Genomic DNA, 72089 nt, shown 5'->3' on the forward strand with positions numbered 1-72089 from the left:
AATATATTTAATATTATTTTGTTGGTACTATTTAAGTATTTATTATTCTCCTCCTATCTTGGTGTATCAAACGCACACTAATAACAAATGTGTTTAGTTTTGTGATAGAAAATCTCTTGGGGTGTGCAAAATTCAGGCAAATGTGTTTAGTTTTGTGATAGAAAATTTCTTGCGGTGTGCAAAATTCAGGTCAATTCTCCTTAATAATTCTTTTTTATTTTTAAAAATCATGATGTGACTACCAATTCAAATAGACAATATTAAAGATTAAAAATAAAAAAAATTATTATAAAGACCAAAATAAAACATAAACATACTTATTGGAACTAAATTATATTTAAACGTAAATTTTGTTGTTGCTTTTAGCATATGCTGTAGGCACGTTGGTGCCGCGTTTTTAGTTTAGTAGACTGTCGACACATAGTTGTTAGTTTCTTTGTTTCGTTTTCTTCTATTTCGCACTTGTAACCCAAAAAAAAACGTAAATTTTGTTTTTTTTATTCGGAACTTTTAAGAGACCATAACAAAGTGTACTCTTTCCGTTAATGGTTATGCATTCTTCCAAATGTTTAATGCTATTTTTAATTCTTCCTAACTTTGCTTAAGCCTTGTTTAATTTTGATGCTTTTATTTGGTGTACATGACAACCTGGCATACCAAAAACGTTGAGTAAAGTTAATTTTATGTAACCATTAAACAAATATTAAAATGTTTCAAACAAAAACACGCCAATTAAGTCAGTTAAATTTTATGTCAATTTACACACAAATGAAAAAACCCTTGTTTTTGGTTAATGGCATGTTTCACTAGTGAGGGGAAAACAAAGATGTTTTGTTTTGTTTTTAGAAGTGGAACTCGAGTATATGTTAGGTAATGTTAGGACTCTTTATGGATTGAATTCTTAAAAAATTTAAATTAAATCAATTCAATTTATTTTACAAAAGTAAAATAGTTAATTAATTTTTATAAAATAGATCGATTTAATATTTTTAAAATATGAATAACTTTTTTAAAATAGATCGATTTTGTGTAAAATTATATACTTGATAGTGATATATATATATGAATTAAATTTTAAAAAAATAAATAAATCAATCTACTTTATAAAAATATATCATATAATAAAATGATTTTATAAAATAGATTGATTTAAAAAAAATTTAAAATAAATTAAATTTTATAATATTAATCAGACAGATTATAGATCAATTTAGATCCAATTGATTTTCTTTTAACATCCCTATTATGATTTTAGATGATCAGATTAAAGAAGAAGAAACTATCTCCTTGTTCAGGGACAATGTCCAATCTTGCTTGTACAATGGAAAGAGTCACTGGTTAATCTCTCCATCGAATCAAATTAGTCAAAGGTGTGCGTTCATGAGCCCATGCTAAAGTTTCGATCAATTCTTGCCAATATCCGCACCAAGAAATTAAGAACATAAATCCGGTAGCCCAAACAGGATGTCCAAACAAGAACATCCACGCCCAGAATGATAAACTATTCATACGAAAAGGGTTATATCTAGGGATGATAATGGGGCCCCATGGGGCGGGTAATAGTAAACCCGTCCCCGTCCTGCTGGATGAAAATTGATCTCATACCCACCCCATATCCGCGCGGGTATCCATTAAGCAGGTATCCATGAATTTCTTGAATACCCACAGATATCCATGGATATTTATAAATTTTTTAAGAAATTAAAATAATTATATTACAAATAATTTTAAGTTTATATTTAATGTCATTGAAATATCAAAAATAAAAATTCAATATTAATTTTGAACTTGTATTAATTTAACGTTAATTTTGTTGAAATAATAATAAAAATGTAAGATAATCAATAACATAAAATACATTAATCTCACAACTCAAAAAGTAAGTGAAAGTCTCATATCACAAAGCTACAATAATTCAATCTCATAATTCCAAACGAAAGTAAACAACTTAAAATACATAAATTTTATTGGTTCAATCAAAGCTAGAAAATTAATCAAATTACATCCAACATAATTAATTATATAACATGCTTAACACATGTTTGTAACATCATCAACCTCCCTTTTGTAAGAAAATAAGATGAGAGAGTGTAATTTTAGGGTTATGCGGTACAAGGATAATTAGGATATTTAAGAAATATTATTAAACGGGTACCCGCAGATATGGATATCATCATACCCGCCCGTTTATAAACGGGTAAAAAATTATCTGTCTCCATTATTCACGGGTACCCAATTAGTCTATCCATTTATTATCCGTAACAGATTTTACTCGCAAATACCTGCGGGTGCGAATATTTTTGTCATCCCTAGTTATATCCATTGATAAGTTGGGAAGTGTTCAACCATAGATAATCTCTTAACCATCGGTAGAAGATTCATTAAATTGTGAAACATTACCCTGTCATAGTATAATGTGCTTCCAATGCCAATAAAAAATAACCCATCCAATGATATTTAACATCCAAAAAACTGCCAAATAAAATGCATCCCAAGCCAAAATGAGCATTGCTATAACGTCTGAAACAAAGGCCGAAATTTCGTCCAAATTTTTAAAAAATTATTAAATTTGGACAAAATTTTAGCCTCGTTTCGGAGGATACAGTATTTTCCAGCCGAAATATCACAAGTACCACCTCATCCAGATCATCGCAAAGGAAAACTATTACAGTACAATCATTCCCTTTGCCTCTATCACCTTTAGTATATTAATTAAATTAATTTGCTGTCATGAACAAGAAAAATAGCTCGGTACAAGGATGCAGAAGAAAAAAAAATGCATTTACACTAACGACGCAGAGATGAGAAAGAGAAACTTGGATGCAAATGTTGTCTTAATTAGTGTATAGCTATTTTTTTTTTTATTATTTTACACTTTTCCAAAGCTTGTGGTACATGGAGTTCTAAGTCTATAATTTTCCACGTGTTGGTTTTGTAAATGTCTTCTTCCTAACCATTTTTTTCTTCGATTCATTTGATTTTGCAAATTTGTCATTACATACAGTTTTGGAGTGATCGTGAGTTTTAATTTTTAACATAAAATGCATTTGGTTAAACTGAAATAGTTTTTAATTCAAATTGAAAATACTTTTACAATTATTTTCAAAACAAGGGAAAATTTTGATGTGAAGTTATATAAGACTCGCTGTTTGAGGTGACGTGAAGTTTAGTTTGGATAAAAAAAAAATTCAAATCTCATTTTCAAAACAAAATATATTCGGTTAAAAAAGTTGTGAAACCATTTCTAATGCATTTTCAAAATGGTTTTAACCTTTGATGAATGTCAAAACTATTGAATGTAAGATTAGAATAGTATATATAAGTTATAACAACTTTTATTTTATAAATTAATTTTGTAAAGTTAATTTAAACTTAAATTTTATATTCTAAGAAAAATCATGAAAATTGAATTTTATTGTACTTTTATTAAATATTAATAGCATCGAGACATTTTATATCTCTATATTTTATTTAATAAAGATGTTTAAAAATTACTAATATTTGATAGATTAATTAGCATTGTATTTGATCTTCAAATCTAAAGATTTTAAGTTCGAGTATTAATTTTAAATATTTTTATTATTTAAAAATTGAAGGATAAAACTATTTAAAAAATGTATACATCAAATGAGACAATCTCCTTTATCATAGATATAGTTTATAGATTATGAAATTATTTTTTTTATCACTATATGCTTAACAGAAACCTCAAATATACATGATATAGTATAGATGATTTCTAATAGATTTGATTGTGTAAAACTTTTTGGTTGTTTGATTTGAAAGAGGGGAGGAAAAATGAGAGATTACAAATTATGTTTGGTTGAAAAATGGATGAGAAATTTTTTTGGATGAAAATTGAGATAGTTCTTTCTTGTTTGATTTCTACGGGAATCATAAAGATTTTAAAAATTAATTTATATATACATATTTTTATAATTTTGAATTTAAAAATATAAGTAAAAATATTTTAGACATTATATCGAAAATGTTTTACAAGTTCTTTTATTCTCTCTAAATTTCTCAATATTAATGTGGAGTTAAAATTAGATGAAAAGAGATTTTGTTCCCCTCCATTTTCCTCTTCTCCTTCCTAAATATTAAACTAAATAAAAAGAAGTCTATAAAATCTTTCACCTACACTCCATAGGAGTGGAAAAATAAATTAAACTTATAAAAATTGCACTAAAATGAAGAGAGAGAAAAAAGTTCACTAAACTATATTAAAGAAATTTGAACTGAACTAAAAAAATTTAAATTAAACTGAATTTGCTTTAATGATTTGAATTGACTTATTTTATCGTTAATCAATTAATACATGTTAAATTGACGTATTTAATTTTTTTATATATATGAAGCCAAAAAGACATGTTAGATTTAAACCTAAAAACCAATAGCGTGATCAAGTCTAATTAGCCGACTAAATTGATACAGCTGAAACCATTTTGACATGTCTTATTTTTATGCTTAAAAAAAATAGATCAATTCTTCGATTTAATTTGAGTAGTTTAGTTGAGTTTTTATTTTTTTATTTTTAAATAGGTTCATTTCCATTCTCGAGGATTCAGATTAATTCAGTTATTTTCCCACCCCTACCAGTCCATTTCGTTCCAACGAAAGAGCCAAGTCAGATTACGACCAATTATTAAAGTAAAGAATAACAAGTTAATAAAGTTATAGATGGTGTTTAGAAGCCATCTGGGCCATCAACATCATCGTGATTATTATTATGATATCCCATTAACCGTGTGTTGAGACCAAGGAGGAATAAAGACACCGGCGTTTGCATATAAAAAGCACCCCAGTTGTCGTTTTGTTTGTTTCCCACAATCGTTCGCCATATGTCTCCTTGTTCACATCGACGCCCACGCACCTCTTTCTTCATATACAACACTCACTCATTACTCATCACTCATTCCGCACCAGCAATGGCCCCCGAAGACCAAGACCCCACCCTTCTGAAGCTCCACTCTGCGTGCTCCGACATCAAAACCCTCCTCCGAGCCTCGGAGCAAACAGAGGACAACCTAGGAAAAGCAGAAACGAGGTTGGAGATTATGCAAGGGTCGCTGTCGGCGGCTTCTAGAAGAATCCTCCCCCTGCAGTCCCTGGCCATGTCGAGGAAGGCGCTGGACACGAGGATCACGCGGGCGGTGTCCCCGGCGCTGGCGCTGCTGGACACGTTCAAGGCCACGGAGTCGCTGCAGGGGAGGCTGGTGGAGCTGGCGGCGAGGCTGGAGGCGGAGGAGTCGCGGCACCGGAGGGCGGAGAGGCTGGCGGAGTACGTGGCGTGCGTGGAGGAGGTGGGGGCGGGGATCAACCTCATATGCGAGGAGGTGGAGGTGGTGGTGCAGCGCCTGCAGGAGGTGGTGGAGTTCATTGGGCGGACCAAGGCGGCGGATCAGGAGCGGAGCGGGAGGCTCAGGGAGGCGCTGGTGGCGCTCAAGGCGCTTTATGAGAGCGAGGTCGATGAGATGAGATTTGAGGGGATTCTGGACCAGGCCTTGGTTAGGGTGCAGGATGAGTTTGAGGAGATGTTGCTCAGGATCAAGCATAGAACCGTTGGGGATTTCTCCCATCACCAGTTGGGCTCCGACACTGAGGTTCAAGTGCTTAGACGAATTTCCACCACTCTTGCTGCTAATGATTGTCTTGACATATGCATTGACATTTACGTCAAGGTATAATCATGATCACATGATATTATTTGTTGTTACAACATGATTGGATATATCACATTAACTGACATCGGTCAATTAATGAAGGATAAAATGTACAAATTTTAAAATATGAGTGACAGAAATTGAAATTAAGCAATTTATTTATTATACAAATTAACAAACTTACTTATATCGTAAAATTAATTTACTACTGCATCATATCTATTTTCTCTTATATTATTCATTACTTGTATTATTTAATTTCGTTGATGTGTACGGTCTAGGAGTGTCAAACAATCATCATCATTAAAATCTAAAATCAGATAATATCATGTGAATGCTCTTTCCATATTTGATAACCTTCGTTAAGTCTGTGTTGTAGAATAAAAAAAAGTGTATAAATAGAATTTGTGTTTTGCATGATTATTGAACAGGCGAGATACAGAAGAGCTGCGAAGGCACTGATGAAGCTAAACCCTGATTACCTCCGAACCTACACCCCAGAAGGAATCGACGAAATGGAGTGGGAAACCTTGGAGACAGCCATAACCCTTTGGATCCAACACCTCGAAGTTGCAGTCAAGAAAGTCCTCCTCTCAGAGAAGAAACTCTGCGAAAGAGTCTTGGGCGATATCATGGAGGGACTAGTGTGGCCCGAATGCTTCATCAAAATCTCCGACAAGATCATGGCCGTTTTCTTCCGCTTCGGAGAAGGTGTGGCCCGAAGCAGCAAAGAGCCCCAGAAGTTGTTCAAACTCTTGGACATGTTCGAATCCTTGGAGAGTCTCAAATCCGAGATGCCACAAATCTTCGAAGGTGAATCCGGGTCTGACATATGCACCCGGTTCCGCGAGTTGGAGAAACTCATCATCGATGCATCGAGCAAAGTCTTCTGCGAATTCGGCCTCCAAATAGAAGGCAACATCGACGGTCTTCCACCTCCTCAAGACGGTTCCGTTCCAAAGCTCGTGCGATACGCCATCAACTATCTAAAATACCTAACCACGGTTAACTACAAGGCATCCATGGTTAAGATTCTACGAACACAACAAACGTGGAAAGGAGTCGATGGTGATGAAACGGACGAGGATTTGTTAAGGCATGCGATTTTGAACGTGATGGAGGCGCTTCAAAGAAACATAGAGTCGAAACGGTCGTGTTGTAGGGACAAGGTTTTGGTGCACGTGTTCACGATGAACACGTACTGGTACATTTACATGAGGACGAAGAACACGGAGCTTGGTGAGGTGTTGGGGGAGCAATGCATGAGGGAAGGTTACAAGGCTGTTGCGGAGGAATCTGCGTACTTGTATCAGAAGCAAGCGTGGGGGGGTTTGGTTAGGGTTTTGGACGTTGAGGGTTTGAGGGAGGAAGGGAAGGGGAGCGTAGGGAGGGTGGTGAGTGAGAAGATTGAGAAATTTTTGAAGGGTTTGAATGAGGTTTGTGAGAGGCATAGAGGGGTGTATAGTATACCCGATGCTGATTTGAGGGAACAGATGAGGGAAGCCACGGTGAGGCTTGTGGTGCCGTCTTATGCTGAATTTTTGGAGGCTTATTCGGGGTTGGTGCAGAGAAAAGGGTACCCTAGTGTTGAGAGGGTGAAAGTGTTGGTGGGGAAGGTTTTTGATGGGAGGATGATGAAGAGGAGAGGGTCTGCTTCTGGTGATTGGAATGTTGCACGAAACTCTGCGTCTTCGGAGAGGGATGTTAGATCAGGCAATGGTACTGGTGGTGATGTTTGACTATTTGAGCCTCGAGGGTTCACAATATTGTTTCCTCTTGTCTTGAGATTCTCACCCTCCATTTCAGTTTCATATATACAACTAACTGTGTAAGATATGAAGTCATGCACGAATTCTTTTTTGTTTTGGGATTGGAACAAATGAAATGTTTACTAGAAAAGAACACATATATACCAGTAAATTCAATGTATCTTATATATATATAAAGATGATGCTAGGTAAGTTTTATTCTTTCTTATTCTTTTTTATTTTTCATGAGTTTACATTGTAATAATTAAAGTGTGTTTGAATACAAACTTTGAAAGATTTTTCAGTGTTTGTCTAAAAAAATTTCTTTATTTTCTATAGTTAATAAACTATAAAAAAAAGCACTTTTGTCTTGTATCTAAACTGGTTGGATGATCGGTATGTAACACTTTTGCATGAGTTGATATAAAGTTTTTGATACTAAGTTTATTTGTCGAGTATAAAAAAAAATTGTTAGTAATACCTTCATTGGTTCACTTTCTATGCAGTGGCTGTATACTAAATTTGGAGGATTTGAAACGAAGCAATATTTACCAATGCTGGTCCTCATGTCTAGTTAAATAATTGTTAAAATGTATAGTTTGTATGAAGGGATTTCGGTTAGCAGAGAAATGCTTGATTTCTCTTCGTCGTTTGGATGATTACACCACAAGTCATGATCTGATTAGTTGGATTCCTCCTGATCATGATACAGTAACCGTGGGACTAAAGTGAAACTTTCCTTCAATCACATATTCCACTTGAGACCTGACGACAAATGGAAACATGGCAATGAAGACTTCCATGGCAACCGCAACCTGCTATTAGTAGGCAATAAAGACAATGACAAGAACTTCATACACATCATCATTCGTGGGTTCGTCAGTAAGGATCCCTCCAACTCATCATGGAAAAGGCCTCAAGATCCTCAACAACACAGTTGTGACACATAGTGAAACATCTAGATCGCTATCCCTCTTTACTTTCACTAACAATGATTTTTTAGGAATGGACTTGAACCACGATCAACCTATGGTCATCTCAGTCCAAATTGCCAACTAGGAGGTACAAAAACCCCTCAAAGACTAGGAAAGCTTGGCCAACGTCCTATATTGGAATACTTTCCTCTAGATGGAATTGACCCAAGACATCATCAAACCATACACTAAACCCTTGCTAGGATTCACTGGCCGCATGGTTAACACAAGAGGTTACGTGAAACTCTTGACCAAATTTAGGGACGACAAGCATGCTAGCTCACTAAACATCAAATATTTATTAATAAAGGTAATCACGTCATTTAATATTATAATTGGATGACCCACACTTAATGTCATGGGCGTCGTAGTCTCTACACCTTATCTTGTCATGAAATTCCTAACTAACAACAACTTTGTAACCATAGTTCGAGCTAACCAATGCATAATAAGACAATGTTATGATGACAGCCTCAAAATCACACTTGCAAAAGAAGTCACCCTCACCAACAATGAGCGAATGACGGAGCTATGCACCCCATCACCTATCATAGGTCCGAATCTTGACCCCCAATTTGGATACGAAGACAATTGCCTAACACTAATTGACGAGTTAAGGGATCTCCAAAATCGGTCCTGAACCTGACTAGGCAACCAAGATTGGCAGACAACTACCTTCAGACATACACTAAAACATCATCTAAATTATGATTAAAAACACCAACTTGTTTGCCTAAACCAGCACCAATATGCCAGGGATCAATCCTAACTTCATATGCCACAAACTTTCCATTTGCAACCAAGCAAAATCGATCGCCTAAAGAAGACAAAAATTGGTGAATGTACATTGATTACATTGATCTAAACAAGGCTTGCCCAAATGTTGCATACCCACTTCCTAGCATTGATTGCCTTTTTGATGACGCCTTGGGCCACCAATTGCTTAGTTTCTAGGACGCCTACTCCGAATATAATCAGATCATGATATACCACTCAACGAGGAGAAGACAATCTTCATCACAAACAACATAAACTACTATTACGAAGTAATGCCCTTTGGCCTAAAAATGATGGGGTGACATACCATAGACTAATGGACAAGGTCTTCGAAGAACAAATTGGCCTCAACATATATGAAAGTTTACATCGATGACATGATCGTAAAATCTACACAAATCAACCACTACACCACTGATCTGGCCAAAATCCTAGCCCAAGTCAAGAAACACAAATGTGCCTCATCTTGGAGAAGTACACTTTCAGGGTTCATGGAAAAAAGTTCCTATGCTTCATGCTTACCCACAGAGGTATTGAAGTTAATCTCGAAAAATGTAAAGCTTTCATCAACATGAAAAACCCATAGACAGTAAAAGAAATACAAAAACTAATCAAAAGACTAGCATCACTAGCCCGTTTTCTTCCCAACATGGTTGAGAAGGCCAAATACTTCTTCAACCTCTTAAAGAAATCAAGTAAATTCATCTAAAATGAATCATGTGAAAAAGTGTTTGTACATTTCAAGTCCTTCCTTGTCATGCCACCGATACTATGCAAACTAACACAAGGAACATCCTTTCTCCTATACATCACAACCACAAAAGGAGCAATCAACGCAGTCTTGATTTAAAAAGACAATAACAAAGACTAGTATACTTTATTAGTCAAGCCCCCCATAAGGTAGAAGTCAGATACCAAATTATTGAGAAACTCGCCTTGCACTGATCATAGTAGCTCACTACCTACACCCTTATTTTCAAAATCACTTATTTGTAGTTAAAATCGACTACCCAATAAAACAGATACTGAGGAAACTCGAACTTGTCGACTAAATGATTGCATTGTTAGTAGAATCATTAGAATACAACCTCAATTATGAACCATATGGGCTTATGCAGTCCCAATGCCTTGCCAACTTCATAGTAGAACTCGCACTCACACCCCTTGTAAAAAATGACAACAAAACCTTCAGGGTGGATGACTCTTCTAATGAAATGGTGCAGGTGTAATCCTAGAAAACAAAGATGGAGTCATGCTCGAACAATCCCTTAAATTCGAATTCAAAACATCCAACAACCAAGCCAAGTATAAAGTGCTACTCATCAGTCTTTACCTTGCCCGCGAAATCAATATCAAAAGACTAAAATGCTACAACGACTCCCAACTAGTCACTAGACAAATACTCAAAACATACCAAACCAAAGATTCACAACTGCAAAAACACCATTTGATAGTAAAAACACTCACAGCCGAATATCAAGATTCGAAATCACCCATATGCCACGTGAAAAAAATGTTTAAGCCAATCTCCCCTCTAAACTAGCAAGAACAAAAAAATCAGGACAACATAAAATGATCATACATGAAACCATTGCCTCTCCCAGTATCAATACTATACACACCATAGGACCCATTGACAAAGAGTGGATGACACCAATATGGGATTAACTCATAACAGACGAGCTCTCCATAGTCCTAGCTAGTCGAGTCTTGCTGGCTAAAACTCTGGTCTTGTTGGCTAAAACTCTGGTCTTCTTGTTACGTGGTCATTACCAATGAGCTTTACTGAAAGGGACACACCTTTCCCCTACTAAAATATTCTATAAAGAAAAAGATAATTATGTACTAAGGGAAATCCATGAAGGCATCTACGAGATGCACTCAGGTACTAGAATGATGGCCATAAGGATGCTTCGAGCAAGATACTACTAGCCAACATTTTGAGCAAATTACCTAGCCTTCACCAAGAAATGTTAGACCTGCCAACAATTTTACATGCTCACACACTAATCAACAAATGAATACTCAACGTCTAATCTCTTTAGCCCTTCACAATGTGAGGCATGAATATCTTGGGACCCTTGCCAGTAGCCAAAGGACAAGTCAAATTTTTCCTAGTCATTATTGATTACTTCACAAAGTGGATTGAAGTCGAATCACTAGTACATAACAATAACCATAAACAATGTTCAAAAATTCACATAGAAAAGTATCATTTGTAGATATGGCCTTCCGCACACCATAGTCACTAACAATGAGAGAAAATTTATAGAAACCAAATTTGAAAACTTCCTTAAAGAACTTGACATCTCACACAAAGTATCATCGGTCAAATACCCACAAGCTAACAACCAAGCTGAAGCAGCCAATAAAGTTATCCTAAACTAAGACATCACCAACGACCAATGCATCACCCTTCCTCCTCAAAATACATATCTCTTAATTCAATCACTCCCTCTCAACCTCTAATCGCACATAAGTCACAACCAACGTTAACCTCACTAGTGGAAAATCAGCATATTATGTCACCCCTTTTACGTCGGAAAAATGAAAATCTGACGTAAAAAAAATGCGGTAGCATTTTTGTAATTTTTACGAACTTTTTTACGTCGAACCTGGTAAGGTCTGACGTAAAAAGTCAAATCTACGTCGGAGGTATGTTGTATCCGACGTAGATTTGACATTTTACGTCGGACCCTACCAGGTCCGACGTAAAAAAGGACGCAAATTTGAATAAGAGAGCGCGAGGCACACCGCGCGCATTCACTCTTCATCACTTTTCATTTTTTTCTCTGTAAACCCTCTCCCTCTCCTTTGTTACTGAATCGTTTTTTTGTCATTTGCAGAGGGATGAACTCTTTGTTACTCATTCGCACATTGTTGCTGCAGGTATGAATCAAGGTTTCGTTAGCACTTTTCTACTTCGCATTGCTACTGTGGCTATCTGTTTTATTCGATTTTTTGGTTGTTCTATTTGTATAGGTAGTGGGTGTTTTCTTTTGGGTTATCTTATGTTTTTTTATTTATTTTTTTTACTACTTTTTTACGTCAGATTTCGTAATGTCCGACGTAAATTTACGTCGGTTTTGCAGGTCCGACGTAAAATTTACGTCTCCCGCTTCTACGTCGGTATATTTTCTGACGTAAAAAGCTCAAAATATCTGACGTAGTACACCTCTTTTGTACTAGTGCCTCTCTAATTGGCTACTATCTAAATCAGACCATAAAATGTTAATCTCTACCCTCAAAGCCTCAACCTCCTTATGCTTCAAACCATCATCTCACAGGACAACACCATTATCCCCAATCCTAGAACCGTCTTTATTTAACATCATATGCGGAAATTTGCATCCAACAACTAATTAGAATCATTACAAGAAGTACCTTGGAAGAACACCAATATATATATCACCACAACATACCTCATAGTTACAAAATGCAAGAAGCAACCCATTGAACCAAAATGCCAACAAACTATGAGCAAAAATGGAAACTCTCGCCCTATTTAACATATAAACCATTAACCGATCAAAAGGTTCAGAATCCAAGACAACACATCACATTTACTATGCTTTAATACATGCGGAAAATTGTCAACAACCACACATTAATTACAACCAAAGTAAAAGAACTCTCTTGTCCTAAAAAAACTCGGATCTCGGGGGGCTTATGCACCATCCACCTACATACCATTATGAACCACCTAACTTGACAAAACAACCTCATTTATGACTTTCTCGCCCTTAAGGACTCAAAGCTCAAGGGGATGTACCATCCAACTCGATCAAGCCAAGTTGGCCTTCTTCTGCTCATCCACATTGGGCCTTTGGGATTGTCATTATGAAATCAAACCCTAAGTGGTTAAACTCCTAACAAATAATATCTTTACACAATAACCAAATATATCTCCAAAATATCATACAACATTATCTCCGCATATCTTATCTCTCTAAGTTAGGGATCACATTATCCATAACAATATCACTATTTATCAGCAAGAATATCTCCTAAAATCATGCAACAACAAGAATATGAAACATAAGGTATCATTCTACCTTAACCAAATTCTTAACCTAAACTCCCCTCTAACTTGAGCGTCGAAGTATCTTTGTAGGTGCCTTCCACGACCTTTGATAGTAGAGTAGTAGCAAGAATATCATCTCATCGTTGAAGCACTTGCAGAATTTTTGGTAAGGACATAATATTCAAAATAATTGATTATTGATTCATGTGATTCAAGCTAACGAGCTAAATCGAGTTGCTAACGAGCTTAAATCAAGTCGAGTTCAAGCTGAAAAAATAGGTTCATGTTGAATTTGAACTATGAGTTGAGCCAAATGTTATCGGGCCTAACTAAGCTGAATTGAGTTTGGCTCTATTCGACTCATTTCAAACCCTAGGATGTACACAATAAGAGAAGTTAATTATGAAGTTGTTGACTCTTTAATTAAGCATGAACTTCTTCTACATGACCAACTCATGATTTTTTATGTGAAATTTCTTCTTTCATCTCTACTTACTTGTTTGGCAAAGAGGAAAGAAATTATGAAAAAAGAAGATAAGAGAAGTAAGAAGAGAAAAGAGTGAAAATAAGATTATTTTGTAGAAGAGAAATAGAAGAAAGATTATTTAATATAAATAATAAAAAAAATTATTATTATGATTACTATTAATAATTCATTTATTTTATTATTATATTATTATTTATTTTATATATAAAAAGGTAACGTAATCGATTACGCCTTCCAACATAATTGATCATATTACATCTATGACCTTCTTTCTTCACACTTGCACCTATTTTTGCGTATAAGTAAACAATGACAAAACTTATCCACATTTCATTGCACTTCTACATAATTTTTTACTGTTTTAGAAATTTTTTTAAAAAAATTACAAAAATAAACCTCCCACACTTTATTTACAAAAGTGGACCCCTACTCTAGCAGGTCAGAATTTGGTTTGCAAGAAGTCGAATTTCGACATGACTAGTGGTCTTCCTACACTTTTTTTTATATATAATTTTTAAACCACCGGAAACCACTATAGTCAGGTTAGAATTCAACTCACCAAGAACTGAATTATAGCCTACTATAGTAAAAGGGCCTACTTTTATAAATAAAATGTGAGGATGTTTATTTTTGTAATTTTAAAAAAAAATTCTAAAACAGTAAAAAATTCCAATTCTACATACTACCACCACACCAAACGCACCTTTAATGGCTGATGTAGCATGTATTTCCTTTAATCATATAGGATCCTAGTTTTGTTTGCTTTTCTGGGTTGCCCGTTTATCTAAAAAAATTGGTACTACCTTCTTTGGTTATTGCTTTTTAAGTTTTAGACAAAATTAAGACAAATAATTAATGTTTTTATTTTTATTGAATTATTTAAATTTGATTATATACTTTTGCTTTTATTGATTTTTTTCCTTACCAACCCAAAAATTAAGAGATTACTTATAAGTATCAAATTAATATTTTTATTTATTCATTTTTATAAGAATCAATTTCAAATAATTTCACCTTCCTACAATTTTAATGATAAAAAAATAAGCATTCAATGAGGGAATCAAATTTGCATATTTTATAAAATTTGGAGACTAAAATTGGAAAAATAAAAGTAAAAAGATCAAAATTGTGAATTTGATATTGTAAAAAGACAACAACAAAAAACGTAATTTAGCCTATTTAATATTATAGGGACATGTAACATTGTGCGTTTTATGGATGATTAGTTAATTTTATTAATTAATTGATTATGTGATTTGTTGTTTGTTTGTTTATTTAAAACTCTAAGAATTAATTAAGGATCTTTTTATATATAAATTTAGTTGTTTAGGGGTTGTATTGAGTTAAGATCAAAAGTTTGGAAAAAGGTATATAAAATTTTTTAAGACTTGAATTTCATAAATTCATTTTTTTAAGAAAGTTAGAGAGTAATTAAGGAGAAAAATTCTAGAGCCAAAGAAGAACCCTTCTTCCTCTTAACTCCATAGACTTACTCATATTCTTCTCCGGAGTGTTGGTTGTATTTTTGGATTGTGATTCAATTTTTGAGAATCAAGGGTTAGTGGTGTGATGAGAGATAGGAGTAACTTCTCTTCGATTCATCTTCCTCCCCCATCTCTTATAGTGATTTGAGGTAAATGAAGTTTGTTGATTGATATTGTTAATTTTAAGTAATTAAATTTATATTTTTTGTTGCTTGGTTATTATATTATAAAGTGTAGGAATTTGTCGAGTTATTACATAACACAATATTAATATTTAAGATATCATAATTTATTATTATTATTATTATTATAGTTAATCATATATGCACTATCAGTATAAATTTTTTTACATTAACAATCAATCATATCTTTTAAATTATTTTATTTTATTTTTATTTGATTAAATGAGCAAATGACATAACACTATTAAGAGATATGATTAGTTGCCAGTGTAAAAAAACTTTACATTAGCAGTGTATAGGTGATTAACTCTTATTATTATTAGTGAAATGGACACTCCATGTCTCTCTATTTAAAAAAAAAAAAAAAAGAGAGAGAGAGAAGATAATAATTAATTATTTAAAGAGAAATGTTTGAAAATTTAAAGTAGAAAAAAGAGAAAGAATAAATTTGTGTATACCAAAATAAGACATCTTTATATTAATAGAATAGATGTTTATGTTTAATTAATATAAATTTGTTTTAATAAAAAAAACATAAAATTTAAGAAATTAATTGTGATATTATATAAAATCCAATTTAATGGATTAATTTAATCAAAAAATATATTTATTATAATCATATTTATTAACATAATGATATATTAGTAGCAATATGTAAACACATTTTCTTTTATGCAACAATTTTAATCCAATGAATTTGATAAATAATAGAATTTTCTTGACCAAACAATGAATTGGACAAGGCACGAGCCGTGGGGAGAAAGGTCGTCGTCGTCTATAAGAATCAACCACGAAATTTTCCACTTCATAAAAAAAAAAGAAAAAAAAAAAAGCACGAAACGCAGGGAGGTAACTCGAGACGTAACGCGAGTGATTGTCGTTTTGAGTGGCATGCAAGACACAGACGAAGACAGTAACAGACGCAGGGCGAGAGAAATGGAATGATTCCATAGCGTTGAAGAATCTACGAACAATATATCTATCTACGATCTAACTATTCACCTTCTCTCACTCATTATCAACAATGGCGAATAACTCAAGCGACGCACGTGTTCCTTCCTTCACCGATTTCCCGGAGGACATTCAGGTCTGCATCCTCTCGTTATTGGGCCCATCCGAGATCGCCACCCTGGCCTGCACCTCCAAGCGATTGGGCCTCCTCTGCGCCCACGACTCCAAGCTGTGGTTCAGTATGTGCGAGCGCAGGTGGGGTTCCTGCACCCGCATCGCCCAATGGGGCAAGGGCAGGGGCACAATCTCCTACAAGCACCTCTACAACACCCTCCACCACTGGGAGAATCTCCTCGGCTTCTGGCGCCGGAGCGGCACCGCCACGGGAACCCCTCCCTTGCTCTTCTTCGAGTGGGGCCCATCCTTCATCTCCGCTTCTAGGGTTTCCCCTTCCGATTTCGCCTCCTACGCCGTCACCAAAACGCCCTTCCTCTCGATGACGCTCTCCGAGGAGGGACACGTGGCGTGCTATCTCGATCCCGATGGGAAGCGAGGGTTTCAGAACGAGTTGGTTGCGGTGGATGTTTGCTTCATGGGGAAGACGCACTTTGTGGTCGAGGGGAAGGATTACAGGAGTTCGGCCAGTGGCGATGATTGCGGAGAGGAGGCGGCGGCGGCGGCGGCGGAGGTGGAGAGTGGTTCCCCGCCGGAGAAGGTCATGGCGGAGATTTACCAGCATTTCGCGAACCGGCGGAGCCCCGGCGGGGACCGGTCCCGGAGGCAGAGGCGCCGGGAGAAGGAGAGGCTCGCGAGGAGGAGGAGATTGGAGCCTCAGCATTTTGTTAAGATTGTGAATTGCTCGCCGACTCCGGCGAGGCCCTTGCAGGGTCTCTGGAAGGTGGTTCTTCACTCTTGACTGTTGTTGTGGTGATTTTATTCATGTCTTTTATGTCATGTGGTGATCTGTGTCGTTAACTAGTGCATTGTCATGGTAATTAGACTGCAAAATGTTGAAATGAGCAACGGAAATGATCATGATCAAGGTTTTATTGAAATTGTGGTTTTGGCTGCAATTTTAAGGTTTTTGGACTCTTTGCGACTACAATTGTGGCTGCATTGGCTACTTTTGTCTGTAATGTTAGGATTGCGGTGAAATTGTGACTCTGATTTGAGACTTTGATTGTGATAGTTGGAAATTGGGATGTAGGTAGATGTTGAGAAAGATGGGGCAATTTGATCTTTGTGGGATTTTAATAAGACAATGTGGATAAGTGGATTTGGATTGGATGATCTTGTGTGTCTTTTTATTGAATTCATTTTGGTATAGATCAGCAACTGTCTGTCAATGCTGGTTGCGCTTTTGAGTGAACCAAGGGTGTATTTGAAAGTTTCCCTTTTTTATTTTGGATCGATGATGATTTTGAAGATGAGTGATGGTGGAGTTTTTTTCGTGTGGTTGTACGATGGCTCATTTGAGTTTTTACTGCCATTGTTGCAGGGAATTTGTGATGACATGAGTTTGGCATTTTACCTGGTGGTGTATGATGATATTGGAGGCATTGCCTGCCGGCGGATTGGGGATCCTCCAGAACATTTTTCAGTATCCGGACATGCACCACCAGTGTTCTGGACGTCAAATGCTACATTTCTGGAATCTCCCTTTTCTCCAGAGGAAGAGTCTTTGTATGACAGTCGAGTTCATCTTCAACCACTTCAACCAAGCAATGAAATTCTTGAGCAATTCCCTTTGTTGGATGGTGAAGTGGTAAACCGAATGCAGCAGATCCTGTTATCAGACAATGTGGTAAACCGAATTCTGCATATAAGCTCAAGTTATGATTTAGTTGTTCCAGACCTTGCTGGGACAATAAATCCAAGGAGTGCAGAGGGAAGGATTTGGCAGTACCAGAATGGTACTTTTGGTTTTGGATTCCTTTCGGATAATTTTGTAGTTGACATGAAACATATCATCCACAATGGTTGTATTGTGGATGCTGTAAATTCTTCTTCTGATTGATTTGATTCCCTTCAATTTTTTTTCACAGACAAATCATGTAGCCAAATGTCACCTAGACACTGTGACATGGTGTATTATTAGCTTCAGAAATAATAACAATTTGCTTAGACTGTATCTTGTCTTGCTCCCACTCCCCCCCCCCCCCCCCTCCGGTCAATGTTCAATGGCTAGTTTCTTTTGTTAATTGTGTTGTAGGCAAGAAAGCAATTGCAATTTAGTTGCAAGAACATGCCATTCCCCCTACCTTGCCTGCAACTTCCTCTGGTTAGGGGTTAGTGCTCAGCAATATCGTTACGAATCTACAATTGAACTAATTATAAGTAAAATGAAATGGAATAAAATTGTCATTTTATTGTTTTGATATTTTATAGTAGAATAGAGAAAAGCTTGCATTTGTGGAAGTGATCTGGCTGTAAGGAGATTAATAAGGAATAAGTATGTTCCATATCATATCCTCCAATTAAGGGAGAATAAATAAAGAAATATCGAATGAAATGGGGTGTTATAATCATGTTTCGTTTCAGTCCATCATATTTTATTGATCCAAATGATGGCAACTAATGTCCTTTGGTTCTATTATTCTCCATTCCATATTTTCTCATCAGTTCAAACTTCAAGAATAATCCGAGGTTATAGCATCACCTTTATATGCTCAAATATTTCACTTCTATAATATTATCAAGACTTGATTTTTTTATTAATTAATCAAAAAAAACATCAAGACTCTTGCTTCTACTGTCAATATGCCACAAGTTTTAGAAATTAGAATACAAGATCTAAAATGTTTGAATAGATGGAGACTGAAATTAGGATATAAGCAGAATTCTCCAACAGCAATAAGCAAATTTTGGCTTTGTTTTCTTCTTCTACTGCGCCTTGCCTTTTAGCGAAAATACTGAAATTCATTTGGCTGTTTCCTATTTTAGTCTATTTAGTCATCTTGAAAGAAAGTGGTGTTTCACAACAGTACTGCTCATAGGCTTTTTCTTTTAACAATTCAGAAAATAAAATTTCATTGTGCAATTGTCATACTTGGATTCAGAGGGAGAGGGAGGAATCCTCAATGTTCAGTTGAGATGGAATGGAAAATTGGTTGCATTTCTGTATAATAATTGGACGGGAAGTTGTGCAGTCGGGTAGTGTGGGAAATGAAATTTGGATATTGTAAGTATGTATATAATATCGATTGGAAGTCCATGAGAGTTTCAAGAAGTGCAGTAACTTGTACTTCTGAATCACACATTCTGAATCAAACGCTCACAACAACCAAAAATATATAAAGATCCACACACTTCAACTAACAAAAAATTGAATACCATATTTGTCACGGGTAAGGAGCTTCCCGGACTGCAAGTAATGGTAAAAGCATGAGACAACAGAAACATATGGTGCACAAATATGGAACTTGAGAAAGGGAAAATTCTGAGACCGAAGACTCTTTCATCATGTCTCTGCGACAACTTCTTCACCATTGATTTTCCCGTTAATTGCACTCTTCTCATTGTCACCTTCGAGTTGGCTTAAATTGCCCTTCTCCTTGATCAATTGGATATGATGGTGTTTGCAATAGAGTTTTCCCTCGTGTGCTATGTAATTGGAAGGACTGATAACACACCCTCCATGGCAGCATTTGAAACAACTCTTATGGTAAGGAGTTCCATTCACAGTAACCTACATCATAACAAAATATTGATTCCATTATCAGAACAGGAAGTTTTATACTCAGCATCAGGCCTTAAGATTTGTGCCAATGGATAGATGTTTTGGTGACATCAACTTGTGTGTTAGTGGACAAACATTATACCTTCTCAGTGGGGTACACCGTTTTTTGACAACCAGCACATTTGTCCCTTGTTCCACCAAACATACTCGAGACTTTGGCTGCTGCAGGTTTCTAATTAAAACAGCTCAAAAATTAGATAAATGCTGAAAAACTGTAGTTCTGTTGTGCGTTGCAAGTACCTAGAATTTAGAGTTATTACCTCATCCATATTTTTTTCTGGCTTGGCAATTTTTGGTGTCCCTGTTAAGCAAAAGGAAGTGGGGTTGAGTAACTAAGAAGAAAAGCACAGTGAGGCTTATAATAATTGGATTCTAGATCCTTTGTTACCTTCAAAGCTTTTGTCAAGGCTCCCAGTTCTTTTGAACAGTTGGTCGAAATGTGGCCTGCAGTAAAGAACTCCCTCAAAAGAGTTGTAGTTGCTAAGCTGCAGATACATTAATCCGTCAGCAAGCTTCATTTTATGAAAATTGCAATGTGGTAACAGGCCTTAATAGTTAAAACACTAAAAGGGAAAGAGGTTCCCCTATTTTTGAGATCCTGGCATGTTTTTGAGACATAAAATTTTCTTGAGAAGAAAGTGCTAAGTTACATATATAACAAAAACCCTGAATAACTAATTAAAGGAAATGCTAAAGATTGATGCCACTCATTAATCTGATTTCACCACATTCAGATACCAAGTGGAGACACCAGATCCAAAGGTGGAACACTGAACTAGACTATATAATCAACAAGAATTGTAAGAGAGGGAGAGAAACCTTGAGGGTTCCTTTGCAGTGATGGCATCTGAAGCAAGCTTTGTGGAACACTCGGTTATCTGCAGTCAACTTATCAACCAGATAAACAGTTTTGTCACAGGCCATACACTTCTGGGTTGTTCCTGCAAATGCCATTCTTTCTCTATCTTCTCACCTCACAAACACAGGCTATGATCTCTTTGTGTGTGTGTATTAGTCTTGGTTTGTCACTAAGGGGAAGAACAGGACAACGAAGATTGAAGAGGAGACAAGGATAAAAAGGGAAGAAGGGAGCAGAAAATTGCGGAGACTAAAGCAAACTTCCAAACAATTATAATGTCACTCATAATCATTTTGATCAAATGTTAAGCACCTAACTACACTTTTCCCTCGTATATTTTAATGTTCTACACTGTCTTCAACCGTGAATATAAATGCGTAAAAACAAAGAAAAACATTATGTCTAAGATGTACATGGCACGGTTGTGCAGTCAACTGTTCAGTGAAAACTGATTTTGTTTGTTACCAAAGCGCTTATGCATCATTTCTCTAATTGTTGTTAACATCATTAACAAATTTAGCCGACGCACTTTGGAACATCATTAACAAATGTAAGATAAAGGTGCACAGCATGAGCCTACCAGCAAGAATTCATTGGCCCTTTTGCTTCAAAGCCTTCCTAAGCACTTTCCATCTGTTATCAATAATTTCAAATTGACCTGCAACATCTTTTTACTAATTCTCTTAATTATCAAATAAAAAAATGTTATTTTTTATACTCTTAAAATATTAAATATTTATCATTTCATTTTGTATTTTTTGTATTTTTAAAAATGCTAGATAATCAAATCTCGACATTGGATATGAAGTAAATTAGGCTAAAAGTGAAATACTTTCTTTCTGTATGCTCATACAGTCGGAGCAGATATTAGTTCTATTTGAAGGTATAGATATTAGTTCTATTTGATGGTATAGGTATAGATATCAACCGGTACTAATATTATTGTTACTAAAAAAAAAGTTGCACCTTACAAAATTTTAATTACCAAGTAGGGCATCTAAGTCCTAAATAGGTGTATTAGCTAGTTACAAGTTTATTAAAATAGGTGTTCCAAAAAGCCTGAAATTGTGAGAGGGTAATCACATAATGTGTATTTCATTAGAAAGCTACTTTGCAATTATGTGGTCCCATGGTTTCAAAATCGCAACTGCCAGCACCTTATCATTCAACATCCAGCTGGCTTGCTTGCTTTCATTCTAGAAATCCCACTTTTTTCAAATAGTAACACATAATTTCTTGTGTTACAAGGATGGATGACGTTTCATTTATGTCTCTGATGGATGAACCAAACCAAGCAACTTTTGCATCTTACAAGTTAAAACCCTCGGGTGAATGTATAGGCATCAAGATAGATCTATCAACAAAAGTAGTGTTTTTGTTTTCCTAATACAATTATGGATCTAGGTAGGTGTAGATGAATCCCTTTAAATGTTTTGGTGGGGGGCAAATGTTTATTTGTGTATGTTACATGAATAAACAAACATGAGATGATTATATAAAGTTGAGTGATAAGTAAATGTCATACACTGTAATTTGGCACAAAGCTTCAATGATGGGTTGGGTGGGCTGTGAAGAGTGTACGTGCAATAGTTATTGCGATCTAGCCTCCCACCCAATTATGATGACAGCTTGTATTAATTTATCACTGTCCACAGTCCCACACTCCCACCACAAAACCTTCAATTTCCATTTTTTTAACAAGGTTTATTTCATTAGTCGAGGCTCTTTACTCGTTTTTTACTTTATATAAACATTATATATATATATTTATCAATAAAGTGTTATATCAACAAGGGCATTTGGTCTAGTGGTATGATTCTCGCTTTGGGTGCGAGAGGTCCCGAGTTCGATTCTCGGAATGCCCCTAATGATTTTTTTTAATTTTTTTTTTTAAATTAATAAATTCGTGAATGTGCCATACTCCATGGTTTTTAATTTTTTGGTTGCTTCAATGACTGAATGGTTTGGATTTTGAATTTTTCGTGAAAGCACAATTGAATTGCGGCAAGGCTAATTATTAGTTGATCGAAGGGTATTGATATTATAATAACTCCAAATGCATTCTTGATGGACAGTAGTAGATGTACTAAGTTAAATAAGTTAGGTGGACTAATGATTCTTGGTTTCCTTAATTCTGTTCTGCAACTTGCATTGGCAGTAGTTTAAAAAAATCAGGAACAATGAAAATCTTGACTATTGGGTTTAATTGTTGTCATAAACACATCAATTAATCAGAAATTGCTGTAAGTGACTTTTAAGATTTATTATAAAAATTCACAAATTTATAATACATACAACTGAATGAAGTGTAAGTTTGTTTTATACTATAAATGGACAGAATATTTATTCTAAATTATTTGTAGGAAAAAATAATAATTATGGTAAGAGGATACATTTTGTTGAACACGGTACCATCTTGATTCCTTACATGTGTTGGAAGAAATTCTTTTGTAGAAGAGAACTCTTATTTTATTGAATGAATCAACATAATTAGTTTATATACACAAGTGACTGGATGACGGCTATATTAAAAAAAAAAAGATAAGATAAATCAGAAGAAAAAAAATATAATATAGAAAACATAATTAACTAATAAATGATTAAAAATTAATCTAATAGTTAAAGAGACTTTGTATGAATGTCAACCAATTGATTAGAAGATGAAATATACAAAAGATGCACACAATCTCTTCTTGAACTTTCTCACAAATAAGATGACAATCTATATGTTTGGTTCTCTCATGAAATATAAGATTTTGAGCAATTGTATAATTGAACGATAATCACAATATAGAGGAATAAGTAGATGGGTTGAGTGATGCAAATTTTTTCATAGGTACAACAACCACAAAATTTCCAAGTGGTGTGAGCTAATGCATTGTACTCAGTTTTTGTGGATAATCTATAAATAGTAGTTCCCTTCTTTGATTTTCATGAGAAGAGGGATGAGTCAAGAAAAATGTAAAAACTCATGATTGACAGATGTAACACTAAGTTTTTTTAAAAAAAAATTAATAAAATGTTATATTAATTAAGGGAGTTTTTAAGGAATAATGTAGTTATATTATTTAATTATGTATGTATTTTAAATAATCACCTTTTTAAATGTGTCGCAAAATATATGATTGGATCTTACGTTATTTGAAGATATTTTATTTTATCTTTGAAAAATAAAATAAATTCTTATTGTAACTTGAGTTTCTATGTTCTACATTCTTCTTATGTGCTCTAATTGAAGTAATTGATAAGTAATCATGTTTAATTTTGTTTAATTGTGTGGATCGTGAATCTTTAGGTGCTTGTGGGTTCCTATGGGTACCCTAAGGATAGAATAAATTGAATGAATAAATAGTAATTAGTCTAGTATGAGAAAACATGTAATTGTTACTTTATTTATGTATGATCATGATTTTAGAACATGTTTACCGATTGAAATTCGCGAATTAAGTTTTGTACATGTATTGTATGTCATATTTAGTAATGGTAAATTTATGATATAATGTCGAGCACTGTGAAAAGCCACCAAGCATGTAAGTGGCAAAAAACATAAGTTGCTCTGGATGTCACTTATGCTAGATGTGGGACAGTCCACACTAGGTGTGACGCCTTTAAGGGCTCCCTTGTACGTTTTTGCCTAGTGTGAGTGTAGTCAAGTCAGGTGTGTTTCTTCTAGAGATCAACATGTGCTCTCTGCCTAGATTAAGTTGGGTGCAAGGTACCCCACACTAGGCATTACCTTGCATATGTTCAATTGTCGATTTTCATGTGTAGATATGCAATTGTTGTGTGTGCGTATGTGTGGTAAACTGCATGATCTATGGTAGTTAATTAATTATGATAGGTTAATGTATTATAGGGTTGTATGTAATAATGGTGATCATAACTTGTGTTCATTTTAGTGGTTATTCATGGTGATGTATAATGTCCTATGTGTAGACCATGTCATGGTCATGGATTATAAAGTTTAAGTCGAGACTTAGCTAGGATGAAAGTCTAGGCATGATCGCCTAGTCATGTCGTGATTTGTGATGATGTGTAACACTAACTTGTGATAATAAACTAATGTGGTATGAATATGCATTGGGTCTTGTGTGACTTGCATCATTTACATAACTTGTTTTTGTGATGAGAACAATATGTAATATGTTGCCAAAGAAGGTAACCCATGTGTAAAAGCCTACAGATTTATGATCTTATGGATAACTAGGTATGGGAGTCCTAGTTTCGATCATTTGTGTGCATTAGGTGTAACTTGTCTGACATTGTTATCCCAATGTGCCTTTGTGTATCTCTTCCTAATATAAAGTATTGTAATATTGTGAGATGACATGTTCTCTTAGGCTACTCTATGTGTTCTTTCAAGAAAAGATTTAAATGTTTTATTGGTGTCACATGCATATGCTATGTTAGAAAAAAAATTGATAATATAAGATGAGGGTGGATAGATTGGATTTATAAAAAAAATTGTTTCAACTTTTCTTGGATTAAAACTTTTCTTAATATTTTCAATTGATAACCATATTGGAATAAATGCTTTGAAGATTAAACCATGCAAGTCTAAATCAAAATACCCTATAAGACATGCTTTTGATACAATACATAGATTTATGAACATGTATAGATTAAACAAGCAAGTAAAATTCAAGTAAGAGTAAGATAAGCTTGCACATAGATTTATACTAGTTCAGTCACACCTACTATGACCTACATCATGTCTCTAATCAACTCGGTTGAGTATTTCCAATAATCTTTAATATCCAAAGGGTTACAATTACAAATCACATGCAATTGACTTCAAAAAATTAAGGACATCCACTTCTTGAATCCTAAGAAATAGTCCCTTGTAGAAACCTACTACAACAAACCCTTCTACCTTGAGAAACCTACTTAAGAACAAAGAAAGAATTAGGAAAAATATGATGTACAAAACAAATTGAACAGGTAAAAAACTAAACCATTGAGTCCAAATTCTTTATGTAGAATGATGATGATGATTCAATTCTCTTTATTCATGATCAAAAAATGCACAAAGAGTAACACACCTATTCCATCAAGAAAATCAACTCAGAAGCTCACTCAATTTTTAGAAATCATAAAGATTCAATTCTCTCTATGTTTTGAAAAGAAAAATGTTATATAGAGTTTTCTTTCTAAAATAATTGATTATTTTGTTCTTTGTAAATCTGTAAACTCACCAAGAACAATTTAATTGATTATTTTCAAGAATAATCAATTATTTCATAAATCTTTTATGAAATAATTGATTATTTTGTCAGATAATTGATTATTTTCACAACTTTTTTCATATTACTTGAAAATAGAAAAAATAATCAATTAAAACTAAAGATAATCGATTATTCACTCAATACTTTGATTTTTCACTTTCCAAATCAATTGTAAACTTCAAAATTATTAATTTGAATCATCCGTAATTAACTTTTTTGAAGATTAATAGACTAACTAATGATTTAGCACCTAAGTACAAAGGTAAACATGCATAAAGCAAAAACACACAAGACAAATTACAAGTTGCACTCTTGACACCAAAAGGCTTATACATTTACATTTATAATCATCAAAGTAAAAAGCTTTAACTTGATCTTGATCAACAAAGTCTCTTTTTTATGATGACAAATCTCATTTTCCATATATGTTTATCAACTTCTCCAAGATGCAAACTTGTCAATTTGGCTTTGCTAATGTATGATAAAACCTACAAAAAAAATACCTTTCTCCCCCGCGCCCCCTTTGGACATCATCAAAAATAGAGTTCAAAGGTAAACAGAGAAATATAACAAGTAATTGCAATTAATATACAAAATAGGGTACACAATGAAAATTTTCCAAAATAATCAAACGAAGTTCATTCATTGTACAACTTTTTAAAAAAAGTATATTAATCCAACACAAACTTAAAGGTTCATAAAAAAAACAAAAACATAGAATTTAAAAACAATCTAACAAGCCAAAAAAAAAACATAAAGTCCTAAATTCTAAGTCTTCAATCTAAGCCACCCTCAATCCCAAGGTGATGCTTGATATTGTTCACTTCATATTGTAAGTCATCAAATTGGTCATGCATACCAAAGAAATTGGACTCATGCTTCTTATTGGCTTTTGTGATTGCATCCATTTTGTTAATCATCATTTGCTCAAATGGAGAAAACAATTTCAGCTTTGGTTGCACATCTTCTTCTTGCTCCATCTCTTGTTCTTGATCACCTTTAGCCTCATCACCAATAACTTTATCCTCATGAACCATAGGATCAGGAGTTTGAGGCACGTTACCCTTGAATCCATCTATTTCCTTGATTTTGCATTCTCCCATGATGAAGATATGCCTTTCCAATTTTATTTGATGGATAGATGATGATTTTATTTTGATCAAAGTGATCAACACTACAATCCTTAAACATTTTAGATGTCAAGAGAGCATAAGAATAAGGACCACTTTCCTTTCTCTTAACCTTTCAGAAACAATATCATTCACCACATGTACCCAATCAATTTGCATCATATTCTTAATAGCATATATAAGAAGTGGATTATCTCTAGACATTTGAGCAAGATTATGCAATCTGGGCTTCAACATTTGAGTAATAATGAAAGAAATTAAGTGATCATTTTTCTTCATACCTCCAACTAGAAACTCATTGTAATTTGTGGTTGTAGGGTTCCTTTAGTAGTCACGTAACGTAGTCATATTACTAAATCCATCAAAATCAACAACTTGGGGTTTCTCATGACCTGTTCCCTTAAGACCAACAACCCTTTCAAGAGTAGGTGCATCCAACTTTGCATGAACACCTTGATAATGACATTAGCAACACCATCATCACTTATGTCAAATAGTAGAAAAACCTTACCAAATTCAACAAAATAGAGAATGTGTATCCTTCTTTAGTGAACCACTCTAGATTTAGTCTTTAGAAGGATAATCTTTGTACTTTCATACCACTCAAAGAATGTCTTTTGGGTATTTTCCTTCAAGAATCGTCATTTGACTAAAGCTTTACTTTAAGAAGAAAAAGGCTTTTGACTCCCCCTAACTTCAAGCTTTTGTGGGGCGTTTTGAAGAAGATGATGCCATGGATGATTTTAGAATAAGGAGCTGAAAAAGGTTTGAGATAGAAGGGTTTGAATTTGTGAGTGTTGAAGAGAATAGGGTTTAGAATGATGTATTTTATAGTGAAGGAATAAATAGTTGAAGAGTTGAGTGAAAGAAAGTGATTGGGTAGTGAAAAGGTGTTCATTTTTATGAAGGGAAAGAGCTATTGAGGATTGACACGCTTAACAAATATTTAAAATCCGTGGAATACTAGTAGACACGAAATAATCAATTATTTGTACAAGTAATCAATTATTTGTTCAAATAACTGATTATTTGTATCATTAAAAGATCCTTAAGAAATTTGATCTGCACTAAACAATCAATTATTTCCTGAAATAATCAATTATTCCAAGGAAAATGTTTCAAGTTTAAGTGAGATAATCTATTATTTTCTAAAACAATCGGTTATTCCAAGAACACATAATTTTTAGATACATAGATAATTGGTTATTTAATTAAATAATCGATCATTCCAATAACATGTACATACTCCTTTACAAAATAATTGATTAAAATGTCGTTTAATCTATTATTCTAATAAGGAATAGTTAGACATGAAAAAGTAACATCTTAACATATATTTTCACTCAATTCATTCATATCAAATACAAATAACACTTTCATTCATTCAATTTAGCAATTTCCATTCCAATATACAAATAACACAATCAACAAATACAAACTTTCATGAGATGAATTTATGCGAGGCTCGCTTAAGATTCCCAATTCATTTATAAGAAGGTTAAATCTCTCTCTAAGCAAAGACTTAGTGAATATATAAGCTAATTGTTTAGTTGTATCTATGAATTCCACCATGAAATCTCTTTTTTGAACATGGTCTCTAAGAAAGTGATATATTATCTTTATAAGTTTTGTTTTATGATGCAAGATTGGGTTCTTAGTTAGATTGATAACACTTGTATTATCGCATCTTAGGGGAATATTATCTAACTTCACACCATAATCCATTAGTTGTTGTCTCATTGCAATATTTAGATTGGTTTATGAAAATTCTAATTTTCAATTGTTTAACTTGTAATCCCAAGAAGAATGTTAGCTCCCCCATCATGAACATTTCAAACTCACCCCACATGGTTTTAAAAAATTCTTAACATAAAAAAGAGTTAGTAGCATCAAATACTATATCATCCACATAAATTTAAACTAACATAGTATCATTTTCAACCTTTTTCATAAAAAAGTGTTATCTACTTTACCTCTTTCATAGTTATTATCAAGCAATAATTTACTTAATCTTTCATACCAATACCTAGAAGTTTGTTTCAATCCATAAAATGCCTTTTTTTTAGTTTAAAGACATGATTAGGAAATTTACAATCAACAAAACTAAGTGGTTGGTGAACATAAAATTCTTGTTGATTGAAATCATTTAAAAATGAACTTTTGACATCCATTTAATAAAGCTTAAAGTTCATAATATATGCATATGTCAACAACAACGTAATAGCCTCTATTCTAGCTATAGAAGCATAAGTTTCATCATAATCAACACCTTTTTATTGATTATATTCCTTGGAAACCAACCTTACCTTGTTTCGAATTATGATTCCATACTTATCAAGCTTATTTCTAAAAATCCATTTTGTGCCAATTATAGGATGATCATTCAACATAGGGACTAAACTGCACGCATCATTTCTTTTAAATTCATTTAGTTCCTCTTGCATAACAAATAACTAATGACCATCTAGAATAGCCTCCTCCATTGTTTTGGGTTCTACTTGATACACAAATGTCATTATGTTACTAATATTTCTAATGGTATGTCTAATGTTTACCATTTTCCCAATGTCTCCAATAATGTTATAAATTGAAAGTCACAAGTGGTTTTCCATTTAGGTAGTTCACTACTTATTTTCTTTATGGTTCCATCAAGCTCATTCACTTTTTGTGCATCCTTAAGTTCACTATTAATGTACACACCATCTAGTAATTTTCCAACATCATCTATGGATTCACAATTTTCTTTTTAACGATTAGTTTCATCAAACACAACATGCACAAATTCCTCTACTATAAGAGTTCTTTTATTAAACATCTTATAAGCCTTACAATGCAAAACATAGCCTAAAAAGATCGTTTCATCTTCTTTTGAATCAAATTTAACAACTTATCCTTTTTCATTGTTTAAAGCAAAACAATTACATCCAAAAACTTATATTAGGCTTTATTCCTTTATAAAGTTCATATGGATCCCTTTTCAAAATGGACCTAATCAATACCTTATTTAAAACATGACATACATATTTATTGCATAAACCTAAAAATACTTAGCAAAGTTATTTTTATTTAACATTATTTTTGTCAATTCTTCCAAAGACCTATTTTTCGTCTCCATTACTCCATTTTGTTGAAGGGTTCTTAAAGCAAAAAAAAATTATGGTCAATGCCATGTTTTTCACAAAATGACTCAGAATGGATCATTTTGGAACTTTACTCCTTGATCAATCCTAATAGATGCAATCTTAATGTTTTTCTCATTTTGAACAACTTTGACAAATTTCTTAAAAGTAACAAAAGTTTCACTTTTTATGGCTAAAAATACGACCTATGTAAATCTAGAAAATTTATCAACTAACACAAGACCATAACAGTTTTCACCTATACTCATTGTTCTAGAAGGACCAAATAAATATATGTGAATTAGTTACAAAGGCCTTGTAGTTGAAACTACATTTTTACTTTTAAAAAAAGGCCTTTACTTTTTTTCCCTTTTGGCAAGTGTCACATAGTTTATTCTTATAGAACTTGAGTTTAAGTAGCCCAATTACCAATTCCTTTGTAAGTTTATTTAAATGATCCATGTATACATGTGCAACACTTCTATGCCATAACCATGTATTATCTTCCTTAGACATTAAACATTTTTTGTGTTTATGCATATGCAAATTCTAAATCAAGCATATAAATGTTCTCAATTCTCCTACCTATGAATCTTAGTTCATTAGTTAAATAGTCACTAATCATGAAACAATTTTTTTATCAAATTCAATTTTATATCCCTTATCACAAAGTTGACTTATACTTAACAAGTTACGTTTAAGTCCTATAATAAGCAAAACATTTTCAATCATTGTGGAAGGGGGGTTGTCAATGTTACCATGGCCAATTATTTTTCCTTTGTTATTGTCCACAAAAGTCACATAACCTTCATGTTTCATCTCGAGGCTTAAGAACTTTGATGGGTCACCAGTCATATACTTTGAGTAGTTACTATTCAAATACCACATGAGACTCTTAGCTCTCAAATATTCTTACAACAAAATTAAAGACCAAATTTAGGTATCCAAGTGTGGATGAGTCCTTGCATGTTAGTACTCAGCCCTTGGCTCTTAGCAACCCTAACATAACCTCCACTAGGAACACCATATTTTCTAGTATAGCAATTTGTGGTGGCATGACCTTTCTTATAATAATAGAAACATGTAATATATGGCCTAGAATATGTCTTAACAAAGCTAGAGGTGTTTTTATAAAACACATTTTTATTATTTTAATTGGAACTAATTTCAGCCTTATCAAAGATATAATTTTGCTTTTCCAACAACATTTAAATTTGCTTTTCCATTTGTGAATCTTGCTAGTGTTTCTTTCAAATCAAAATTTTCTTTTCTTAAAACTAGACAAGTTTCACAATCCATTTTTGTTGTAGAAGAAGGTAGTGCACAAGATCATTCATATAGTTTATAAATTGTTTTAAGAGCATCATGCTCCAATTTTAAATCTTCTAGCTCTTGGTCAATTTTTATCAAAGTATCCTCATACCAACTTAATTTGCTTTTCATATTTTACTATTGAGGGTTCCAACTCTTATTGCTTCCTTGTGCACTTGGATGAAAGCCTATTGTAGCTTATCATAATTAGGGGAAGGTTCAAGGTCTAAATCACTTACTATACTTTACTAATCCACTCTAACCATTAGGCATAAATTTGCTTCTTTATCTTTCATTGAATCACTAGAGGAGCTCGTATAATTGTCCTCTTAAGCTATATAGGCATTCTTTCTTTTAACTTGTTTTTTACCCTTTTCTATCTTCTTGTTACTTTTTTAGATAGATAGGACATATGGCCTTAATGTTCCCTTACTTTCCATACTCAAAACAAGTAAATGGAATAACATTTCATTCTTCTTTCTTTTTGTTTCTCTTGTTGAAAACTTTGAGCAGGCTTGCTCTTCCTTATAAAGAATTCATTAAGCTTCTTCACCGTAAGGTTCAAATGCTCCATGTTTGAGTCATCGGATGGCTAGATGATAGTATGTATTAACTCATCTAATATATTTATCCGTCCAACATCTTGTTGCAGAGAGCCAAATCACTAATCGTTTACTAATCATTGTTGTTAATTCCTTCAGAGAATTGTCAACAACTTCATTTGGTTGTTTTTGGATGGTCATGAATGGTTTTTGGCTTGCGACAACTTTAATCATCAAGTTTTCAAGTTTAGGCATTGACAATTGTGGTGTATTTTGTGATTGTTAGAAAACATGGCTACTAGATCCCTTGAAGGTTGAAGATTGTTGATACCCTTGCTCACGATTATCCCCTTGTCCTTGATTGTTGTGATAGGAGAAATTTGGGTGATTTTTCCAATTGGGTTTATAAGTATTGGAGTAGATGTCTGTCTTGTCCTTATTGGGGTAATTGTAAAAATTGTGTAGTAATAATGTTCTCCACATGCCCTTCATGTTGTTTTGGCATTCCTGCTTGACAATTAACGGTTGTATGTCCATGAACACCACACACATATTTCACAACAAGAGTTAGTAGCACCTATCACATTAACATTGTCTTTTTCTAGCTTATCAAATCTTTAATTTAATGCGTCAAATTTAACTAAAAGAAGGTCAACCTTATTTATCTCATACTTACCTCCTTGGGAGGTTTTGTGCACTAAACTACTTTTTTCACCACCCATTGGCATTGGTTTACAGCTACTACATTAAAATATTATGGTTACCTCATCAAGTGATTTGTCTATAAACACCTAGTTAGCAATAAGGCGTAGCATCATCTTCTTGGATAATTTAGATCATCATAAAAAAATGGGTGATGAGACCCATATCATATCCATGATGTGAGCAATCCATTAAAACATCGTGAATCATATTTAAAGTGGTCTACAATGTACTATTTTTAATAACTATTAAATTCATCTTATTTCTATAATTATACTAAAAATATTTTAAAATTCTTCCCCTTCTTTTCAAATCTCTCAACATTAAAATTAAATTTAGAAGGAATTCCGCTCTCATTCACTTTATTTTCTTTCTCTTCCTAAAAATTAAACTAATGAAGAAAAAATTACAAAATCTCATCATTTTTCTCTATTTCTTCCCCTCCAAATGCTACGTAAGTATACAATGACAACTTCTATTTGATCGCACAACTAAACCATGCATAACTCCCTCAATAAAGAGAACAAAAATTTTCAAAGGAAATTTCTCCTTGCAGCTGCAATCGCGACTCAATAATGTAGTTTTGTGTTTAGGTCTCATTGATAGTTATCATGCGTGATTGTGCCATGTCATTGATTGTTATGGTATATGACATCATGAATCGACTACATGATTGGAATCTAAAAAACAAAAAACTATGGTGCCACCACCAAAATTTCCGCATATGTTATGTATGTAGGCATTTATGTTAGATCAAACATTCAAACAATACAAATCGGAGCTTAAAAATTAGCCTATAATAAGAAAACAAACCATAATAAAAACTAGTAAGTATGAACCATGAGAAACACAAGACCACTAAAGTCTAGCTTGAAATTTCCATTATTAAATATTTATTTTGTATTTAAGTATTTATTTAATTATTTTATATTAATATTTAATTAAAGATTTTAATATACTATTTTGTCATAAATATTTTATTTTTTATTTTTATAAATTAAATTATATTTTTATTTTAAGTTCCTAAATTATATATTTTAGTCTCTATGGACATAAATAAGAACTTTTTATTACATGACATTTTATAGAATCATATTTATTGACATGATATACTTAGTGATATCAACAATATATCATTAAACACGTTATCCAACGATAAGAATTATAAGAATTAAATAAAAAATTATAAAGAAAATATATTAAAAAATATTCAGCAACAGTCCAATAGCACTGCTCTTGTTCCGGAGAACACATAATTTGGAAGTCCCTTTCTCTCTAAGCAAAATGGAGGGGAAACTCTACGATCAAGTTAATAAAAAGTACAGGTGTGATGAACTGTGTTTGGGAATTTCCAAAATTATTTATTTATTTATGACAGCTTGATTAAATATTATTTTAATTACTGTTAAGTCAATAAATTTTAAGTTAATTATTTTACCAATTCAAAGACACGTCTAATTTTAAAAATATGCGTGCTAGCCTAATTTCCTCTACATATAATATGGAGCTTGCGTATTTTGTCAACGATATTGTGAAGATTGATATCAAGATTGGAGCCATCGTAGTTCTCGATATAGAGAAATTAATTAAAATTTTAAATGTAAGCTCTAAAGTTGAGATGTATAGTTAGATATAACCGTTTTTCGTGTCTATTTTTTAAGATAATTTTATCTTTAAATTTTTAAATAATATATATTTATATATAAATGAAATACATGAATTTATGTTTTGTTTCCACTTTTTAAAATAATTTTATTTTATTTTTAAATTTGTAAATAATAAAAATATAATATAGAAAATTAACTACTCATGTAATCACTCAAATAAGTTGATTATCTCTAACCACTCAAATGGTTATATACTTTTATTACTTAATCTTAATTTTTGTTTTATTTTAAAATTTTCAAATAAAAATAAAAATAAAAAATAATTATTAAAAATAAACCTAGACTCCACTAATAAAAAAAAATAAAGAAAAAATTATAAAATAAAATGAAAGTCGACAATGTGATAAATAATGTGATTAGAAATTTTAGTAATGTTTTTATATTAAAGTGTATATGAACATAATGTTGACTAATGGTAAACTATGTAGTATGTACATAAAAATTAATTTATTAAATGTACACACAAACATCCATATATACTATATCTACCTATGTTTAATACTAAAAACTTTCAACAGGTGGTATACATATACATATATATATATATATATATATATATATATATAGATATATAGATATATATATAAAATATAATATAATATAATATTTTTAGACAATATCCGACGCAATCTATTCAAAATATATTTTTAAAACAATAATCATATTTGATTTGGATGCAATTTTAAACTTTTTTTTAACTTGTTCAAAGCATGTAACTTATTTGGTTAAATTCACTTATGTAAAAACTTTAAGATTTAACTCATGTTCGAACTAAAAGAAAACTATAAATGTGTAAAAATAACGTAAAAAAATTAGTCCAGCAAATGACTAGAAAAATTAACACATTTGTCAGACTCAATTTTTACCATGTTTATAATTTTTATTTAAATATTAATTGAATTTCATAATTTCATATAATTAAATTTTTAGTTTGGTTATCCAAAAGAAAAATATTTTAGACACTATTTAAGTTTCGTTATTTTCATATTTATAACTTCTTTTTGTAATAATATTATAGTTCATTTATATATGTAAATTTTATGTAAGTTTTTTTTTTTAATTTATAAATTTTATGTAATTTAATTTCATAATATAATTTTTTTAGTCTTAAATCAATTTAAAATAAAATAATTAATCATTAATATTAACTCAAATTTAAAAACTAAAAAGTCAAATAATTTTTTTAAAATAAAAAATCAAAATAAATTTGTAGTAATTGATAAAAATATATTTTAACCAAAATAAAATAATACTTTGGAGATGTAAGCAAAGTCAGAAACTGGAGACAGCTATCTTCTTACGAGTAATATATTATATCCCACAACTGCCTTCTGACAATAAACTTGCTCAGAATTTCCAGTGAGCAGAAACTCAAATAAAAAATAAAAGAAAAGGTGAGTTGGATTTGGACTATAACGAAATTAGGACCAATAATAATGTTTTATTAATAATAATAATAATAATATTATTATTATTATTATTATCGCATGTGACATGTCATGGCTGCTATATCATTATTAATTCAAACAATTAACTAATGCAATTTCACTCGCACTAACCCAAATGATCACAAAGTCAACAAAACAGCAACGTGGACAATTAAGTAGACAAAAGAAGTCATTATATATATATATATATATATATATATATATATATATATATATATATATATATATATATATATATATATCATTTATCTCGTCTTTCACATGTATGTATTTTAAATTTATGGTATGGAAATTAAGAAATATAATTAATGTTGTTCAAAATGTTTTTTTAAACAATAAAGACATATTCCTAATAGGAAGTAATCTTCATATAATATTTTTCCACAATCTACTAATCATCATATGTTGCCCTTTGTTGGTATTAAAATTATTATTTAACTTCTTAGTATACATTTAGTTCAATTCTCTTGTTGATTAATTTCTCTTTTTGTTACCATATATTATTCATTTCTTTTTCTTTAATTTCACAATAAATGTGCAAGATAATTGAAAATTAGATAAAGATAAGGTGAAATTGACAAAATAATCTTGAATTTTTTAAACATATAACACACAAAAAGTTATAATAAATATATGATTAAGTTATTTTCCCTTAGTTGTAAATTGTTAATCAGGTTATTTATTGTTTAAAGGACTTAAGTCAAGTATCACTTAGATTAATGAGTTGTTGGTAATAACTTACACATTTAATTAATTGGTATAAATTTCATTTATTTAATTAATAAAATGAAAAAATAATATTGATTTGAGTTAATGACATTAGAAATTCATGACACATATAATAAGATTTTTTTTTTTTAAAGAAACACATATAATAAGATAATCGATACACATGATATGTAGTTAAAATAATTATTTATTTAATTAGTGTATATATAATTAAGATCATTTCAATTAATTATATATAATTTATTGGGAATTAAATGAAAATTAGTCTCTATAATTTTTTTCAAGTTTTTAATTAGGTTCCTATGGTTAAAAATTCTATAAAAAAATTCTTATAGTTTAATTAAAATCATTTAAAATAAATAAATAAAAAATAAATTCATATTAAAATATAATTAACATATCTAGCTAACATGAATTAATGCAATGTTAATAATGTTTGTGAGTGGAAAATTTAATTACATGATTTTTAAATTATAATATGTTAGTGTTTTTAACTATAAGGTTTAGGAACCTAATTAAAAACTTGGAAAAATTATAAGGACTAACAAATTAACTTAACCAAATTTATTTTAAAAATAATAATAATAATAATAATAATAATGACTATTATAATATCTCATTTTTTATAATAAATTAATAAAGATTTTAATTAACTAATTTGAAGTAATTTATTATGAGTGATTAGATAAGATATATATATATTTTTTTTATAATTGAGTTATTTATCTTTTAATATAGCAAGGAGTAATTAATTGGGATTAATATATCCTGAGTGATTAGATAAGATATTAGTAGTTAATTATCTTTATAAATTCAAATTCGAATTGTGGGAAATTAGGTTAGGCTTTTACCAACAAGTTGTGCAAGAGATAGGATTAACATGTTATTTAAATGCGTCAGAAGAATAAAAGTGTCTTAATTTACAAAATCCTAACCATCCATCTTGTGACCTAAAGAAGGGGGAGAGTCGAAGACCACAAATCCAAACTCAAACTTTAGTGTCAATCAAAGTAACAAGGGAGTGAAAACATCGTTTCGGGGTGTGGTGTGGTTTAATTGTTGGGTGACAGGATTGACCCCAATCCTTAGGTTGTATGTATATATGTATGAGAAGGATTAAACTCAAATCTTGTATGGAGAGTTCTCGTGCATGTTTTGAGTGGTTGATAAGTTATTCTCATTGTATTATTATTGTAAAATAATTTGTTTGGAATTTTCATGGCTTCTTCTTGGTAAAGTGAGACCATAGCCATGTGTAACCATGCCTCTAATCATTGGAAAAAGTTTCAAATTTATTTGAGCACATTGTACATTTACTATCCTAATGCTATTTTTATTCAATTAAAACTACTTAAATATGATATTAGTAGAAAATGGTGCAATAGAAACCTTCTAAATGTCATTCATGATGTCTCTAAATTGTCTTATGAATTTACAAACTCTAGAAGTATTTAATTTTGATTTTTTTTTATTGAAATTTCATAAATCTATCCTATCAAGTTTATATTAGAAGAAAAATAGTTTATATGTGATACAAATGCTGAAAAATATATATGATGCATGAAGACATATGAGGAATATCCTAGAATGCTCTTAGAATATTATCAATTGATTTGATATTAGTTTATGGTGTAAGTTCTGTTTTCTACCAATGGTGATAAATAATTGTAAAAATGGTATTTGTGGTTTACCGTAAATCGTGAAAAAATTACATGTGCACATGATGACGTTAGATATAACCTCAGTGAAATATCTCGAAATTTAAAGAAGGTCTACTATTTAAAAAAAATATCAATCCTTGTTTTACAAAAATAGTTCAACAGAGATATTTAATTTAAAGATAATACTTAAGAGTTGAATTTTAGGTATCTGAATTTATATGATTAAATATATATTATTTGAAGTATCCCTAAAACGTTGTATGTGTTTTAAAGTTGATTTAGTATGTTTAATAATTGTATGCATGTAATTTTGTATGTGTAAAATTATGAAATTTGATTAGATTAATTATCTTTGGAGCATTATTTGATTATTTGCAACTCATGATTGATGTATTATACTCTCAAGGGAGATTTATGGATATTATTATAAACCATTCAATTTTCAAGATTTAATTTCATTTAATTAATAAGTTTAAAACTTGATTTGTTATTGAAAATATGTGATATTATTATGCAGGTATCATATTGGAAAATATGTGAATTGTGATAAGTGATTGAAAAGTCTAAGTGAAACTTAGATGTGATGAGAATTGTGACATGTGAATCCATGTGATATGTGAAAGTGATTGTAATAAATAAGTCTAAGTATAACTTATGGTTGTGAAGTGAAATGTGAAATATGGTGTGATGTGAACATGATTTGTTGGCTGTGCATAAGAGTATATGTGTGATATTCATCATTTGCATAAAAGTGTTTTTTATGTAATGGGTGCAATGTGAAATATGTTGCCAAGAAAGACGCCTCTCATGTAAAAGCTTGGGGGTTCCATGACCTTGGGGATAACTAGTTTGGGAGTCTTAGTCCTTCCAAGTTGTGTGTATAGGGTGAAACTTGGTCAACATAACTATCTTGACACATCACTAATGGATTTTCTTATAGTGAGAGTGTTGTGATAGCTTAACTCGAAATGTACTCCTAAATTATTCAACCTTCAGGCAATGATAAAGTGATTTACTAGTGTGTCACATGCATATAGTTAGGAAAGTTTTGCCCTTGCATAGGCATAACATGTTTTATACATTAAACTATGAAGTGATGATATGTGGAGTGTTAAAATACGAATAAATGGTTATTAATTATATTAGTATTAATTATTAATACATAAATTATATGATGTATGTGTGCGATTACCTGACTTTTTTTCTACACTAATAGTTGGAGTGAAATATGTTCTCACTCTTTTTTGTTGTTGTTTTGTTTTGGATTTATGTATGTAATTGATTTTGAATTTGGATGAGTTTAATTGATGTTTTTAGTATAGGAATTATTTATGTTTTATTTGAATTGGAAATTTTAATTTATTTCATTTATAAACATTTTAGCTAAGTGTTTGAACTCAAAGCTATAATTTACTTAGTTTTAGTTTTAGAATTTTGAATTTGAATGTGGTGTCTTTTACCCACGATTTTGATTAATAAATGAGGTGTATTTCATAATATTATTTTATATTGTTGAATATATGTATTTGAGGGTAAAGGGTGTCACAATAACAAAATTAATTAAAAAAAATTAAAATAATTATGAGCGGTATATTTTCTTGTGAATTTTTTTTCCATAAAGTGATATTATATAAATGTCATATTCCATTATTTCTGTAAATTTTTCTTTTATTTAAATAAATTTCCCTTTCATTATTTTCATAAATAAAACATTCTTATTTAATTTCATATTTTACTTATTCTAGTTATTTCTTTTTTAATTTTAATTAAAAATATTAAATAAATATTCATTTTAAAAATAATATCACATTAAATTATATTATTTTATCTTTTTTTTAATAATTTAATTCTTCTATAAAAACTCCTCAAGTTTAAGAATATAGACATTTTAAATTTTAACTTTATAGTTATATTGGAAAGTAAAGTACAACTAATTATCTTTTATTTAATTTTATTTGTTAATTTTCTATGATTATAAATTAATTTATTTATTGTAAAAATTAACAAAAATTTCAATATATTATTTAAACATAGATGCACAGAACATGCTCTAATGATGTATTAAACCTATACGTTTGTTTATCTTTTAAAATGTTAAGTATGTTTTTCTTTAAAAAAAAATGTTAAGCGTCTTAAAGTGTGAAATTTACAAATTTATTGAAAGATAATTTCTTTTTTTTTTACTGGTGACAAATATATTTTAAAATAAGTTATCATCATCAATATTATATTAGACCTTAAAAATATACTTATACATATTATTATATATAAAAATTAGACTCAATATTTATAAAACCACATATTATATATATATATATATATATATATATATATATATATATATTATTTTTTAGGTTGTTATATATTGTTATAAGTATGCCCTTAAACAACCTATTTAGGGCAGGATAAATTTTTATATAAGTGAGGACAAATCTTAAAATAAAAAATAAAAAAATAAAAAAGAAGCATGTGATATATAGTTAAGTAAACCAGACTTATATTTTATATTTTTAATTCAGATTAAGCTCATGCTAGCAGAACCTAAGCTGATCATCTAATCTATTTTCACTCCCATTTCATTGGCATGCTCTTATTGGTAATCAACTTAAACATATAAAATCAATCTAAACTCTGGCATTATGAAACTAATTCCATTAATAAAAAAATATTAATACAATCTAAAATTTCAAACCCAACCAATTCATGGCTACATCAAGAATAATATATATGAATTTTGACAATGACATAAGACCACCAGCCCCATTGGTTTTTCATTGACAACTACATTTATTGTCATTTTTCATGTTTCATATTCAAATCATATTCCTTCTAGAATACTACATATTATTGATATATATCTATTTAAAGTATATATATTTATTTGAAATATTGACGGCATTAATTTTGGAACTTGTTTCATGAACGAAAGACTAATTCCATACCCTATCCGCAAGAAACAAGTTAATTCTCCAAAGTCTAATTTACAGTCGTTGGCTCATTTCCTACGGCACTCTAGGATCTATCTGTTCCTATTGATTCACATTGTATAAATGGTCAAGAAAGACCAAACTAAAAAACAAGGTATTGTTTCTTCCCTCGAGTCAAAAATCAACAATGCCCCTTATAATAATAAATTATTAGATATCTATGATCTCGAATAATATTTATATAATATATGCATAATAATTTCTCTTTCAGAAATTTCTATATTTAATATCATTTCTTAAAAGTTTAAAATTAGATAAATTATATCATTAGATTGTTCAGAACGATTGCGTATTCATGATCTTCACTAATATTTACATACACACACGTGTATAATAATTTCTCCTTTGATGTATAATAATAATTTCTCTTTCAGAAGCTTCTAAAATTAATATGATTATTTTTTTCAAAAAGTTTAAAAATGCATATTATTAGATGATTCGGGGGGATTAAAAGTTTATGATCTTGGCAAATATTTACAATATTTATATATATGTGGATGTCAAAAAATATTTTATTCACATATATATGTGAATAAAAAAATCTATAACAAATAAAAATAGATATTATAATGAATACTAGCAACAAATAATAGGTATGAATATTTTTTATACTCGCATGTTAATAAGAAGAGTATGGGTATCATAGTATCCTTGTCCACTAATATTTAATTTATTTGAATTTGTATGAATTTAATTTTATTTGAACTTGTATGAATTTGATTCTATTTGAAATTGTATAAATTTGATTTTATTTAAATTTTGATTAGAATTAGTAAGTATTATACTTTATTATCTTTTATTTTGATTTATGTGTAATCAAAATATTTTATTTTAATAATTATTGTTTGAAATTTAAATTTATATGATTGAGTATTTAAAATTTAATTTTTAAATTAATTTATTATTATTAGTATAATTGTGAAGAATTTTTTAAATTTAATTTTATAATCTTTAAATTTTTTTATGTAAATTTTATTTAAATTCTAGTTGTAATCTTAAAAAGGTTATAACTTTTAAAAGAAAAAAGTTTGTTATAAATAATTAAAAGATATGATTAAAATATTTTGTTAAATATTTTTAAGATAATTTTTTAAATATTTATAAATATCTACGAATATTGAAAAAATATATGAATAACTGTTCAATCTTCAATGAAGATCCGCAGATATATGAAGATATATAGATAAAATTAATGTATATCTTTTCCACACCGTCTCAGTCGGTTGTGATCCCTACATATAGTAATAATTTCTCTTCAGAAGCTTCCATAATTAAATCATCAGTTCAAAAGTTTAAAGACTTTAATTATTTTATATATATATGAGTTGACTTTTTGGCCAAACTTTGGTCTAGTCATCTCTATCTTTCTCTGTTTAAACCCATAATTTAAGCACCACATCTTCACAAAATTTCTCAAAGCTGAACCCTTCTGTTTGTAACCATTTTTCCCATGCATACGCTGAACCCTTTTGTTTGTGGCACATTCCATGATGATTATTATGATGAACCATGTCTTGCAAGTCCAGGTTCTAGCCCCAGAAAATATAAAAGAAAATATAGCAGAAACAATAACCCTTATTCCGCACGTGGCCTTGATAAGTTTTCAGCACTTTTGGCCGATCTTGATGTGAAGAGGCAGTATATATATTCTCAAATGAACCCTCATGAGATCTCTTTCGTTCGCTTTGTGTACAATCACACAGATGATATAGTTCCCGTAGTGGTCAAGGTCAAGAACAGCAAGAATCAGAAACGCAAGAGCCAAGAACTCAAAGTGGTGAGAGCAAGAACGTTTAATCACACTTCAGAAGAGATATCATTGGAAGAGTCTTCACCAGCCGATGATCAAAACTCTTCTGAAGAAAGAAAGAAAACCAAGATAGACACTATTCATCATCATACAAAGGTAGCTAAGAGTATCAACATTTCTTGGAAGATGAAGAACCCTTGGGACGTGGGGATGCCTTCTTTCTACTTGCCATTGGTCATAATAATGATTTTGTTGCTCTTGTTGGTGTTTGGTAGATCTGTTACAATTCTTTTCACGTGTATTATGTGGTATATGATCTCCATGTTCAGGACTATTCCTCCGAAGAACTTGAGGAAGTCAATGAAGAATAAGGAGGAACGTGTTAGAGGGTCGAGTAGTAGTGGTGGAAAGAAGATTGTGAGCAATGCAGGGGCCAAGAAGAAGGAGTATGTGAGAGGGATGAGTGAGAAGATGGAGGTGGGTGAAGGGAGCAAGAAGAAGGAGTTCTTGAGAAGGTTGAGTGAGAGGAAGATGGAGGTGGGTGAAGGGAACAAGATTAAGAAAGAGTTAGTTAGATGGTGGAGTGAAAAGAAGATGGTGGTGAGTGAAGGGGGCAAGAAGTTCTTGGATTGTGTTAGAGGGGAGAGTGAAAAGAAGATGGTGGCGGGTGCAGGGAGCAAGAAGTTCTTGGATTGTATTAGAGGGGAGAGTGGTGCTGATAGGTTACGTAATTCTCCAAGAAGTTCTCCAAGAAGCGGTGCTGATTCTCCAAGAAGTGGTGCTGATTCTCCTAGAAGTGGTGCTGATTCTGAGGATTCCAAGAACAAGAAGAAGAAGAAGGGTTCAAAAGATAAGAATTCACCAAAGAAAGACTAGCTAGTGCAGGTTATCTGCTAGTCTTCCTGATTCTTTTCATCGTAGTATTTCCATTTTTGAATTGACAAGAGTTTTCTTTGCTTCTGTGAAATGTGAATACATGTAGGTTTTTGATCCTTTTGCAAAAGATAAGAATTCGCCAAAGAAAGACTAGCTAGTGCAGGTTATCTGCTAGTCTTCCTGTTTCTTTTCATCATAGCATTTCCATTTTTGAATTGACAATAGAGTTTTCTTTGCTTCTGTGAAATGTGAATACATGCAGATTTTTGATCCTTTTGATTTGCTTGAAACTGAAAATTCAATTCAATTTTCCTCGTTACATGTTGTGAGTGTAAATTGCGGTAGAATTTAGTTAGGCTTAATGGCGTTCATGCCATGTGTGTGGTGTGGAGAATTGTTCACAAGGTTCTTCAAATATGAAAACTGAAAAATCAAGTGATGACAAATGGTCAAAGTTAGACAACTATATCAGTGCAGATGATCTACTTGTTGGATCAGCATAAGGCTGACCTTCAAAAAGAAATCCTATGACATCAATAATCTTTTTTTGGTTAGGTGAAGTTGATTATAGAAAAACTAAATTCTAAAACATATTATCTATTATCATTCTTTTAAACCTTTTCTTCTTATATCCCTTCTCACAATGCAATTTGCTCTTTTTATTTGTGCTTCTAATGCCACCATTGTGTCTCGGTAAATCACCTTCATCGGCGTGTGTCATTTGTACCATGTGTACGAAGGCTATCAATTTTTTTCATCTCTTATGTTCTAATACATCTTTAGTAACATATGTTTGTTACTTCCTTTGTTTTTTCTTATCTCTTTGAAGTCTAACTTTCCTTATTATACAATATTTTGATAACTTATTACTATAGAAAATATATATTAATATATATGTGTATACGTGTCTGTGCACACCTTTGGGGTTGTATAGTACTAATTTTTTTGTTTTAATATGTTCCAAAAATATTTAAGAGGTGCCAAGGTCACTCACTCGAGGTCAAATTTGCTGAGTACTTTTGTCAATGTTTCTGTTTTTCCATTAATCATCTCGTGATCCATTCATCATTCATGTGAAAATTTCGCATAAGAAAACGATCCCGTTTTTGACTTTTCCTGACGATTTCATTAGCCTTTTTTTCCCCCTAAACTTTGAAATGTTAGGGAAAAACAACTCTTCCAATCCGGGCACTTATCAGGTGGATTAGTCCCTAACCTGTCATCTCACTATTTATTGTGCTTACAAATTTTAAATTCCCATCCTTAGCTTGCATTGTTGAATCAGTAAACATTCCGGCACTTGTTAGTCTTAACCAACTGCGCCCACGGACTGGTCAGCCTTAGTACTAATAAAAGTTTTTCTCCTCATCCGATAATGTGCTGTAGAATTAGAACCATATTTCCATACCAACCATTCCATTGTTCTTGCACCGTAAGGCGTAGAGAAAGAACAGTCAATGCATATTTGAAAAACCTATTATATTTTAGCATGATATTTATAACATGTTAACAAGTTCCAAAAAATACATGATGAAAAATACCATTCTTCTCTCTTACATCATTTTACTGCGTATCCAAGTGGTAGTAACTCAATTCAGCCACCCTTAAATTTTGGTCAAACAATGTAGGCAGTAAATATTTCCTTTTGAGAAGAGGTAATCAGAGTATGTACTGTCTGCTAATGATAAACTGTTTCCACAGCATCAAAGGAAAAGAAAGGATAAGAATGAATACTAAAGTTTCAGAATTTGGAACATTTGGGATAAGAATATGGATCTGTAAAACAGCAGTATTTTAACCACTCATCATATTTTGGAACAATGAAGTCTAAATTGTCAGTATGGTTGATCTTCGAATATAATCCAGCGTCATAAACTTGAGTTGACCCTAGTCAATACCCCAAGAAATTGTATGCTGTCCAAAACATTCCGAGTCTAAACTTGAGATCAGTCCATAATTAAAATGCTTTCGATTTTGTTTTCAAAAATTAAAAAAGCTTTCCGTCCTTATTCCTGCATTAAGTAAAGGAGTTTCTAGTCAATATTGGCAGACTTGTCAATTGTCATGACTTAGAGACGTTCAAACTAGTTAGCCAAAGTTCAAAATTAAATAAATGCTTGGAACAATTTGAGATATCAAAATCTAACCTTAAATCTCCTGGGGCGTGCATTATATTCTGGACTGTGGCGAGAGTTGTAGGGATGACGTCTGGGAGCATCACTTCTATAATGATCTGCTGCCCTTGCGGATATCATGTTATTCTTCTCTTGAATTTGATTCCTAGAATTCCGAAAAAATCCATCTTTATCCCAACTAACCTCATAATCAGCCTTCAATCGTGACCCTTCCTGCTTGTTGATAAATCATCCATTATCAAGATATCATTTATCAGACACAATCATAATCAACCATTCAATTTTGCAAAAACATTCTTCACTCCAATTGCTACCCAGTTTTCATCAACTATAATCAAGGTTGTCAAACTCGAGAGTCTACACAAACTCGTGGAGCTCTCGTAGACTCGTACGAGTCTATCGTACGAGTCTACCTAATATTAAAAAATATTAAAAATCATGAACAGACACAATATGATATCACTAATTCAACATTCTAAGTCTGAAATAAGTCAAATAACAACAATAAAATGTCATAATACAAATCTTAACTATACATGAACAACCGAAAGGCCAAAACACATAAGTCCACAAGTCAAAAACATAAAACAAGATCTAAATTTATCAATCAAAAACAGCTCGTCGGAAGCTACAAGGACAGCATTGGCTGGATAGAACGAAGTCAGACGGTGACTGGTGGGGAGCAGGAAAACATGACGAACACCTCGTCGGAAACTGCAGGGACGACACCGGAACCTGCAACGACGGCGCCGGGCGGATTGAACGAAGTCGGACGGTGACTGGTGGGGAGCAGGAAAACATGATGAACACCTCGTCAGAAATTGTAGGGACGACACCGGAAGCTGCAACGACGGCGCCGGGCGGATTGAACGAAGTCAGACGGTGTTGTTTTCGTATGCGGCGGAGGGAGAGAGATCGAAGAACAAAGAGGAGGCAAAGTGTTCTTTTCCTATTCAGCGGAGGGAGAGAGATCGAAGAACAAAGAGAAGGTAGTGTTCTTTTCGTATGCGCGAAGGGAGAAAGATTGAAGAAAATAGAGGTGCTTAGGATCCCTAGCTGAAACGACGTCGTTTTGGGGCATTTAGGGGGCAAAAAATTAACCTACATTGACTCGTGGAATCGTCCTCAGACTCGCGATTCTGAGCGAGTCTACCTGAGTCCACCCGAGTCTATCAAAAACCGATTCTGTTCGCGAGTTAACCAGTTTTGCTACCCTAGACTCGTAGACTCGTACGAGTTTACGAGTTAACTCGCAAGTTTGACAACCATGGCTATAATCACGAATTCACTGCACTACTTACAAAAAAGGCTTACACAATTATATAGAAACAGATTTAAGATCATTTCCTCTTCGATTGTAGAAACTGCTTATATATAGGTGGATACATGATAAACACTTACCTAAAAAGTGGTTGTCAACCTATTTCCTCTTTCATCAGCTAAGATCATGAATTCAATGTGAGTTGCAGCCACTTACGAAGGTAGCTTACAACTTATATAAGACAGTTTAACTCTGTTTTCTCCTTTATTATAGAAACAACTTATGTATAGGCACTCTTTGACTAAGTTGATTACCTAAACACTTCTCAAATGAACAAAAGGTTGTGAAACATTACTACAACACTTCATACACCATGGTTATGCATGATTTCACCATAAAGGAAGGAAAATAACTTGAAAAGTGAACCATTACCTTTTGCAACGAGCGACCACACAGAACTCTCAATGCATCATGGAAGTCTCTATATTTCTCAAACTGAACCACAATCTTGCAGTAAAGGCCAGAAACTAGGTCCCCACTATCTTCATTCGCATCCTTGCCAAAATCATCATCCTCAGCAACATTAAGATTCCTATTGAAGAAGCAACACAATTAAGTACAATCAGATTACTGAAAGTAACATGCATGTTTTATGTCCCTCAATTTTAGTTGACTAAAAATGATTCCAGTCCTTATATTTCAAAGACAGGTGGTTTGGTTCTTCATAATTCTTAATTGTGGTAGATTTCGGCCTCGGTCAAGTCAAAATGCAGCACAGGACTAATGACAAAATCTACCACATTTCAGAAATATGAAGACCAACCAAACCAAAACCACCATTTTTAAAATGTAGGAACTAATATCAATTTTCATCATATAAAACTGAATTTCCAAATAAGTGAGACAGGTACTGGGATATATAGGGAATGTTGAGGAGAGATAGAGGCAGTTGGGGAATTATGGTGACTTCTGTTATGGACAGAGGGCATTAGCCTCTCTGTAGGAGCTACACTCTGTTGCAGCAGGATTGATTTGCTTCTGAATTTACTTTCTGTTATTGAATCATACATACAAACATTCCCTGATTTGCACTTCATTATTCCTATTGTTCTTTTTCTGGTCCCTAACATATCCAGAAAAAGATTATTGATGTCATAGGATTTCTTTTTGAAGGTCAGCTTATGCTGATCCAACAAGTACTGAACAATTAAGATCATCTGCAGTAATATAGTTGTCTAACATTGACCATTATTTGTCAGCACTTGACTAAAAATTTTCAAATTTAAAGAACCTTAAGAACAATTCACCACACCACATACATGCAGGAAACATACATAGCATGAATCACCATTATGCCTAACTCAAATCTACCCGAATTTACACTCACAACATGCAACGAGGAGAATCGAATTAATTTTCAACAGGTCTCAAGCAAACCAAAAAGATAAAAAACCTACATGTAGTAGCATTTTACAGCAGCCAAGAAAACACTATCCCAATTCAAAAATGGAAATACTGCGATGAAAAGAAACAGGAATGACTAATAGATAACCTTCACTAGCTAGCTTTTCTTTGGTGAATGCTTTTCTTTCGAATCCTTTTTTTTTTTTTTTTTTTCTAGGAATCCTCATCAGCACCACTTCTTGGAGAAAATACCAATCACTTTAGCCCCTAAGTTGACATATTTTACAACCAATTTGAAGTATTTCCCAAATTTGGAAAGAGAAAATAATCTATCTACCAGCAGTGTAAAGTGTAAACTAAACACTATTATCTGATCACAAACTATCATGTATAACTATTTGTTGACATTTACAATAACTCCTTAAATCATACTAATAGTTATTTTTGCTTCTTTAACAGTATAAAATTACTTCACACTCAAGGTACGTGACCATTACACCCAGTTGGGAAACTACTTGGCATAATTTCTGCTAACACTTTGAAGATTACTTGTATTATAGTATATTCCACAGCAAAAACGGCATCTAAACAAAGAGTAAACACCCACTTTAGTCCTTGAATTTGGAAGACACCATCATATTAATCCCTAAAGTAAGTAATTGAAAAATTAGTTACTGACAATGCAAATTGACAATCACATTAGTCTCAAACTAAAAATAAATAAATAAATAAAATACATGACTAAAGTGATAAACATCGATATATATTCCTTAGTTAAATTTAAGGACTTAACTATCATTCTAGGACTTATATGACAATTTTTTTTAGTTTCAGTTACTACCATGACTTGTTGACATTCTAGGTACTTATTCGAGAATTTCTTAGTTTCATATACTAACATAACAGTTTCTTCGTGAGTGTGTTTCCTCGTGAAAAAATCGAGAGCGCACCTTATTTTGCCGAAAGTGGAGAAGATGGTGTGCGTGACGAGCATGGAGGGTTTGGAAGAAACCCTGGGCTCAGCGAACCAGCGCGAGGGGACACCTCGGAGAACAACGGTGTCCGGTTCGCGACGGCTCCGAAACGCGGAATGCTCCTCCCACTCCTTCTTCATGGCGGCGAAATCGTCGGAAGCGGGAACGGAAGCGGCGAGGCGGAACCTGGCGCCCTGGAGGTTGAGCTCGATGCCGTCCATTTCCTGGGCGAGGCGGTTGCGGCGGTCGGGGGGGAGGTCCCAGACGCGGAGCGTGGCGGCGGCAACGGCGGAGGCGGAGTCGGAATCGTGGTGGCGTTTGCGCTTGTTGAGGCGCGTGATCTGGAGGTCGTCCTCGGGGAGCGTGAGGGAGTGGGAGGAGCGGAGGAAGTCGATTAGGGCGCGCTTCATCTTCCACTCGTCGATGGGGCGCGTGAGAGTGTGGGGCGTGGAAGGGTATACGCTCAGGTTCAGCTTCACGCGCGGGACTAGGCGGAGACCGTTTTCCAGCTCCACTGTCTTCAACGCTTCTTCCTCTTCTTCTTCTTCCCTCTTCTTCTCCCAACTCATTTTTTTTCCTTGCTAAACGCCGTCGTTTTCTCCTTCTCTTAACACAAGCTTCTTTCACCACTGTCGCAAATTTGTACTTGCTTCTGTTAATTTTGTCTTGTGAATTGTAATTAGTGCTTCCTTTGCACCTCCGATCCCGGGTGTGTATCAACGATTGTATTTGAGGTTTCATACTTTGATCCACCAATTAAAAAATTATAAAATTAATATTTTTATTTCATTGTTTTTATCTGTCAAAATTCAGAATTACAAAGTCAACAATAAAATTCAAATTAAAAAATCTATATATACTATTCAACTCTTCATCTTCATTAAGAAGTTCCTTATGCTTCATAAAAATAATGATTTATAAGTTAATGTAAAGAATAAAAATATAGGTATAAATAATATATATATATATATATATTACCACAATTATAAAAATATTATTATTGTTATTATTATTATTAGAAAAAAAAATATTATTTGTGCTCTAATTTTTAAAAATAAAAAATAATTATGAAGTTGTAATTAATTGAGTGTGAAAATTTTGAAAGATAATCGATCTTACTTTTATTAAATGTAATTACTTTATCAAAGTAATTTTATAGGATATGGTTGAAAGATAATCAATTCATAGTTCATACCAAAAATTACATTTAATTAATTAATAGGCAAACATATTAAATTAATTAGAAATTGTCTATTCTAAATCACATGACACTTTAAGCATACACTAGAAGTAGTTATGTGAACATGAGTTGGAGTCTCCGCAATCAAATTAAATTTTAAACGAGACATAAGTAATTTCAAACTTTTGACATAGTAAGAGATACAAAGGAATGCATTACATTATAATCATATAGCACACCAAAGGATTCTTAACTATGAAACAAATATCTTGTATTAAATTCTTAAAGTGAGTAGCTTTAGCATCACTCCACCACCCATTGATTCCCAATATTCTTTGGGAAATACTTCTCCAAAAAGACTTTTTGAAGTTCTCTTAGTTCCTCAAAGTTTAAGCAATAACCATCCTCTACAAGGCATTCTCTCACCAATACCCTACATTTCAAGACAACATTAAGGCACTAAGGTTTATCTACACATTTGGGCACTACATTACCTTAAGGATATTTTCCACTTTCCTTAACCACTCCATAGGTCCATTAGGATCAAATCCCCTCGTGAATGTGGCTAGATTGTTCCTTTGAAACTGGCTCCAACCAGTTAGGTTCAACTCCAACATGTTGATTCTCCACAAGTTGTGCTAATATTTGTAGAGCATCAGCAATCACACGATCATTTCATACTAGCCATTATTCTTTTCTGATGGGCTCCTTCCTTCCATGGTGTGTTCTTTGGCTTCCAAGGAGGAGCTCCCTCTTTCTCCACGGACTAGGAAGAAGGATGATGGCTGGATGTTCCTCAAGGGTGGTGGAAAAACAATATTGAAGAGGTGGGGGTCAAGGTGCGCGAAAATGGAGAAGAGAAGGTGGAAGGTGTTTATGGTGTTCTTGGCTAGCTCTCTCCACCAAGGGTTGGTGGAGGTCACTCAAGGGAAACTCAAACTCTCTTTAGGGTAGAGAGGAGAGGAGGTTGGGCATGAGGACCCTAGGAGACTAAGGAATGATTTTGAGGCACAAAGGCTCACTCAAAATGCATATATTCCAAAGTGGGTACAAGGTGGAGGGACTAGAGTACTTGTAGAGATAGGAGAGCATCCTAGGGTTTCTTGGGAGCATTTGGCTGAAAATTTCAAGTCCAAATGCACCCTAAATGAATCCTAGATGCAGCCCAAATGAAATGGCTCTCATCTCTCCAAAAAGACTAAAGTACCCTTAGTCCTAGAAAATGAAAGAAATGGACTTTTGACCTTACTAGTCAAGGTTAAGTCCCTAAATAAATCCTAAGCCTATTTTTGCCCCATAATACAAAGGCTAAATAAAAATACACAATAAAATCCTAATAGCTAATGTACCCCAAAATACAAGGGCAAAATAGGAAAGGAAAGCAACAAGCTAAGGAGAGGGCCCAAAATCCACACACATGATGATCATGACTTTTGGTGTGGTGTGTTCTTCATCTTCCTTTACTCTCCTAGCCATGGACCTCGTGATAGGCCCTATATGATGTCTCAAGGATGGTCCTCCATCATTCCCTCCTTCTTGAGAAGGATTTGACCTCAAATATTCAATCTCATCCATGTCATTAGTCCCTACAAAAGGTGTAAGATCACAAACATTAAAAGAGGAACTAATATTCGGAGGGAAGGTCTAGGATGTATGCATTGTCATTAATCTTCTTAAGGACTTGGAAAGGACCGTCTCCCCTAAGGCTTAGTTTGGACTTCCTTTGAGTAGGAAATCTATCCTTCCTCAAGTGAAGCCAAACCCAATCCCCAACTTCAAAAGTTACCTTTTTCCTCCCTTTGTTGTTGTATTTGGCATATTTTTCAGTTTGTTTTTCAATTTAGCTCTGGACTTTCTCATGGTATTTTCTTATAAAGTCAGCCCTTGATACTCTTTCTTTGTGATACAAGGAAGTAGTATTAGGGAGTGGGAGCAAGTCAAGAGGGGTAAGAGGATTAAAGCCATATATAACCTCAAAGGGACATAAGTTAGTAGTCTTGTGGACAACTCTATTGTAGGAAAACTCTATATGGGGGAGGCATTCATCCCAAGTCTTCTTGTTCCCTTTGAGAATGACCCTTAACAATGTGGATAGGGATCTATTCACTACTTCGGTTTGTCCATCGGTTTGTGGGTGGCAAGTAGTGGAATAGACAAGTTTTGTTCCTAGTTTTTCCCAAAGAATTTTCCAAAAATGACTAAGGAACTTAACATCCCTATCGGACACAATAGTCTTGGGTAACCCATGCAAACGGACCACCTCTTTGAAGAAAAGTTTAGCAACATAGCTAGCATCATCTACTTTGTGGCATGGTATAAAATGAGTCATTTTTCTAAAACGATCTACTACCACAAAGATAGAATCGAATCCCCTTTGGATCCTTGGGAGACCAATACAAAATCCATACTAATGTTAACCCAAGGGGAGCTAGCTATAGGGAGAGAGGTGTAGAGTCCATGAGGCATCACTCTTGATTTTGCTTGAAGACAAGTGATACACTTGGAGCAATGCCTTTGAACATCCACTCTCATGTGTGGCCAATAGAATTTATATTTTAAAAGACTTAGTGTTTTATCAACCTCAAAATGGCCCATGAGACCTCCCTCATGACTTTCTTTAATCAAAAGTTTTCTAATGGATCCTTGGGGTATGCAAAGTCTTCCCATTTTAAAAAGATACCCCTCAAGAAGATAGAACCCATCAAAAGGCTTCTCGAGGCATTTGGTGAAGGTGGATTGGAAATCTTGATCCTTCTCATACAACTCCTTTATATTATCAAATCCAAGAATTTGAGAGCCCAAGGAAAAGAGTAATGAGTGTCTTCTAGATAAAGCATCCGCCACTACATTATTCTTTCCCCTCTTGTATTTGATAATGTAAGGAAATTGCTCAAGATATTCTACCCACTTGGCATGTCTCTTGTTCAACTTCCCTTGCCCTCTAATGTACTTAAGTGACTCATGATCGGTGTGTATGATAAACTCTCTAGTCACTAAGTAATGCTCCCATACTTGGAGGGCTCTAATAAGGGCATAAAGCTCTTTGTCATAGGTGGGATAATTCAAGGTGGCCCCATAAAGTTTTTCACTAAAGTAAGCAATGGGGTGGCCTCCTTGAAGTAACACAGCACCTATGCCAAAACCGGATGCATCACATTCTAGCTCAAAGGTTTGAGCAAAGTTTGGGAGGGCTAGAATGGGTGCATTGGTGAGCTTTTCCTTAAGAGCATTGAAAGCTTTTTCTTGGGTTTCACCCCAAATGAAAGGGACATCCTTCTTAACAAGCTCATTAAGAGGGGATGCAAGTGTGGAGAAGTCTTTGACAAATCTTCTATAGAAGCTTGCTAAACCATGGAAGCTCCTCACATCTCCCATACTTTTTGGGGTAGGCCAATCTTGGATGGCTTTTATTTTCTCGGGGTCAACTTGCATTCCTTCTTTGCCAACTATAAAGCCCAAAAAGTTCACATTTTCTTTACAAAAGGTGCATTTCTCTAAGTTGGCATAGAGGTGGTTGTCCCTAAGAATTATTAACACTTCCCTTAGATGCCCAAGATGCTCACCTAAGGATTTGCTAAAAATTAAAATTTCATCAAAATATATAACTACAAATTTCCCTATGCAATCCCTAAGTACATGATTCATGAGACGCATGAAAGTGCTAGGGGCATTGGTGAGACCAAAAGGCATCACTAACCATTCATACAAACCAAACTTGGTTTTAAAAGCGGTTTTCCATTCATCACCCTCTTTGATTCTAATTTGATGATAACCACTCTTAAGATCAACTTTGGAGAATATGATTGTCCCATGTAGTTCATCCAACATATCATCTAGCCTAGGGATCGGGTGCCTATATTTTATGGTGATGTTATTGATGGCTCTACAATCCGTGCACATCCTCCACTTGCCATCTTTCTTAGGCACCAAAAGAACGGGAACGGCACAAGGGCTAAGGCTCTTTTGAACCCAACCCTTCTTCAACAAGTCCTCAACTTGAGATTCTATCTCTTTGGTCTCTTGAGGGTTAGTCCTATAGGCGGGCCTATTAGGAAGACTAGCCCCTGGTATGAGGTCTATTTGATGTTCTATTCCTCTTAAAGGTGGAAGCCCACTTGGAACTTCTTGAGGGAATAGGGCATCAAATTCTTTCAAAAGTTTTTGAACCTCTTGAGGTAGAGACTCAAGTTCATGACTAGTGGCAACTAATGTCTCTTTGAAATAGAGGAGGTATAAAGGTTGCTCAAGCAAAAGTGTTTTTTTGATGTCATTTTTAATGAATAAGTGACTTTTGTGAGCAACTTCTTTAGAGGGGACATTTGCCTCTAAACTTGATACCTTCTCTTCCCCTTCTTTAGCTTTTAAGGAGAGACCGTTTTTTTCTTTCTTTTGTTTTCTTATTATTTTTTTTTCATCCTCTTCTCTTTTGGCTTTCATTTTGAGTTGGTCCTCACTCACTTGGGAAGGTGATAGAGGACATAACACAATTTTCTTGCCCAAGTGGTGGAAACTTATTTTATTAGAAAGGCCTTCATGAATAGTTTTCTTGTCAAATTGCCAAGGCCTTCCAAGTAAAATGTGACTAGCATCCAATGGCACTATATCACATAAAATTTCATCTTTATACTTGCCAATGGAGATAGGTACATTTACTTGTTGGTGTAGACCCCTAAAATTGTCCGGGTCGGAAATAAAGCTTGAAGACTATCGAAGACTAAAGGAAAGTCAGCCGGAAGGACTCCTGGAAGACCCTGGAAGACCCTAGGATGATTATCTGTAGGTTTAGAGGTCTTAGAGTAGCAAAAAATAAGAAAGTGGAGGGAATGAAGCCCAATACGGCCTCCCAAGAGTTCAGTACGGCCGTATTGAACATTTTAAACTACAATACGGCCGCACTGAACTCAATACGGCCGTATTGAAGTTCAATACGGCTGCATTGAACTCAATACGGCTGCACTGAACTTCAATACGGCCGTATTGAGGTTTTTGGACTTCAATACGGCCGTATTGAATTCAATACGGCCGTATTGTAGTTCAAAACTTCAATACGGACCGTATTGACCCCCAGAAACCGTATTGAGCCTCTTCCCTATAAATATGACGTCAATGGGACGTCATTTGAGACTTTCACACACAGTTTTAACCCTCTTCTTGAGTATTCTGGGTTTTTTTGAGCAGTGCTCTGCCTAGAAATCACTCGGAGAGTTGATCCGACGAAGTTCTTGAGTCACGAGCCATTTGCTTGAGTCTCGAACCTAGTCGAAGGGAAATCCTCTGGATTTCCATAGTTAAAATTTTATAGAAGGGAGTGAGCGGTCTTGTAGAGGGAGGGAACGCCAAAACGCTTCCCAATTTCTGTGAAGATATATAAGAAAGCACGCTTCAAAGGTTTATCTCTTTAAAGTCCCTTCTTTTACCGCTTTCTGTGTGTACACATTTAAACTGTCATCATGTAGATAGTTAATTTATAATTGCTTAGAATAAATAGGGGTAATTTAGTAATTTTGCACTATTATTTTTAAATAATCTGTCATAGGGAACCCGAAAGGGGCGTTGTGGGGTGCTAACACCTTCCCCACGCGTAACCGACTCCCTTACCCGACTCTGGTTGTAATGGCCGAAGTCGATTTTTGAATCGATTGCCTTAAACTTCTTTTTCCAATGTTTTGAGTAAAACATTGGTGGCGACTCCATGAACCCTTCCTTTTTATGAAAACCGCTAATCCATGGAGGGTCCCGCTTGGGATTAACATGGATTGGTGAGCCTTTTAATAAAATTGCTCGTTTGACAAGGTCTCAGTTTGAGAATAAGTCATTCTAGCAATCCATATTTTTAAACAAATAAAAGAGTCCAACCATCCTTCGCGAATGCCGAAAGCCCGTTTCGGGCCGGTGGCGACAGATGGCGACTTCACTGGGGAAGCTTCGAGAGTCAGTCCCATTTAGTGACAGATTATTTTTAACAAATAATAGTTAAAATTACTTTATTACCCCTCACTTGTATGATAACATGCTTTATTTATTTGGCTTTAAATAACTGTTGTATGTTTAATTTTTTGCAATTGTTTGAAATAAAAACTGCACACAAACCTTTGCACACAACAGTTCCCTCTATACCCGGGGGCATGAGTGGTAAGCCATAGGGAGTGGATGTTAGTACGGCCGGTTGTCGAATGGGTCTATAGGTGCCCGTAGACCGTTGTCGGAAAGCATCACTCAAGGTGATAACCATGAACTCGAGTCCGACAGTGCGTTGGAGCTTTCCATCGACTTACGACGAGAGGAATTGGGTCCCTATAATGGGGGCACCTTGGGGGCCTCAGACCGGTGAGAACAGTTAGAACCACCTTGAATATGCACCTTTCTGCAGGATACCCCTACCTCGTGATTCGCTCGTGACTGTTCGTGGATGAGTGAATTGTTTGTGTAAATGCTTATGTGCAATTGTTTGTGCATTAATAAATAACCTCGCGATAAGGTCTAAAGAATAATCCCCATGCATGAAAATGTCATGACATGAGAGGAAAAACCAATGTGTGAAAATATAATAAAAGTGAGGAGCATGTGCATCATTACCAATAAGATATCATGCATCCTCATAAACCATGCATTCTAGGTTCACCAATACCTCTTGACATGAGTAAAAGAGACCCATAATTATCGAGATTCTCCGTTGGGGAGGGATCATAATTCAAGGAGGGTGGTAACACTCCATTTTAAAAAGGCAGCGCCTTAAAAATGGAGGGTTATCAAGCTCATGTCAAGAGCGTATTCATCCCATAAATAAACTAATTAAAATATTCATTTTAGAAAGTGGCTGGTCATCTCTCTGTCCTCACACGCGCGCAGAAAATCAAGAAAATGGAAGCGCTGGAAGAGCAAAATAAAAAGCTCACAACCGAGCTCTCTCAGCTCAAAGAACAGATGGCGCAAATGATGGAGCTCATGCGTCACCACAATATCCATGGATCACACCACAGTGACCATGAGTCCCATCATGGAGAGGAGGAAGAGCACGAGGAAGACCCTCCGAGAGCTGTACCCCTTGGGGCGGGGATTACGATTAGAGAGCCTGAAATTTCAAAAGACCAATTCCACGCCCTAGAGGATCGGTTGAGGGCTATGGAGGGGCATGATTTTGACATTAAAGATGCCGCTGACATGTGTTTAGTGAGGGACATCCAATTCCCTCCTAAATTTAAAGTGCCGGATTTCCCAAAGTACGTGGGATCGACTTGCCCCAAGAGTCATCTCACCATGTACTGCCGAAAGATGGCTGCATATGCCACAAACGAAAAGCTCTTGATCCACTGCTTCCAAGAGAGCTTGGCTGATACCGCGCTCAACTGGTATATGCAGCTAGATGGAAATCTAGTACACACATGGAGGCAGTTGGCCGACGCCTTTCTCAAGCGCTACAAATACAACATCGACCTAACACCCGATAGGTCAGATCTTCAAGCCTTGAGTAAAAAGAATGATGAATCTTTCAAGGCGTACGCCCAACGATGGAGGGAGTTGGCGGCACAGATAGAGCCCCCGCTGTCGGATAAGGAGACGGTGTCCTTATTCATCAACTCGTTGACTGGTCCCTATTACGATAAAATGATAGGGAACACAACGACACTCTTCTCGGACATCATCACCATTGGGGAGAGAGTGGAACAAGGACTTAAAAGTGGGAAGCTGGCTAAGCCTTCCCAATCATATGAAGCTAAGAAGGCCTTCGGGAAGAAGAAAGAGGGAGGAGTCAATGCCATAACCATTTCTTCATCTTCTTCCACTTCGAAGTCAGGAAAGCCGCAGTATAACTCTGTGAAGAAGTTTGATAAACTTCCGACCACATATAGCGACCTCCTGCCGAAGTTAGTGGAAGCTCATCTTCTAGCTTACATTCCACCAAGGAAGATGGATCCACCTTATCCCGAGTGGTACAAACCACAAGATAAATGCCTATACCACTCGGGGGCACCAGGACACTCAACGGAGAATTGTAAGGCTCTCAAATACAAGGTCCAAGACCTTATTGATGCCGGGTGGGTCACCTTCGATTCGACAGCGCCCGACGTGAGCAAGAAGCCTCTGCCAAAGCAGGAGTAGAAAGAAGGGCAAGCCACGATAGGGCCCCTCCTTAATTTTCTTTTTCTTTTTGGGACTCATGATCAGTACCCGAGATCATGAGAACCTTTTCATGTAAATAAGGGTCTTTGTACAATTTTTAATACATATCAATAAAGAGGCATTTCTCACACATTATTCTCTCATTTGTTCTTTTCTCTCTTTCTCTCATTAATATTAATAAATTCTAAACTTAAACAGAACCAATAAAACAATTATGTCTGTGATTGTTCGCTCCGACCGGGATCCGAAAGTTGAGGATGAATGGGTTGAGTTGGACAGTGATGAGGGGACCATTTCTCCGGACTTGCAAAGACTGCTAGATCAAGAGGCTCGTCTACTCCAACCGCATCAAGAAAAATTGGAGACCGTAAATTTGGGGCAAGGCCAAGAAATAAAAGAGGTCAATATTGGAACCCATATCAGTGATGAAATAAGGGAGCAATTGATCCAGTTGTTAAAGGAATACAAAGATGTATTTGCATGGTCGTACCATGATATGCCCGGTTTGGACTCTAATATCGTCGAGCACAAATTACCATTGAAAGAAGGGTTTCGACCCGTCAAACAAAAGCTCCGACGAGTCAAGCCCGAATGGTCTTTAAAGATCAAGGAGGAGGTAGAAAAACAATTAGACGCGGGGTTCCTGGTTGTGTCCCAGTATCCCGAATGGCTGGCTAACATTGTGCCAGTCATTAAAAAGAATGGAAAGGTTAGAGTTTGTGTTGACTACAGGGATCTTAATCGTGCTAGTCCAAAGGACGATTTTCCCTTACCACACATCGATACATTGGTGGATCATACAGCCACAAACACACTCTATTCCTTCATGGATGGGTACTCTGGGTACAACCAAATCAAGATGAATGTGGAAGACCGCGAGAAGACTTCCTTCATTACACCCTAGGGTACTTTTTGCTACAGGGTAATGCCTTTTGGACTCAAGAATGCGGGTGCCACCTATCAACGAGCGATGGTGACGTTATTCCATGATATGATCCACAAAGAAATTGAAGTATATGTGGATGACATGATCGCAAAGTCAAAAGATGAGATGGACCATGTCCAATATTTGAGAAAATTATTCAATCGGCTTCGCAAGTATCAGCTTAAGCTAAATCCGGCTAAGTGTACTTTCGGAGTCCGGTCGGGTAAGCTTCTCGGGTTCATCGTCAGTGAAAAAGGCATAGAGGTGGACCCTGATAAAGTAAAGGCAATAATGGAAATGCCTCCTCCTAAAACTGAGAAAGAAATTAGAGGATTCCTCGGCAGGGTGAACTACGTTGCAAGGTTCATCGCACAGTTGACTGACACGTGCAAGCCAATATTCAAGCTGTTGCGCAAGAATCATTCCGAAGTTTGGGATGAAAATTGTCAACAAGCTTTTGATAAGATCAAACAGTGCTTGGCCAATCCACCGGTATTGGTGCCACCTGTCGAGGGAAGACCATTAATCCTCTACTTGACGGTGCTTGATGAGTCTATGGGGGCTGTGCTGGGACAACAAGATGAAACAGGAAAGAAAGAACAAGCCATCTACTACCTGAGCAAGAAATTTCTTGATTATGAAACCCGCTATACGCCGCTAGAAAAAACGTGCTGCGCGTTAGCATGGGCAACGCAAAGGCTCAGGCAGTATATGATAAGGCATACTACTTGGTTGGTTTCCAAAATGGACCCAATCAAGTACGTGTTCGACAAACCAATAATCACTGGGAAGATTGCCCGATGGCAAGTACAGTTATCAGAATTTGACATCATACATGTTACTCAAAAGGCCATCAAGGGTAGTACCCTAGCTGATTACCTAGCACACGGGCCGACCAACGACTACCAATCCCTTCAGGATGATTTCCCCGATGAGCATATAATGCATCTACAACATGAAGAGCTTAAAGATGATGCATGGACCATGTATTTTGATGGAGCCTCCAACATGCTTGGACGAGGGATTGGCACAGTGCTAATCTCTCCACAAGGAAAACACATCCCCATAACGGCAAGACTCAACTTCGATTGTACAAACAATATGGCAGAATACGAGGCTTGCGCGTTGGGAATCCAAGCAGCCATCAACAATGGTATCCTAAAGCTCAAAGTATTTGGTGATTCGGCCCTAGTCATCTACCAATTACGAGGTGAATAGGAAGTCCGAAATCCCAAATTGATACCATATGTTGAGCACATCAAAGATTTGACACAACTCTTCCAAAGTGTCATCTTTGAATACATTCCAAGGGAGGAAAATCAGTTTGCCGACGCTCTTGCCACACTATCATCAATGTTCGCCTTGGATAATGAGCATGAAATGCCCATCATCAATATCCGGAGGCATGATAAGTAAGCGTTTTGCCTTCTGATAGATGAAGTAGTTGATGATCATTCATGGTTCCATGACATCAAGCAATATTTGACAAAAGGGGAATATCCTGATATGGCCAGTGATAATGACAAGAAGCATATCCGAAGAAGGGCCATGGGATTTTTGCTAGTCGGCGAAACCCTCTACAAGAAAAATTATGACTCGGTCTTGTTGAGATGTGTAGACCAAGTCGAAGCCCAAAACATGATCAAAGAAGTTCATGAGGGGGTTTTCGGTACCCACATTCCCGGGCCCGCAATGGCTAAAAAGATCCTCAAGGCGGGATATTATTGGTCGACCATGGAAAAGGATTGTTACCAATATGTGCGAAAATGCCATAAATGTCAAGCATACGCCGACAACATTCATATCCCACCAACCCCACTCAACGTATTGGCTTCACCTTGGCCATTCTCAATGTGGGGCATGGATGTTATTGGACCCATTGAGCCGAAAGCATCCAACGGGCACAGATTCATTCTTGTGGCCATTGACTATTTCACCAAATGGGTAGAAGCGGCATCGTATGCTCATGTGACCCGAAAGGTGGTAACATCCTTCATCAAAAAGAATATGATATGCAGATACGGTATTCCTGATAAAATCATCACTGATAATGGATCCAATCTAAATAACAAGATGGTGGAAGAACTGTGCCAAGAGTTCAAAATCCAACACCACAACTCTTCCCCCTATCGACCAAAGATGAATGGGGCAGTCGAGGCAGCCAATAAAAATATCAAGAAGATAGTGCAAAAGATGGTTGTCTCATTCAAAGACTGGCATGAGATGCTACCTTTCGCTCTCCATGGATACAGGACTTCAGTGCGCACATCCACAGGAGCTACTCCATTCTCCCTCGTTTATGGGATGGAGGCGGTCTTGCCTGTTGAAGTTGAGATACCTTCTCTAAGGGTAATCATGGAAGCGAAACTTTCCGAGGCAGAATGGGTTCAAAGCCGATATGACCAGTTAAACCTTATTGAAGAAAAACGGCTGAACGCCATATGCCATGGTCAAGCCTATCAAAGAAAGATCAAAAAGGCTTTTGACAAGAAAGTCCACCCTCGAGTCTATCATGAGGGAGAGCTGGTAATGAAGAAATTACTACCAGCCCAAAAGGACAAAATCGGAAAGTGGGCCCCGAATTACGAAGGACCATACGTGGTGAAGCGAGCCTTCTCCGGAGGAGCATTGATCCTCACAGACATAGATGGAGAAGAACTTCGATACCCAGTCAACGCCGACGTGGTAAAGAAGTATTATGCTTGAAGACGTTGCTTGCATAAGCCCGCTAGGATGAAAACCCGAAAAAGGGCATCCTAGGCAAAAGTTAGGGCAAAACAAAAAGCCCGCCAGTACAAGGGTACTAGGCAAAACAAAGGCAAAATTATCCCCGCTAGGATACGTCCTAGGCAAAAGTTAGGGGCAAAAGAATAAGACATAAAAATAAAGCAAGCGACGATCACTTGAATCGAAAACCGAAAGGCGATTCATGTGATTATCTTCTAGAAGCAAGCGTCTTGCAGTGTCTACACTCCTGACTCAGGCATATCACCCAAAACAACTAGGAGAACGTACGGAGCAACAATTACAGATATAATTGTTAAGCCCAATGTAAATAGCCTACCCAGGCCAGCCATTCTTCAGAAATTACCTTCTGTATATCTTTCTGTAAAAACACTTGTGAATATTAATAAAATATCTATTCATTTCTTTTCTCTCTTGACCATGTGATTATGCCTCTAAATTGGTATTTCTAAAAAATTGTATGAAATTCCTTAATAATCGGTCAATAAAGAAAATTGGAGGGGTTCCTATAAAATCCATAATCTCCTGCATAAAAGGCTCACAAAAATATTCCCTCACGTCGACGACAAAAATTCCTCCAAGAAGAGAAGGATAGGGAGAGCCATTCATTTTCCTAAAAAGCATTAATAAAATAATCAAACTTGCATTTGTGCATCACACACACATTAGTTGCACATTCAAAGACCTTATCATGAGGCAATTGCATAAAATAGAAAAAAATAGAAAAATTGCTTGTGTATGACAGCAGTCAACAGAAAAGGCCAAAAAACAACAAAAAGGCAAAATACAGAAAAAGCCAAAATTCGACAAAAAAGGCAAAGATTCAGAAAATCAACAGCATCATACAGAATAACTGAGCCTGGAGAGGCTTGCCGAAATAATACTCTCAGAATAACTGAGCCTGGAGAGGCTCGCCGAAACAATACTCTCTCACCATACAGAATACTTGAGCCTGGAGAGGCTTGCCAAAATAATACTCTCACAAAATAATTGAGCCTGGAGAGGCTTGCTGAAATAATACTCCCACAGAATAATTAAGCCTGGAGAGGCTTGCCGAAATAATACTCTCCAAAAGACGTCTCAGCTCGCATTCTCGGGCTGAACAAAAAAACAATTCATCATACAGAATAATTGAGCCTGGAGAGGCTCGCAGAAATAATACTCCCCAGAGATATCTCAGCTTCCACTCACAGGCCAAATTCCCCAGTGAAAGCTATCAAACCAAGATCAGCAAAAATCCCTAATGGAAGCGCGATCATCCAAAGCAAAATATTCAGTCAAAGGACTTAAAACTTCCTCAGTGGAAGATAGCTCTCCAACTCAGGCATTGAGTGAGTCTAAGCCTGTAGAGGCTTCCTAAATAATACTCTAGGATACATAAGATCCCTAAATCCCCAGTTGCCTACTCAAGAGGCATTCCTACAAAAAGGAAAATCCAAAAAAGAAAATCAATAAACCATTCCCCAAGTGGAAATCGGCTTTCAACCAAAAATCAAGCGTCAAGATGATCCGCCTAACAGAAGAGGCTAATCAAAAATCAACATCTAGAATCCCCAGCGGATAACAGCCTACACAGAGGCAGCAAAAATCAGAAAATCCAAAAGAGTCACCCGAATAAGGATAATCGGGATACTCCACAACGTCAAAGGACGTCAGCCAATCGTAAGGCATCGCTCACATCAGAAAGAGCATCTTCGTGTCTACACCCTAAGGAAACAGAAATTCCCCATGGGTACCAACTATGCAGATGCAAGTTGGGGCACAAGAAACTATGAGTAACTGCACATCCCCTAGACGGATCCCTGCGTTATCCAGCCCTCAGCGGCACCAAAATCAAAAACAAATTGTCAAAGCAGCACCGTGGACTGTGGAGACAAAACCATCTCAGATCCCTGGAGAGGGCAAACTCACATTGCCAATGTCGTCAAGAACACGGAGGCAGACCCTGGGGAGGGCAAACCGCAGACCCTGGAGAGGGCAAACTCACGCTACCAAAGTGATCAGAAGCACGGAGGTACGCAGACCCTGGGGAGGGCAAACCGCAGACCCTGGAGAGGGCAAACTCACGCTACCAAAGTGTTCAGAAGCACGGAGGTATGCAGCTTCCAGCTCGGGTGGCGAGCGAAGCAAAGCCTGGAGAGGCGATACTCACAACTTCCAGCTCGGGCGTCGAGTGAAGTTGAGCCTGGAGAGGCGGGTACTCACAGCTTCCAGCTTGGGCGGCAAGCGAAGCTAACCCTGGAGAGGGCAAACTCAACTGCCTAGGATGTCAGAAGCACCGAAGCAGAGCCTGGAGAGGCGGTACTCACAGCTTCCAGCTTGGGCGGCAAGCGAAGCTAAGCCTGGAGAGGCGGTACTCACAACTTCCAGCTCGGGCGTCGAGTGAAGTTGAGCCTGGAGAGGCAGTACTCACGCTACCAGAGTGTTTAGAAGCACGGAGGTATGCAGCTTCCGGCTCGGGCGACGAGCGAAGCAAAACCTGGAGAGGCTACTCAACAATTTTCCACCGGAAGACGCTACAAGTCAGAAGGTTGGCACATCACCCGGACAATTGGGTCAACTCCTTTACTTGTCAGCCGGTACACCAAAAGGCCGTCCGACTAAGTAAAGGGGGGGCAGCTGTAGACCCCTAAAATTGTCCGGGTCGGAAATAAAGCTTGAAGACTATCGAAGACTAAAGGAAAGTCAGCCGGAAGGACTCCTGGAAGACCCTGGAAGACCCTAGGATGATTATCTGTAGGTTTAGAGGTCTTAGAGTAGCAAAAAATAAGAAAGTGGAGGGAATGAAGCCCAATACGGCCTCCCAAGAGTTCAGTACGGCCGTATTGAACATTTTAAACTACAATACGGCCGCACTGAACTCAATACGGCCGTATTGAAGTTCAATACGGCTGCATTGAACTCAATACGGCTGCACTGAACTTCAATACGGCCGTATTGAGGTTTTTGAACTTCAATACGGCCGTATTGAATTCAATACGGCCGTATTGTTGTTCAAAACTTCAATACGGACCGTATTGACCCCCAGAAACCGTATTGAGCCTCTTCCCTATAAATATGACGTCAATGGGACGTCATTTGAGACTTTCACACACAGTTTTAACCCTCTTCTTGAGTATTCTGGGTTTTTTTGAGCAGTGCTCTGCCTAGAAATCACTCGGAGAGTTGATCCGACGAAGTTCTTGAGTCACGAGCCATTTGCTTGAGTCTCGAACCTAGTCGAAGGGAAATCCTCTGGATTTCCATAGTTAAAATTTTATAGAAGGGAGCGAGCGGTCTTGTAGAGGGAGGGAACGCCAAAACGCTTCCCAATTTCTGTGAAGATATATAAGAAAGCACGCTTCAAAGGTTTATCTCTTTAAAGTCCCTTCTTTTACCACTTTCTGTGTGTACACATTTAAACTGTCATCATGTAGATAGTTAATTTATAATTGCTTAGAATAAATAGGGGTAATTTAGTAATTTTGCACTATTATTTTTAAATAATCTGTCATAGGGAACCCGAAAGGGGCGCTGTGGGGTGCTAACACCTTCCCCACGCGTAACCGACTCCCTTACCCGACTCTGGTTGTAATGGCCGAAGTCGATTTTTGAATCGATTGCCTTAAACTTCTTTTTCCAATGTTTTGAGTAAAACATTGGTGGCGACTCCATGAACCCTTCCTTTTTATGAAAACCGCTAATCCATGGAGGGTCCCGCTTGGGATTAACATGGATTGGTGAGCCTTTTAATAAAATTGCTCGTTTGACAAGGTCTCAGTTTGAGAATAAGTCATTCTAGCAATCCATATTTTTAAACAAATAAAAGAGTCCAACCATCCTTCGCGAATGCCGAAAGCCCGTTTCGGGCCGGTGGCGACAGTTGGTTGACCACAATACCTCCCTCCTCATTTATCCATTGTAACTTGTAAGGTTTATGGTGAGGTAGAGTAGTCAAGGCTAACTTGTTAACCAATCTAGTACTACAACAATTACAACTAGACCCACTATCCACAATGAGAGAATAAGTATTTTCTAAAACCTTGCATCTTGTATGAAACAAGTTCTCTCTTTGGGATTGGTCTAAATTACTAGATTGGTTCCCATGAAGCCTTCTTACCATTAATAAGTCTCCTTCACATGGGTAAGTTTCTTCCTCGGACTCTAAAACTTCTTCTTCATCACTCGAAGATGAGGAAGTAGCTTCATCAAGGCTACTATAGTGATCTTGGCCCCTTAAAATCATGGTTTTCTTTGTTGGGCATTGAGAAGCAATGTGTCCACGGCCAGGACACTTAAAACACTTGATGTCACTTATTTTAGCATCTTTGGAAGGTGCTTTAAAAGAATATTTTTCTTTTTCTTGCTCTTTTTCTTTGGAATAAGGTTTGGAAGAGGGGTCCTCCTTCTTGAAGTTCTTGGAATAAGAGGGAGTGAAGTCTTTTCTAAAAAAATTTCTTTTGAGTTGATGCTCCACTCTTGAACAAAGTTGAACAAGCTCATTGAAATCTCTATAAGGTAAGAGTTCAACTTTGTCTCTTATTTCAAGATTTAGGCCACTTTGAAATCTAGAAATGGTAGTCCTCTCTTCTTCCCTTATACCCGCCCTCATCATAAGTAACTCCATTTGTTGCCTATACTCCTCCACACTAGATGACCCTTGTTTCAACCTTTGAAGCTTATCCATAAGCTCACGGTCATAGTATGGGGGAATATGCCTCCTCCTTAAGGCACTATGGAGTTCATTCCAATATTGAATTGGGGGTTCATGATGCATTCTTCTTTCTTTTTCTAAAGAGGTCCATCAATACATAGCATGACCTTGGAAGCTAAGGGTTGCTAAAAAAACCTTTTTCTCTTCACTTATTCCATGGCAAGAAAAAAGTTGTTCAACTTTCATTTCCCAATCTAAATATGTTTCAACATTGTCTTTGCCATGAAATGAGGGAAGAGTAATGTTGGGTTCCTTATTGGAAGACTCCCTTGGTCTTGGTCTTTGTGTTCTTGGTGGCCTTTGATAGTAATCATCATTGTGATGACTACTATAATGGCTATAACTTAGGGGGTTTGTAAGGTGTTGACTACCCTCCCTTTCACTTGTAGGGATGCTTACCCTTGGGTTGGATCCCCCAACTCCCCCTTCCATGACTAGTTTTGCTAACATCACTTTTATTTCCTTATTGTTTTTCTCATTTTCTCTCTCTTTTCCCTTATATTCTTCCTCTCTTTTTGCATTTTCTTCTTCTTTTCTTTTTATATACTCCCTAAGTTCTCTAAGCTCATCCCTAAGACTATGTCTACTACTATGAGTATTTTGACCCCTCACACTTGAATGATCACTCATCTTTGATCAATAAAGGTTTTCACAAAGAAGTTCTTGGAAATGTTTTCACAAAGAGTGAGTGATAAACGGTTTTCACAAAAGAATTTTGAGGGCAAGAATAGTGATAGGAGGCCAAAGTGTACAAAGTGATCTATCAAGGGAGGTGGACCACTAGGGGTCTCTTAAAAACCAAGTCTTTTCAAGTAGAAATCACTAAGCCCCTTTTCACTTTTCTCTCAAAAATCAAATTTGTCACAAAAGTGTGAGTGTGTGCACGGACCCTTAGTAGGCAAATTTAGAGCCTTCTAAACGCACAAGAGAACCTAAAGCACAAAAATTAATTAGTTAAAAGGCCAATTACAACCCAACAAATGAATAGGGACCAATACACAAGTGGCCCAACAAAAACAACAAGAAAGGGAAAGAAAAAGGCACAAAAGAGAAAACAAGAAATTAAAGTCTTCAAGCCTCCAATGGTGGTTCCTTCACAATGAGCAAACTTGGTTAGTCCTCTCTCAAGGTGTCTACACTCCAATACTTTTAGTAATCCTTCCAAAGTACTTTGGGCTACACGAACAACTCCTCCCACTCAATCTCCCAAAAGTTGTAAGGGAAAATTGTAGTGTACTTTATCTACACCAAGTAAACCAACCAAGAGCAAGAAGGAGGCCAAGGAAATGAAAACTAAAAATGCTCAATTAGAAATGATAAACTCAAAGGGAATATTGATGAGACAAAACTCAAAGAATTCCAAGAAAGACAAGCAAAAATTAAGTCACATTTAAAAAGGAAAGCACTCAAAGGAAATCCTAGAATGGTTCTAGAGTAGAATTAAGTGTTTAGTATTTATTGTCTTTATAGTTTCATGTCCATCCTCCCAAGTCTAGCCAAGGTATTTGTCCAAGTTCAGGCAAGATTTTGGTCTCAAATAGGTCCAAAGATAGTCCAAGTCCAAGTCCAAATGTGTAGGGTAAAAAGGTCTAAGTCCACAAGTTTAGCAACAATTCCTTTTAATTTTTTTTTCTTCTCTTTTCTTTTCCATTCAATTTTCGTACCAGCTTTTTGGCCAGCCCATGGGATCAGATTTTTATACTATTTTTCTTATTATGTTGCTTGGTTTTTACACTTGTGGTGGTTTACAAGGTTACACAAAAAAAAAGGAAGGGGACAAAAAGGACTAGTAGCATGTAAATGGCATGTTTTGGGTGAAGTGTCTTTGATACTTTTGTCTTCTTGTTAGGTGCAGATTTTTGCAGTATGTTCAGCAATATTTTAGACTTACATCTCACTTGGTTGACTCATAAAATGGGCAACAAGACAAGGGGTGATGGTGGCATGCAAGAGTGGCTAACCATAAATGTGCAAGATACAAGTTACACATAGAAACTCAAAAAATCTTGGAGCATGTTAAGGACTAATTATCATGCAAGATTGACTTCTAAGATGGACATATATGGTTCAGCCAGCCACAAGGAAAGAGGTGTCAAGCATCATTTTTCATGTTTCATGCAAACCAAGGTATGTCATGCATAGATTTTGAATTTTAAGGAGAAAGAAAAAGAGAGGGAAACATAACTTTGACAAAACTTGGATGAGAAAAGATCAAAATAGAGTTCATGTAGTGTTCAACATGTTCATCATGTTCTTGAAACAAAAATGTCCAGCCAAGACAAAATAGAGAAAAGCACAAAAGAACCTATTTTAAGAGAATCCTAAAGGAGAACAAAGAGACTCATGAACAAGTAATGAACCACTCAACAAGAACACAATATTTCAAGCAATATTTGAGAAGACAACATCAAAGATAACATCAAGACATGTAAGAAGACATAGACATGACAAGGAAAAACTTTAAAGACACAAGAGACGGAAACAAGTCACCCTTGAAGACAACCATGGCTCTAATACCACATGATGGGCTCCTTCCTTCCATGGTGTGTTCTTTGGCTTCCAAGGAGGAGCTCCCTCTTTCTCCACGGACTAGGAAGAAGGATGATGGCTGGATGTTCCTCAAGGGTGGTGGAAAAACAATATTGAAGAGGTGGGGGTCAAGGTGGGCGAAAATGGAGAAGAGAAGGTGGAAGGTGTTTATGGTGCTCTTGGCTAGCTCTCTCCACCAAGGGTTGGTGGAGGCCACTCAAGGGAAACTCAAACTCTCTTTAGGGTAGAGAGGAGAGGAGGTTGGGCATGAGAACCCTAGGAGACTAAGGAAGGATTTTGAGGCACAAAGGCTCACTCAAAATGCATATATTCCAAAGTGGGTACAAGGTGGAGGGACTAGAGTACTTATAGAGATAGGAGAGCATCCTAGGGTTTCTTGGGAGCATTTGGCCAAAAATTTCAAGTCCAAATGCACCCTAAATAAACCCTAGATGCAGCCCAAATGAAATGGCTCTCATCTCTCCAAAAAGACTAAAGTACCCTTAGTCCTAGAAAATGAAAGAAATGGACTTTTGACCTTACTAGTCAAGGTTAAGTCCCTAAATAAATCCTAAGCCTATTTTTGCCCCATAATACAAAGGCTAAATAAAAATACACAATAAAATCCTAATAGCTAATGTACCCCAAAATACAAGGGCAAAATAGGAAAGGAAAGCAACAAGCTAAGGAGAGGGCCCAAAATCCACACACATGATGATCATGGCTTTTGGTGTGGTGTGTTCTTCATCTTCCTCTACTCTCCTAGCCATGGACCTCGTGATAGGCCCTATATGATGTCTCAAGGATGGTCCTCCATCATTTTCATTTGCAGAAAAGTAAACACATAAAATAATAGATTAGATAAACAACAACAAACTAACAAACATAGTTTAGAGTACACACAAAAACATGGTCATAACACATAACATACAATTCAATTTGAATCAACTAGACATTGATACTACTAAATGTGACACCTTCTATGACTCTACCCCTTTAGTTAAAACACATAATAACAATAACAATTTTCCAAATAAAATACTTAATTTAAAACAATGAAGATATTTTCAAATCAAACACCTTAAGGATAAATGACTCACATTCGCTTCTCTAGAGAAAAGAAAGACATTAGAAAAAAGGGCGATTAAATAGTGTTTACAAAAAACTAAACATTTATTCAAAATAGTGAAGTAGTTAAACAAGTCTAGAAGAAGTGTAGACAAAGTAAATCAAAGCACATAATAGTATTTTTTATATTGGTTCGTTTCAACCACTAAAACTATGTCTGGTTCTTGATCAAGTTTTTGCCATATTTTGCAAAGATATAAATATTCTTTCACAAGCAACTTATGGCTCAATCTAAGTGTTGTTTGATTTTCCTTTTGAAGCAAACTTCTCAAGCATTCTTTGAACAACAAAACCCCTCTAGGCTTCAACACTAAGTATTTTTTAGACACAAAGTCTCTTCACATTTGTTAACATTAAAACATAACTTTTGAAGAGTCCTAAATCGTCCTTTGATCTGACATGTATTATATAAATCTAATTCATAGCATAATACTATATCCCAAAACGCACAAAGTTATCAAGCATGTTCATCAACACTCACAAAGCACTTACCAAATGAAAAGATGTAATGACTAAACCTAATTCTAAATGCATGTGATGCCATTCAAAATCAAAAAAGTCGCCTAAAGGCGCACAAAGTAGTCTAGGAGGACATGTTGATGGAAGACACCTAGCCAAAAATGCCTAACACCCAACACTTTTCACTAAGGAGAAGATACACTAGAGCATGCTGAAACAATGATGTTGCGTAAGTTTCACCCATGCACACAATGGGTGAGACTACATTTCCCAAACCTTGTTCCCAAGGTCACGAATCTCTTCTCTAATAGTGTATTCCAAGCCAATTTCGTGTCACGAAAATACTTTTCTACACATGATACATGTCATCCCATAAGACTCAATGCAAAACATACAACATCACATGTTCACTTTCATGGTATTCCATAATATCACTTTATCCTAGTTAGGCTCACATGTCCAACTTTTCATATGGGTAAGCCACCAACTTAGACTTCACA

At 35.0% G+C, this 72089-nt stretch overlaps 4 protein-coding genes and 1 non-coding gene across 5 annotated transcripts; 3 read left to right on the forward strand and 2 right to left on the reverse strand.

Annotated features, from left to right (window-relative positions):
- Window positions 1-4484: 4484 nt before the first annotated feature.
- Window positions 4485-8574, forward strand: LOC109807260 (exocyst complex component EXO70I). The gene is made up of 2 exons (XM_020369781.3): window positions 4485-5681; window positions 6095-8574. Exons 1-2 carry the CDS (start codon window positions 4842-4844, stop codon window positions 7400-7402), a joined length of 2148 nt encoding a protein of 715 aa, XP_020225370.1. The 5' UTR covers window positions 4485-4841; the 3' UTR covers window positions 7403-8574.
- A 7567-nt stretch (window positions 8575-16141) lies between these two features.
- LOC109808118 (F-box family protein) lies at window positions 16142-18421 on the forward strand. Its single transcript, XM_020370972.3, has 2 exons — window positions 16142-17188; window positions 17789-18421. Exons 1-2 carry the CDS (start codon window positions 16364-16366, stop codon window positions 18305-18307), a joined length of 1344 nt encoding a protein of 447 aa, XP_020226561.1. The 5' UTR covers window positions 16142-16363; the 3' UTR covers window positions 18308-18421.
- Window positions 18422-19447: 1026 nt separating this feature from the next.
- LOC109808262 (LIM domain-containing protein WLIM1) lies at window positions 19448-21310 on the reverse strand. Its single transcript, XM_020371167.3, has 5 exons — window positions 20849-21310; window positions 20418-20514; window positions 20290-20330; window positions 20112-20201; window positions 19448-19978 (listed from the first exon to the last, which is right to left on the reverse strand). Exons 1-5 carry the CDS (start codon window positions 20981-20983, stop codon window positions 19751-19753), a joined length of 591 nt encoding a protein of 196 aa, XP_020226756.1. The 5' UTR covers window positions 20984-21310; the 3' UTR covers window positions 19448-19750.
- Window positions 21311-22681: 1371 nt separating this feature from the next.
- TRNAP-UGG (transfer RNA proline (anticodon UGG)) lies at window positions 22682-22753 on the forward strand. Its single transcript has one exon. It is a non-coding gene; the product is annotated as a tRNA-Pro (tRNA).
- Window positions 22754-45644: 22891 nt separating this feature from the next.
- Window positions 45645-50538, reverse strand: ZCW7. Its single transcript, XM_020370010.3, has 4 exons — window positions 49786-50538; window positions 47864-48023; window positions 46183-46383; window positions 45645-46047 (listed from the first exon to the last, which is right to left on the reverse strand). The coding sequence occupies exons 1-4, from the start codon at window positions 50376-50378 to the stop codon at window positions 46042-46044; spliced, it is 960 nt and encodes a 319-aa protein (XP_020225599.1). The 5' UTR covers window positions 50379-50538; the 3' UTR covers window positions 45645-46041.
- Window positions 50539-72089: the final 21551 nt, after the last annotated feature.

The sequence above is a fragment of the Cajanus cajan genome, chromosome 9 (genome assembly GCF_000230855.2).
Source record: "Cajanus cajan strain Asha chromosome 9, NIPB_CcT2T_4, whole genome shotgun sequence".
Classification (NCBI taxonomy): domain Eukaryota; kingdom Viridiplantae; phylum Streptophyta; class Magnoliopsida; order Fabales; family Fabaceae; genus Cajanus; species Cajanus cajan.

Coding starts and splice junctions, on each gene's coding strand:
- LOC109808118 (XM_020370972.3), top strand. CDS start 16,364: ATGGCGAATAACTCAAGCGACGCACGTGTTCCTTCCTTCACCGATTTC. Junction 17,189..17,788: donor CCTTGCAGGGTCTCTGGAAG/GTGGTTCTTCAC, acceptor CCATTGTTGCAG/GGAATTTGTGATGACATGAG.
- LOC109808262 (XM_020371167.3), bottom strand. CDS start 20,983: ATGGCATTTGCAGGAACAACCCAGAAGTGTATGGCCTGTGACAAAACT. Junction 20,515..20,848: donor ACTGCAAAGGAACCCTCAAG/GTTTCTCTCCCT, acceptor ATGTATCTGCAG/CTTAGCAACTACAACTCTTT. Junction 20,331..20,417: donor CCTTGACAAAAGCTTTGAAG/GTAACAAAGGAT, acceptor TTTGCTTAACAG/GGACACCAAAAATTGCCAAG.
- LOC109807260 (XM_020369781.3), top strand. CDS start 4,842: ATGTCTCCTTGTTCACATCGACGCCCACGCACCTCTTTCTTCATATAC. Junction 5,682..6,094: donor GCATTGACATTTACGTCAAG/GTATAATCATGA, acceptor ATTATTGAACAG/GCGAGATACAGAAGAGCTGC.
- ZCW7 (XM_020370010.3), bottom strand. CDS start 50,378: ATGAGTTGGGAGAAGAAGAGGGAAGAAGAAGAAGAGGAAGAAGCGTTG. Junction 48,024..49,785: donor TCCACTTTCGGCAAAATAAG/GTGCGCTCTCGA, acceptor CTTCTTCAATAG/GAATCTTAATGTTGCTGAGG. Junction 46,384..47,863: donor GTGGTCGCTCGTTGCAAAAG/GTAATGGTTCAC, acceptor ATCAACAAGCAG/GAAGGGTCACGATTGAAGGC.